The sequence below is a fragment of the Ovis canadensis genome, chromosome 7 (assembly GCF_042477335.2).
Source record: "Ovis canadensis isolate MfBH-ARS-UI-01 breed Bighorn chromosome 7, ARS-UI_OviCan_v2, whole genome shotgun sequence".
NCBI lineage: Eukaryota > Metazoa > Chordata > Mammalia > Artiodactyla > Bovidae > Ovis > Ovis canadensis.
In genome coordinates, this window is record NC_091251.1 from 40568083 (window position 1) to 40640171 (window position 72089).

The 72089-nt window shown below is 42.2% G+C and overlaps 1 non-coding gene across 1 annotated transcript; it reads right to left on the minus strand.

Annotated features, from left to right (window-relative positions):
- Positions 1 to 35391: 35391 nt before the first annotated feature.
- Positions 35392 to 35464, minus strand: TRNAC-ACA (transfer RNA cysteine (anticodon ACA)). The gene has a single exon. It is a non-coding gene; the product is annotated as a tRNA-Cys (tRNA).
- Positions 35465 to 72089: the final 36625 nt, after the last annotated feature.

Genomic DNA, 72089 nt, shown 5'->3' on the forward strand with positions numbered 1-72089 from the left:
TTTCTCCTTTTATTCTAAGTTATACTTCCATATCTGTTTTATCAAGAAAGAAAGGGATACTGTAGTAACTGCATAGAAACAGCTAAAAGGATGTCCCTATGACTGAAATTTAAATAAGAATAAGATGGTAAAAGTGAAGTCTCAAAAAAATTAAGAGCTTTGCATAGGGAAAGAATCAGAGTCTAACAGTTAATATGTTTTGGGTAATAAGTGCTAAGGGATTTCTTGATGGCTCAGAGGCAAAGAATTTGCCTGCAATGCAGGAGATGCAGATTCGATCCCTGGGCTGGAAAGATTCCCTGGAAAAGGAAATGGCAACCCACTCCAGTATTCTTGCCTGCGAAATCCCCTGGCTAGAGGAGCCTGGGAGACTACAGTCCACGGGGTCACAAAAGAGTCGGACATAACTTAGCAACGAAACAATCACCACAAAGGAGTGCTAAAGGAGTTTCATTTTTATGGATCTTTAGCAAGATAAAGCACAATCGCACTCATCTCACACGGTCACAAAGTAATGCTCAAAATTTTTCAAGCCAGGCTTCAACAGTACGTGAACCGAGAAATTCCAGATGTTCAAACTGGATTTAGAAAAGGCAGAGGAACCAGAGCTCAAATTGCCAACATCTGCTGGATCATGGAAAAGGCAAGAGAGTTCCAGAAAAACATCTATTTCTGCTTTATTGACTATGCCAAAGCCTTTAACTGTGTGCATCACAACAAACTGTGGAAAATTCTGAAAGAGATGGGAATACCAGACCACCTTACCTGCTTCCTGAGAAATCTGTATGCAGGTCAAGAAGCAACAGTTAGAACCAGACATGGAACAACAGACTAGTTCCAAACTGGGAAAGGAGTACTTCAAAGCTGTATATTGTCACCCTGCTTATTTAACTTATATGCAGAATACATCATGAGAAATGCCAGACTGGATGAAGCACAAGCCAGAATCAAGATGGCTGGGAGAACTATCAATAACCTCAGATATGCAGATGACACCACCCTTATGGCAAAAAGTAAAGAAGAACTAAAGAATTTCTTGATGAAAGTGAAGGAGGAGAGTGAAAAAGCTGGCTTAAAACTCAACATTCAAAAAATGAAGATCATGGAATCTGGTCCCATCACTTCATAGCCAATAGGTGGGGAAACAATGGAAACAGTGAGAGACTATTTTCTTGGGCCCCAAAATCACCACAGATGGTGACTGCAGCCTTGAAATTAAAAGACACTGGCTCCTTGGAAGAAAAGCTATGACCAACCTAGACAGCATATTAAAAAGCAGAGACATTACTTTGCCAACAAAGGCCCATATAGTCAAAGCTATGGTTTCTCCAGTAGTCATGTGTGGATATTAGCATTGGACTATAAAGAAAGCTGAGCACTGAGGAATTGATGCTTTTGAACTATGGTGTTGAAGAAGACTCTTGAACGTCCCTTGGACTGCAAGGAGATCAAACCAGTCCATCCTAAAGGAAATCAGTCCTGAATATTCATTGGAAGGACTGATGCTGAAGCTGAAACTCCAATACTTTGGCCACCTGAAGTGAAGAAGTGACTCACTGGAAAAGACCCTGATGCTGGGAAAGATTGAAGGCAGGAGAAGGAGACAACAGAGGATGAGATGGTTGGATGGCATCACCGACTCAATGGACATGAGTTTGAGCAGGCTCCAGGAGTTGGTGATGGACAGGGAAGCCTGGCGTGCTGCAGTCCATGGGGTTGCAGAGTCAAACCTGACTGAGCGACTGAACTGAACTGAGCAAGATATGGAAAATATAAATCTTTGGATTCATATGATTATTTTGTAATGTAGCAGCTACAACTAGTTCCAAATATGATTTTCTCAATTCTGCTATACTATTTATTCTGCTATACTACATGAATAAATACAATTCTGCTATACTATTTATTCATGTGAAGTTACATTGCATGTAACTTTCAACAAAGATTTATAGAAGAGATATTCTGTGCCAGGCTTCATGCTAGACATTGGAAATAAAGATATAAAAATCCTGCCTGACTCCTCATGCTCTCTCCTACCCTTGGAATGCAATTTCTAATTTCTAGAGCCTTCAAGATTCTTACATTCAATCTTCAGGATTTTAAGCTGAGGCTGTAGAAAGACAGCTGCAGAGGCCCAGAACTCTGCAAAGACATAAAAACCATTTTCCACTGCTATAAATAAAAATCTGAAACCTGTCACACTTGGTTAATATCACCCACATTAGGAGCCATGAACAGGAAAGAAAGAGGCAAAAACCAAACATCTGTTGCTTTATTTAGAAACTTAGCATGTGCTAGAAAAACAAGTCTCTGGTTTTTAGGCTTGTGGAGATTTCAAATGCCTTCCCCCTAAGATTTGAGTTAGGGAACACCATGTTTGTTCAGTCCTGATTAGTGTCTGCAACACTCGTACCAACTAGAGCAGAAGGAAGCACAGCAAGAGCCTCTTTATCTGCCTCTGTTGACACCAACCACCCAGAGGACAAAACAATCTGAATCTCAGACCCAGGCCCTCCACTGAAAGACTCACTGGAGGGCAAGGAGCACCCATCCAGCCCCTACTGATGATGATCATTTCAGCATTCACCATTTCTCAACGCAGCAATTCCTGGAAACCTAAGAGCAGCAAGAAAGGGGTGATCTGTACATCAGTAAGGGTGAAGGCTGACCCCAAGGCAGTTGCCCCGAAAGGGTGATTTGAAGAAACCCTGAAGTACAAAAGACCTCTCTGCTCAGGATTCTGAAATGCTCCGTTGGAGTCAGGCTCCCCAGCTGGGGCATTCCTTCATTAGTTATAAGTCGTGATGCAGGTATGGACCTGATCAACAATCAGCCATGGCTCAGTGCAGCACTTGGAAATGATATTTGAAACAGAAACCTAAAGTGTGTGCGAATCAGGGGACAGGGAGGAGGAATAGAAGTATAGCACAAAAGCACTGCACCGAGGCGGGGTGGGGAGGGGGGAACATGACATCCCTTCCTGGCAGCAGGGAAGCAGTATAAGAATGTGGACAAGAGATGGAAATAAACCAGAAAAGACTTCCCATCTTGCCAACTTTATCAATGTAAGGCTTATCCCGCTGAAGATTCAACGGCTTAAAATTGCTGTCAAATTGGGCTTCCCTGGCGGCTCAGTGGTAAAGAATCCTCCTGCCAATGCAGGAGACATGGGTTCAATCCCTGGTCTGGGAAGATCCCACGTGCCATGGAGCATAGTTGCCCATGTGCCACTATTGAGCCTGTGCTCTAGAACACAGAAGTCACAATTACTGAAGCCACATGCCCTAGAGCTTGTGCTCAGCAACAAGAGAAGCCATCCACATAAGTCCATGCATCCCAGCTAGAAAGTAGCCTCCACTCTCCAATTAGAGAAAAGCCTTCGCAGCGATGAAGACCCAGCACAGCCAAAAATAAACAAACAAAAATTTTAAAAACTGCTACCAAATCTACCAACCTGAGTGTTCTTGGAACTGCTTCTCAGAGATGAATAGATATTTTATGCTTTCATTCAACCAACATTAATTGAGGGTCTACTATATGCCAGGAAATGTTCCAGGCACCAGAAATATAGCAATTAACAAAGCAGGAAAAAAAAATCTGTCTTGAAAGAGTTCACAGCCTAGTAGGAGGGAGATAGATACAAATAGAGTAAGGGAATTTAATAGAATATGGTAAGTGATAAGTGCTACAGAGAGAAATCAGGTTAGGAGAGGCATGGAGAATGGCATGGGTTAGTATTTTAAATAGGAGGGTCAGGGAAGAGTCTCTTCCTGTTTCATTGCCTCTTAATTATCTAATGTCCCCATGCCACCTCTTTTTCAGAGTGCAAGGCTCCAGGCAAGTCCTGGCTGCACAGTGGATACTGGACCTGCCCCGAGTGTAGAATATAAAGGAGCAGTCTTTCAATAATTTTGATTGTGAACCCCATCAACAAAAAATTTTAAGCACTTGCCCTCCGAATATACTCATATTTTCTTTGTAAATCATATATATGTTTTCCTGTAGGCTCCTCTGTCCATGGAATTCTCTAGGCAAGAATACTGAAGTAGGTTGCCATTTCCTTCTCCAGGAAATCTTCCCAACCCAGGGATTGAACCTAGGTCTCTCACATTGCAGGCAGATTCTTTACTGTCTGAGCTACCAGGGAAGCCACATTAATATACTCCACTCATTTGAAAAAATTTTTTAATATAAATTTATTTATTTTAATTGGAAGTTAACTACTTTACAATAAATTAAACACATCAAAGGGATGGAAGAGTTAAAGATGGAAGAAATAATATTTTTGACACTGAGTTATCCATGATGACTTCAGCAAGCACCTGAAGGCAGATTCCACTACTACCAAATCTACCAACTGGTAAGGTTCATTGTTAAAAATAATGGTTAAAAGTCTCAAGGTTCATTGTTAAAAATAATGAATCTAAGTCTCATACATTCATAGAAATTTAGGATTTGGTGGGGGGCCAATTTCTTTCTGCTCTGATTAGATCTCCATTGTTTTTTTTACTTTTAATTGAAATAGATGAAAAGATGGTACCAGGAGCAAAACTATTGGCTTCTCATTTTTCACATGGGCTTACACTGCCGGCAATTTCTTCCCAAGAGCTTCTCAAAAGTCATTCTTTTCCTCCTTAGTTTTCTCATGATGGAGGATGTTCTAGGGCCTCTTGAACACAAATCTCTCTCTGTCTTTTGCACCCCCTCCTCCATTCCTCCTCCCCTTTAATTTTTTTTTCAGAATCTTCTCTCCTTCTCACCCAGATTTTTATTCTGTGAATCACCTTGGCTTCTCTGCTAGACCCTTTCTCCAACTTTTACCAGGGGCTCCCATCTCAAACTGTTCTCTCTCTTAGAAAAAGATTGTCATTTACTTTGTCCTAGCAGACAAGGGGGAGAAAGGCATGGGAAAGCTGGTGAAATAAAGATACTAATACATCTATCTGTTCATTACCCTGCTTCCATGAATGTGGGATTGCCATGCAAACTAGGAAGAAACACCTCTACCCACAATGCATAAGGAAAGCTAGAAGAGGAAATGATCTCAGGTTCTTAGTTTTGGGAGCCATTCCTACTGAGACCAGGAAGGGGATTTTACAGCAAAATTTTAAACATAACTTTGGTCAAAAGTGAAAGTGTCACTGGCAGAGCCCATTAACAATTCCTGAGAAATAAAAATAGAACCTGGGTAAAAAGTCTAACATTTTTTTTTTCCTTCTTTGTGCTGAGTGTAGAGTCACTTGTGCATAGGGGTGGTGTGCAGGGGGCCTTGCACACTTCACTTCAGACCAAAGTTCCTTATATGAAAAAGCTGCACTGAGATTCAGGCTCAGCAGGCCACGTGCAGAAGCTGCACTAGACACTGCAATGCAAGATGGGGGTGAAACTGTGAGCAACATGCAAGTGAAGGAAGGCCAGAACCTGCCCCCCCTGCAGACCAGCGTCCTGTGAAGAAGCCCTGAGGCTGATGAGGGGCGGGGAGGGAGTGTGATCTCTAGAGCACAAGCTTGTATCTCTCCATACTTTGATCCAAGAATAAAGTTTTCCTTTGCTTCTGTATCAAACTCAGTCTTGTTCTATTCGCCTGAGCAACACTGGGCAGAAGGACCCTTGTTGGGGATCCACTTAGGAGGGTTGGTAGCAGGAGTTGCATTAATGAAGTGATCCATGAAAGCAAATATTTAGAATCGAGATATTAAACAAGATTAAAGCTTACTTATTTATTGTAGTTTGGCCGTTTGTATTTTACACTGAAAGGAAAGTAAGTCAGTAAATTGATATAATATGTATGCAAGAAAAGTTAGACATTGTCAGATATAAAGTGAAAGATAAAGACCTAAAATTGCTAAAGTGAATCTTGTCTGAAAACAGTAGTATGCTTCTTATCTGGAAGGAAATAAAAAGTATTCAAGAGGTGGAACGTATGAATGTATAATATGTAGAAATCTTTCAAGCAGGAGAGTAGAGCCAAAGGATTCACAAAAAAGCAGACATTTCTAGGAGAGAATTCACTGGACTACATTTAATCGGTGAGAAGTGAAGGGTTGGTGGTAGGCAAAATGAGGGCAGGAGTCAAGGTTATGAGAAAAGAAAGTCAAGGTAGGGCAAGGAAGAATAAAACAGAATGTCCTCAAGAATACAAGAAAAGGAAGGAAGACAGGGTGGTTTACCAAGAGAAAAAGGAGGGAGGTTAAAATGCTGCTGAAAGAGAAACTTCTAGCATTGAAGAAGTTTTAATAAAAAACATTTCCAGAGGGGGCTTCCCTGGTGGTCCAATGGTTAAGAATGCAATGCAAGGACACTGCTTTGACCCCTGGTGCAGGAAGATCCCGCAAGCCACGAAGCAAGTGAGCCCCGTATGTCACAGCTACTGAGCCCCTGCACTGCAGCTACTAAGGCCTGCGTTTCTACAGCCCGTGCTCTGCAATGAGAGAACCACCGCAACGGGAAGCCTGCACATGTAACGAAGAGTAGCCCTCTCTCCACAGCTAGAGAAAGCTCGTGTGTAGCAACAAAGACCCAGCACAGTCAAAAATAAAAATGAATAAATCAATCTTTTTTTTTAAAGCGTGTTTCCAGAGTATCAAAAGTTGGAGTGGAAAATACTTTCTCAGTCTTGACAATGTCTTTCTATGGCTCAAGTCCAAAACTGAGTTACATGTTCACTCCCAAATCAGTCACTGGCAAGGGGAATGATGCTCCCTAGTTTGGTTCAGATAGTAACAGGCACTGCCTTGTTGGAAGTATATAGTCTCCTATGAACTAAAGAAAAATTGGGACTCTGGAAAAAGAAGAAAGTGGGATGAGTGTCGGTAGCTGCTGCTGCTGCTAAGTTGCTTCAGTTGTGTCCGACTCTGTGCAACTCCATAGACGGAAGCCCACCAGGCTTCTCCGTCCCTGGGTTTCTCCAGGCAAGAGGAACCTCTAAATAGAACCTGTGAGAGAAGCACATATGGATTTGGTGAAATTTGGTTTAGTCCTTGAAGAACAGTCAGAATATAGGTGTGAAAAAATGGGCAAAATTTTACACTTGGAGGGAACACCCGGAGTGAAGGCACCGAGACAGACAAGCGCTGAGTGTGTTCCTGCTCGATGCAAAATCAGATAGTGGCGCACATACAGGAAAGCAGTGTTAGATCACATGCAAGGATATATTGCCATTGCTACTGAACAACTGGGTTCACCTTTTGGTGGGTGTTGAGCCAAAAGACACAACCAAGCCAAAGGTAAGAAGGAGGGGATTTATTTTTACTTGCAGCAAGTAAGGAGAGGACCAGGGATCTGCTACAGGGTTGGTTGGACTTGGAGGACATGATATTTGAGTGCAGCAACAATTGGTCCCTCAGTGTGCAGTGTGCGACCCTGATTCAGATTTAGCTCCCCAATGGGTCATGGTGGCATCAGGTCTCCAAGTCCCCCTGTGGGTACCAAGGCAGGATGCGTGCTCTGAGGGATGGCAGATCTCCAAAGAGCAAGGAGAATGGGGCTGAGATAGGCACTTTTCTCTTCTCCCAAGCTCATCAATTATGCAAACCATCCCTCCTTTCTTAGGAAGAGATGGATTAAGAAGCTGTTCAGTTCAGTTCAGTTCAGTTCAGTTGCTCAGTCGTGTCTGACTCTTTGCGACTCCATGAACCACAGCACGCCAGGCCTCCCTGTCCATCACCAACTCCCGCAGTTTACTCAGACTCAGGTCCATCGAGTCGGTGATGCCATCCAGCCATCTCATCCTCTGTCGTCCCCTTCTCCTCCTGCCCCCAATCCCTCCCAGCATCGGAATCTTTTCCAATGAGTCAACTCTTCGCATGAGGTGGCCAAAGTACTGGAGTTTCAGCTTTAGCATCATTCCTTCCAAAGAAATCCCAGGGCTGATCTCCTTCAGAGTGGACTGGTTGGATGTCCTTGCAGTCCAAGGGACTCTCAAGAGTCTTCTCCAACACCACAGTTCAAAAGCATCAATACTTTGGCACTCAGCTTTCTTCACAGTCCAACTCTCACAACCACTGGAAAAACCATAGCCTTGACTAGATAGACCCTTGTTGGGAAAGTAATGTCTCTGCTTTTCAATATGCTATCTAGGTTGGTCATAACTTTTCTTCCAAGGAGTAAGCGTCTTTTAATTTTATGGCTGCAATCACCATCTGCAGTGATTTTGAAGCCCCCCAAAATAAAGTCTGACACTGTTTCCACTGTTTCCCCATCTATTTCCCATGAAGTGATGGGACCAGATGCCATGACCTTCGTTTTCTGAATGTTGAGCTTTAAGCCAACTTTTTCACTCTCCTCTTTCACTTTCATCAAAAGGCTTTTTAGTTCCTCTTAACTTTCTGCCATAAAGAAGCTGTAGCCCCCTCCAATAGTGACATGCTGCTGCTGCTGCTGCTGCTAAGTCACTTCAGTTGGGTCCGCCTCTGTGTGACCCCATGGACTGCAGCCTACCAGGCTCCTCTGTCAATGACATTTTCCAGGTGAGAGTCCTGGAGTGGGTTGCCATTGCCTTCTCTGAACAGTGACATGAAACTGGGAGAAAGAAATCCTCCAGATCCCACAATACTTGCTTTTTCAATAAGACCTCCAATAAATCTTTCCTTCTGACCACAGCACATTCAGGGTTTTCCTGATAACCCTGGCCAATGATGGGTTATTAGGGGTCATTCTGAAATGAATTGTTGCTATGGTTTGCCCATGTCTGTCTCTTGGGCAGACATTGTGTCTCCTCCTCCAGAACTTGACAATGCTTTTAGCCTGCAACATAAATTCTGTTTTATAAGTCTAAATGCTATTTGATACGGCCTTGAAATGATACCTTCCTGATTAAATGCTTTGATGTGTGAAAGCACTTAGTAGAGCAGCTGCATGCCCATAAATGTCAATTGCCTCTCCAGCTTTACCCTTGCTTGCTTTTCCTTTTTAGGTCCTTGGCTTTCACATGCTCCTCTGCAACTTCCTCCTGATATCATTGTGTAGGCTGAGCTGTTCTGTTTTTGAAAACTTTGCCCTTCAGCATAGCACTCCTTTCTCACCACTCTGCAACACTTGGAGATGAAATGTGAACTAGGTACACTTTTCCTGTTGTCTCCTGTCTTAACGCTTGAAACTCCAAGGGACTAAACAATAGAGCTGTTCCCAAGGCTGCCGTGTGAGAAGCCTCCTGATAGTTTTGCCCTGATACTCCGTTACACCATGATTAGTTCTCATAAAATGAGAACCCATCAGTTCTACCACACCTCTGATGCTACCAAAAAACGGAAATGATCTGCAAGAAAATAGACACCGGAGATGGTCCTCTTAGATTTTCTTTGTTTTCTATTATTTAAATTATTCCACATTTATTTTCTTTTTATTCTATTTACTTTTAATCCCCCCATTTGTGTGTGTGTGTGTGTGTATGTGTGTGTGTGTGTGTGTGTGTGTTTTACCATGCTGTGAGACTTGTGGGCACTTAGTTCACCAACTACAGAATCAAACCCAGGACCTTGGCAGTGAGAGCATGGAGTCCTATCCCATCCCTCCCTTTCTTGGGCTCTTTTTTTTTTTCTTTTGTCCTCCAAAGTGCATGCCAAGAATTCATTCAATATGCCTTCTAATAATAGACCTACTATTTGCATGGGGACCTACAGTTCACCAAGAGATTTTGTAATTCAGAAATGAGCCTCCATAAGACAGACTTCTTTAACTGTGATCATTTTGATTCTTAGAATCAGTCTGAGCCAGAGCTAGGTCTCACCTAGTCCAGATACCTCAAATAACAAGCCCTGAAATATCTTGATCACTCAGTTGTGAAAATAGTAATAAGATTTTTGAGAACTGGCAGAAGGCACACTCCCAACATTCCTCTTGTCTGAGGCCCCATGTGACAGTCTACCACCCAATCCACTAGAGAACTGATAATCAACTTTGATCATATCTGTGTCTCAGGTCCACAGCCCTGGCCCAGGCTCTTGGCAGCAGGTCGCTAATTTCAAAATTAATAGTCGTCCTGTGCTGACTCAGAGTTAACTTTCAGGAGAGTACTCACCAAGGTTTGGCTCAGGGGAGCACCGGCGTCTTGCTTGTTCATGGCAGCTTGTCTCTCTCAACCTAAGCGCCCCGTGTCTGGGTGAACTCTGCCCAGTTCAATCTGTTTGTGCAATGGACACAAAAAATGATTGAAATGCTCTTTAGCAGGAAGCGTCACTTTTTTCTTGCAGCATGAGGAGATGTTTTCTTAGTAGCATCACTTAATATCCCCCCTCTTCAACCTCTCTTTTCTGAGAGCCTAATGTGCAGCCGTGGTACTCTTCTATCAGCCCTGACATCCTGTGCGCTGCTGGCATCCAACACCTGGGACTGCGCCAGCCACCTTGGGACCTCAGGGGACTATCTAACATATTGAAAATGGCAAGGCAGAAAAACAGAAAAAAAAAAAAAAACCTTGCATTTTTGATGATGATGTTTAAACACTGAGTTAACCAATAGTGGGATTGTTCTACCTCTGGACTTTGTGCTTTAATAAATTTGTTTGTTTAGCCATTTTTAGTTGGGTCTTCTGCTAGTTGATGCTGACAGCATTTTAACTGAATGTTTCCTCTGAACACTAATATTGGAAACAATCTCTGCCCACTTTGACTTTCTGTTACATTTCAGTTATATTTCTATTATGGCAAGTTTTAACCTTATACTAAACTACCATGATTTACATAAAAATAACTTCTCTCTTATCAACCTGTACTCTTGATCTTAGCTAAAGCATTATTCTCCACCAAATGTCCTCCAAGTACCACTAGTCCTGTGAGATGCTTCATTAACACAGGTTCTGGCATTTAAGTTCTGTTGTTGTTGCTGGTCAGTCACTCAGTCGTGTCTGATTCTTTGTGACCCAATGGACTGCAGCACGCTAGGCTTCCCTGTCCTTCACCATCTCCCAGACCTTGCTCAAACTCATGTCCGTTAAGCCAGTGATGCCATCCAATCATCTTATCCTCTCTTGTCCCCTTCTCCTCCTGCCTTCAATCTTTCCCAGCATCAGGGTCTTTTCTAATGAGTCGGCTCTTGGCAGCAGCTGGCCAAAGTATTGGATTTTCAGCTTCAGCATCAGTCCTTCCAATGAATATTCAGGACTGATTTCCTTTAGGATTGATTGGTTGGATCTCCTTGCAGGCCAAGGGACTCTCAAGAGTCTTCTCCAACACCATAGTTCAAAAGCATCAATTCTTCTGCACTCAGCTTTCTTTATAGTCCAACTCTCACATCCATACATGACTACTGGAAAAACCATAGCTTTGACTAGACGGACCTTTGTTGGAAAATTAATGTTTTTGCTTTTTCATATGCAGTCTAGTTTGGTCATGGCTTTTCTTCCAAGGAGCCAGTGTCTTTCAATTTCAAGGCTGCAGTCACCATCTGTGGTGATTTTGCAGCCTAAGAAAATAAAGTCTCTCACTGTTTCCATTGTTTCCCCACCTATTTGCCATGAAGTGATGGGACCAGATTCCATGATCTTCATTTTTTGAATGTTGAGTTTTACGCCAGATTTTTCGCTCTTCTCTTTCACTTTCATCAAGAGGCTCTTTAGTTCCTCTTTACTTTCTGCCATAAGGGTAATGTCATCTACACATCAGAGGCTATTGATATTTCTCCTGGCAATCTTGATTCCAGCTTGTGCTTTATCCAGTCTGGCATTTCTCATGATGTACTCTGCATATAAGTTAAATAAGCAGGGTGACAACATACAGCCTTGATGTACTCCTTTCCCACTTTGGAACCAGTGTGTTGTTCCATGTCTGGTTCTAACTGTTGCTTCTTGACCTGCATACAGATTTCTCAGGAGGCAGGAAAGGTGGTCTGGTATTCCCATCTCTCAAAGAATTTTCCAGTTCATTGTGATCCACAAAGTCAAGGCTTTAGTGTAGTCAATGAAGCAAAAATAGATGTTTTTTAGGCATTCTCTCACTTTTTCTATGACCCAACTTGATCAAGTTGGCAGCTTGATCTCTCGTTCCTCTGCTTTTCTAAATCCAGCTTGAACATCTGGAAGTTCTTGGTTCACATACTACTGAAGCCTGACTTGGAGAATTTTGAGTATTACTTTGCTAGCATGTGAAATGAGTTTGGGAGAATGAAAAATCACTTAAGTTTGGGAGAATGAAAATTAATAAACAGAAGCCTCATTTAAAATACAGTCAGGAGGCCAGAAGGGGGCACTGTCACCCCCTACCACTCAACATAAATTGCAGACTGAAGGGAAGAAATGTGTCTTTGTGTCTCCAATAGGAAGAAGTCACCACTTTACTACCCACCTGAAGGAAGGAAGAATTTCTTCTTGCCAGGCAACAGTCCAGCCAGTGAAAGACTCGCAGCTCAGCCACTGAAAAGGACCCCCAGTTTCTTCTAAGGACTCTGTTTGTAACAGCCCCATCCCAACTCCCCTTTCTCCTTTATAACAGAATGCTCCTCTCCTTTGTTCTCCAGACTTCCCTGTGGTTTCCGCAGACTGCATGTCCTGAACTGCATTTCTCTGCTGTTCCTGAATAAACCCATTGTGCTGGCAAAAATGACTGTCTGTTTTATTGTTTCTCTTCAACAGAAGACACAGCATGCTACATCCTTCCCTGTCTTGCAGACTCACTATATACATTAGCACACAGAAATGATATGATATCGATGTTAACAGTGAGATTTGACTCTACCAGCTGTGTGGCAATTTTGGTTAGTTGTTTAATCTTTATGAGCCCCTGTTTCCCCACCTGTAAAATAGGTACAAAATCCATACCTTACAGTGTTGTTATGGGAACCTGAAATAACGTATATCAAATATTTAGTCCTGCACCAGACCATGTCCCAAAATGCCTTTGGCTCATATCACCTGCCCTATGAACTTCTTGCTTGGTAGCCAATATTATTAGTTTATATTTGTGTACTTGCTCACACATTATTTTCAAGCTTCAGAATAGTTTTCTTGGGGCTTTCCTTCTTTCCCAGTTGCTCAAAGACACTGTAAATGGAACTCATAAATGCTTAATAATGGCAATTACCGTTATTTGCAGCAGTACCACATTAAAAGCTCTGAGAAGTTCTAAAGAGTTCTGTTTACTTTTGTTGAAGTCTGTTATTTCTCAGACTTATTTGCAGATATAGCCACTTTTGACACAATGCCTTCTCACACCCAATAGAGCTGATGTTAAAAGGCACATACTTTGAGAAACACAGATCTGTATACTTGGCAAGAAACAAGACAACCACCCTAGGCAAATTCCTCTCTCCTGTCACCCCATTGAACATACTCAGTCTGTTATCAAGTTCTGGTTTTTCTGATCTTAACTCCTAAATGCTTCTCAGTCTTGCCCACTCCTTTCTATCTGTATGACTAATACCTTGGAGCACCCATACCTTTGCGCAAACTATTGGATTTGCTTGCCTTTTATCTCACTCTCTTTAAATCCATCCTCTCCATGCACTAGAGGGATCAACCTATGCAAACTGATCATATAACTTCTTTACTAGCTGTCCTTCAACGACTCCCAAACTCCTGCAGAACGCAGCTCAGTTCTGTTTCCTTACCAAGGCTCTCAGGTCCCTTTCCACCTGGCTGCAGCCTCCATCCCCAGCTGTGTGTCTCTCTAGCTCTGTCTTCCACTTTACACCTTCCTACAGCGAACTGCCTGTGAGTCCCCAGTGGGGCTATGTTGTTAATTCTTTGTGCACTTCCCTTTGCCTGGGAACTAGCTTGCTTTATCTGACTCTTCCTCATTCTTCACAACACGGTTTAGGTGACAGCACCTTTTGGTCTAAGATCCTTCCTCTGGGCTCCCATAGCAACCTGTGCATATGTTTACATTACCACTTATCTGGTTTCACTGAAAGTTTCTGTTCATGTAAAATGTGAGACTGTGAACTCTTCAAATGTAGAAACCATGTCCTTTTCCCTCTTGGCTCACAGTACTTGCCTGTCTACCCTTGGTGCAGGCACTTACTAAGTCTATGGTGGATTGAACCATTCTGAGCACCAGAGCTTTACTGTCTTCACCCTCCAACTGGAAAAATCAAAAAGTTCAGGCCCTCCAAAATATCTAATTGCCATCAGGGGCAGCTGAGCACTGACCTGCATTTTCTGCCAGGGCCACAGCCACCTGGGTTGGATAACACCGGACTCAGAAGACTTCAGTCAGGTTTTCTTCTCTCTGAGCCAGATGTCAGCATGGCCACCTGCAGCAAAGCAGAGCCACAGCTGGCCTGTGCCAATGGGGAAAGCACATCTCTCTGGCTTCCTGCTGTGCTGCAGCTTTAGGGAGACTTGAGAGGAGTGGACTGAACAAGCCAACCTGGCAGCAGCCATTCTGACATTTAGGAATGAGGAGGAGGAAGAGAGGGAGATGAAAAAGAAGGCCTTGGGAGCCCATAGCCAGCCCTACCTGAGGGTCCCAAGAATGCCTAGGAAGAGGTTCCTTCAATAGACACCAGCCTTTTGCTGCTACTTAGCATCATCAAAGCCTCACGTTACACTTAATAGTAATTTTTAAAAAACCAATAATAGCAATGTGTGCAGCTGCACTGCTACTCAGAAGAAGTGAATGAGTCAGCCTATATCCTAAATCAGGATCCGTGGCAGACCAGCTCTGACAAAGCTTCTAGGCACAGGGGCTGTAAGGCAGCATCAGCTTTATCAAGTCTGATTCGATTAGTTTCTTCAGTCAGTTTTGTGCACTTCTGGCCACAGGATAAATCATCTATCTTGCTGCTCTGCCCTTTTCCTGTTGATTTAAAAATAGTGCTCTTATTTTCCTGTCAAATGGTCCTGGATTTACCTAATGATGCTCATAGTGAAAACCCATGAGATCACCTGCTATCCTTAGACGTCAAATCTCTTCTTTGACTAAAAGAAAACTGACCGAACTCTGCAGCAAGAGGACCATGTTACTTCACCCTGTTATCCCCAAATGGAATCCCTCAGCATCCTTTAATCCCAGGCAAGGACATTTCAGAATAGTGTTTTCCTGTCCTTCTTCTTGGGCTCATTTAGAAATAGGGTTTGCATGCCTGACCACTTAGAACAATGCAATTTTTCTGAGCTATAAAGGATCTGAGAGACAATCAAGTTGGACCCTTTCATTTCACAGATAAGGAACCAAGGGCCAAAACAGGGGAAATGTCCAGCGTGACAGAGCATCTGCCAGGTTGAAGATGTGGTTGGGGGTGGGGGGTGGGGTATGTAGTAGAGATGTGCATGACTTCAAGGAAACATTATTCTAGTAAAACCTAAGTCTGAAAAATAAAGTAAGGTTGTTTACCCTTCACTTCCCTTTTTAAAACAAATTTGCCTTAAGAATTCTTTAACATCTGGATTTATTTTTAAAATACGATCTGATTTACCAAAATTACACGCACAAAGAAATCTCAAGAGAAACTCTTTACAACTAATAAGACAATCTCTCCTACTTCTGTCTACTCCCATTCCAGCTACATTTCCCTGGCTCACGACCAGCCCTAGGTCCTTACTGTCTCTCCGCTGGGATTACCTTCCATGGTCCAGGTACAGAGATCCTCTCAATCCACCAGTTTTAGCATTGGCTCCACTTCCTGGATGCCCACTGGTACTTATTCCAGTCCCTACTGACCTTATCCTTTCCTGACCATGGATGTGCTCACATGCCATAGCTATGCCCCGATTCTCCTTGATTCTTGATGTATGTCATATTCCCTAGACTAGACTGGTAACTATAGCTGGTGTGGAACAATGACTTATTTTTTTAATGGTGGCTCCATAATACCTAACATGTTGGATATATAGTAGATACCAGTGGTATGCCAGTAAACTGGCTCTCCAAAGGGAAAAACAAGCTATGATTTGTAACATTTGCTATTTTTGTGGTATACATACTCCTATCATGGCTACCAACACATTGTCACTTGATGTGAAGTTGGGAAGAAAGATGCCCAGAACTGGTTCTCTTTAGCCTGCTCCAACACACCACTGATGGACACTAATTTACAGGAAACTGACCCATTGCGCACCCACTGCATAAATCATATTTGCCAACAGCCTTGGGGTTGAAAGCAATAAAGATTGTCAATGTTTAGCATACATTTGAAAAATTAGTCACCATATCCCTCGTTCATTCAGTTAAAAATTGCTGATGGACTTCCCTGGCAGTCCAGTAGTTAGGAATCTACTTGCCAGTGCAACGGACAACAGGTTCAAATCCTAGTCCAGGAAGATTCCACATGCCATGGGGCAACTAAGCCCATTTGACACAACTATTTTTAAAAAAAATTTTATTTTTACTTTATTTTGCTTTACAATACTGTATTGGTTTTGCCATACATTGACATGCGTCAGCCACAGGCATACATGAGTTCCCATTCCTGAACCCCTCTCCCACCTCCCACGCCATATCATCTCTCTGGATCATCCCTGTGCACCAGCTCCAAGCATCCTGTATCCTGTATCGAACATAGACTGGCAATTCGTTTCTTACCTGATAGTATACATGTTTCAATGCCATTCTCCTAAATCATCCCACCCTCTCCCTCTCCCATAGAGTCTAAAAGTCCATTCTATACATCTGTGTCTCTTTTGCTGTCTTGCATAGGGGGTTATCATTACCATCTTTCTAAATTCCATATATATGTGTTAGTATACTGTATTGGTGTTTTTCTTTCTGGCTTACTTCACTCTGTATAATCGGCTCCAGTTTCATCCACCTCATTAGAACTGATTCAAATGTATTCTTTTTTTTTTTTTAGCATAATACTCTTCAGGGTTTTTTGTTTGTTTGTTTTGTTTTTAATTTTTAATTTTATTTTTTAAAGTTTTATTTTTACTTTATTTTACTTTACTATACTGTATTGGTTTTCTTTTTAATGGCTGAGTAATACTCCATTGTGTATATGTACCACAGCTTTCTTATCCATTCATCTGCTGATGGACGTCTAGGTTGTTTCCATGTCCTGGCTATTATAAACAGTGACACAACTATTGAAGGCCTCATGCTGCAACCCCTGAAGCCCGTGGACCTAGAGATGCGCCCTGCACCTGAAGCCCATGTGCTCTGAGACAAGAGAAGCCACCGCAGTGAGAAGCCCGTGCACTGCAAGAAGGACTAGCCCACACACTCCGCGACTAGAGCAGCAACAGAGAACCAGCGTAGCCAGAAATAGATAAGTGCATAAATCAAACAATTATGCATTTCCTAATGTTTTAGGTGCTGTTCTAGGCACTAGCCTCATGAGGCCTACAGTTAAATGGAGACAAAAGATATTAAGCAGACAAAAAAACACACAGATATATCAACATGAATCCGCCACAGGTGTATGGCAAAACCAATACAATATTGTAAAGTAATTAACCTCCAATTAAAATAAATAAATTTATATTAAAAAAACACACAGATAATTGCTCAATTATAAATTGTAGAATGTGTTATGAAGAAAATACAGGGTGCTAAGGAATATAACCAAGGGAACTTAATTCAGATTGATGATGAGCTGGGAATGAGTGGTGACTCGGGAGAGGTTTTTCTCAAGAATTAACTTTTCAACTTTTACCTAATGGACAGATGAGTGGGAGTTCACAGGAGAGGAGCAAGTGAAGTAGAGGGGGTATCAACCTCAGAAAATGGGACAGTTGGTACAAAGAACCTCAAGCAGGAAAGATCTTGATCCTGTAAGAAAGGCTGTGCTACGGAAGAATGGTAAATGAAGGGGAAATGGAAGGAGGTGTGGCTGGAGAAATAGGCAGGGGCTGGATCACTCTGGGTCTTGCAGATCAAGTTTAAGAGCTTGGGTTCTATTTGAAGTTCACCAAGAAAATGATTTATTCTTTCAAAGCAAAAAGGTGACATAACTTGATTTATGTTTTAGAAATATGACGATGATTGCTATAAGGAGAACAGATTGCTGGGTAGGGGGCAAAAATACAAATGGGGATACCAGTAAGGAAATGACTGCAGAGTAGAGATGAAGTATGATGGTGGCTTGGTCTCAGGTAGGAGCAATGGAGACAGAGCAAAATGAACAGATGTGAGGTGTGTACCGGAAGTGGAATCAAGAGGGCTTGATTTAGGGAACAACTGTATGGATGGAGTTGCCATTTACTTAAGTCAGGGATACAAGGTGAAAGTGTTAGCTGCTCAGTCATGTTTGGCTCTTTGCAACCCCATGGACGGTAGCCTCTGTCCACGGAATTCTCTAGGCAAGAATACTGGAGTAGGCTGCCATTTCCTTCTCCAGGGGATCTTCCCGACCCAGGGATCAAACCCAGGTCTCTTGCACTGCAGGAAGATTCTTTACTGCCTAAGCCACTGGGGAAGGAGTATCTTTTTCTTGATGGAAGGAGGGGATCTCCCAACAAGCAAAGATCCAATGAAAGATGGATAAGCCAGGAAAGAATATATGACTGTATGATAGGAGGAAAAGCCAGGGAGTAGGTGTGTCATCAGCGAGGCCAAGATCTGAGCTGTTCAAGGAGGAGGGAGCTGGAACTGTGTCTAAAGCTGCTAAAATGCCGAGGAAGGTGAGAATTGAAAAGCCTCTGTTAGATTTAGCAATATAGAAGCCACTGATGACTTTTATAGCCAGAGTATTTTTGGTGGGGTGGTAGGTGCTGTAGGCAGACTAGCGAAAGGAAATAAATGGAAATGGCAATTCTTTAGAGAAAATTATCTGTGAGTAGTGTAGAGAGAGAGCATAGACAGAATCAATGGAGGCATATTTTAAAAGATGGGAAAAACTGAATGCTTGGGAAAGCATCTGGTAGAGAGGGAATGCTGGAAGATGCTTGCAGAGACAGCAAATTAATCTGCAGATTCAATGCAATCCCTATCAAACTACCAATGGTATTTTTTGCAGAACTAGAACAAAAATTTCATAATTTGTATGGAAACGCAAAAGATTCCATGTTATTCTTTTCTCAAATTCAGAGATATAGAGTGCAATGAAATAAATAAATAAAGTTTGACAACCAGAATGTATCTGTTTTGCTAAGTGTTAGTCAACAGTCATTTTCCCTGTTAATGAAGACAGCAATAAAATTCAGTGTTTGTATACTAGACTTGAAGGAGTATAGACCCCCACTGTAATAAAAGTTATAATAATTCCTCACATCACCAGGCAGTACATTCCTTGGGAGGGGAGATGGAGGGTTGTGTTGGTGGACTGGCAGGTTTAGTGGAGAAAAGATGAAAAAATTTTATTTTTCACTATGAAGTGTAAGGAAAGGTCATTAAGTTAGAGGGAGGAGGCCGAATGAAAGAACTGATGATTGCAGGGTAAAGGAAAGGGTCTGACATAGGCGCTAGACAGAAAGAGAGATGAAGTCTACTTTCTTCAGGGTAAGAAAAACAAATCTTGTTCTTTGCGGTAAAATCTTCATATTTTCTCTGATGAATTTCTCTGAATGCAGGAATATTTTTGTAGTTGAACCAATTTCTGAAAAGGACTTTCTCCTTTGAGTGGATGGCATCCCTGGAAAGGGGCTTCCCCTTCTCCAAAACAGGCCCCTTGGTCTCAGTGATGTGTTCTCATGGACATTTGAAGTGGCACACAGAGCCTGCTCTTGCTTCCCTCCCCTCCCACTCTAGCCTACATTCCCTCTGGGCTCCTCTGGACCGCTGCTCCACGGGTTTAGTTCATCTCTTCTGTGCCACACTCCAGCCCACACTGCCTCTCAAAGGGTCATTGGAGGACTGGTACTTACTTGCAAATTGTTTGTTACCCATTGTGAGAGGGTAAGGAACTCACACCAGAGGATGACTTTGCTGTCCCTAAGTGTTATCTTCAGCTGACATTGCTTTCAGAGAAAGATTTTCTCAAGGAAGAGAGCAGCTCATTGAGTTACACTGTGGCACAAGCTCCTTTTCTCTCTCTCTCTCTCTTTTTTTTTTTTTTTTTTTGGTCACACCACATGGCTTGCGGGATCTTAGTTCCCCAACCAGGAATTGAACCTAGGTCCCTGAAGTAAAAGTGCTGAGTCCTAACCACTGTAAACATGGAATTCCCACAGGCTCCTTTTCTCCTGGAGACCACTAAAGCCAGTGTCCTGAGCAGTGCCTTTCAATAGCAGTGCTCCCATGCAGTAGTTTTTGAGCCACTTAAGTAGTTTTTAAGTTCATGATCCATCAGTTTGTTGTGAAATCAACTGAGTACAATTAGCTCTTAAAAAAAAATCATATAAATCAGAGTAGAAAATATCAGCGTGCATTACACAGTAATTGTACATGTAATAATGGTGAATGCTGCATGAAACTTTTGTTTCAATCTCATATACACAGAAGCAAATTTGGGGTCATGATGGAAAATGTGTTTCTCACTGTAGATCAGGGTATAAGATTGAGAAATACTCTCCAGTACTTTCTTGCTGTTTAGCTGCTAAGTTTTGTCTGACTCTTTTGTGGAACCATGGATTTTAGCCTGCCAGGCTCCTTTGCCCATGGGGTTTCCTCGGCAAGAGTACTGGAGTGGGTTGCCACTTCCTCTCCAGGTGATCTTCCCAACCCAGGGATCGAACCTGCATTCCCTGCATTGGCAGGTGGATTCTTTATTGCTGAGCCACCAGGGAAGCCCCTAGTACTTTCTACTGTGACCCAAATCTTCTTGAGCCAGGATTCTCTCCTCCCCCACTAGCTACTGCTTCCCTGCAGCCATTTACAGAGCTCCCTTTCTGAAAACACATGCTCCACTCTGGATCCCAACTCAAAGCCCAACGGTGACATTTCACAGTTCTCTTGTCTCTCACCAGACAACAGGAGAGTTTCTCATTTTCCCACAGAGTTGGGAAATTATTTTGATCTGTGTTTCTGTAGCAAAAAAAATGTGCCAAAAAACAAGGTTGCATAAGATTGGTCAGGACTGACTTTCAAAGTCTCAAATTATAGTTTGAGAAGAGTTTACAACATAAACTAAACAATTCTTTATCTCATTTGGGAAAAGCAAGGTTTGTCTTACCATTTTTAGTCCAAACAGCAGAGGGTCAAAGTTTTGAGGGAGGAAGGGCAGCTGATAAACAAAACTGGCTGCTAGGCAAAATTTCAGATGAACAACAAATACTGTTTTAGTATATAGCTCTGTTCCATGAAATATTTGGAATAGTCAAAAATTATCAATAGCTTATCTTCAATTCAAACTTAACTGTGATCTTGAAGTTTTATTTGCTAAATCTGGAAACTCTAATGGGATGGAAAGTTATACTTGTGTGGAGGGATCCTCTTTAAGTAAGAGAATAGAGACATACATTTTTTAAAATTTACAGAAGTACATGATATTGTAACACATGTTAGGGACCCTCCCGAGAGCTTGGAAGAGGCTGTGAGCATGAGGGACTCTGACATTTCACCTTCACAGTGATCTTTATGGTAAATTTTCCTCTGTGCCAAGTCTCAGTGTAAACTGTATGTCAGCACTAAGGCACAGCAAGGAGGGAGGGATTTCTCGGTTTGGGGGGAAGGGGCAATGTTAATGGCTGTAGGGACATCAGATAGTGAGGAGGAAGATATCCTCCATACTCCTATCCGTTGATGAAGGGAAAATGAAATTATTAGTCAGTCAGCCATGTCCAACTCTTTGTGTCCCCATGGACTGTAGCCCATCAGGCTCCTCTGTCCATGGGATTCTCTAGGCAAGAATACTGCAGTGGGTAGCCATTCCCTTCTCCTGGGGATCTTTCTGACCCAGGGATTGAACCCAGGTCTCCCGCAATGCAGGCAGATCGTTTATCGTCTGAGCCACCAGGGATGGAGAAAGGAAGGAAAGGGGAAAAAGAAAGAAAGAAGACCCCCCAAATTCATAAACACAGTGTCCTGGAAACAAAACCATATTTGTTTCCATGGCTTGGAACACTGGTTCTTAAAAACAGTTTGCTTAATGCTGGGAATAAAAGAGGCTTTCCAAGTGATATGCAGTATTAAGAGCTTTGAGAGAATAACTTCTCAGACTCAGCTTCCCGACCGCCCTTTGCTGAATGCTCTGCCTGCTGCTACAGGCTCCCCTTCCCCACCTCCACTTTCACAGCAGAACTTCTCCAACTTTAAAAAGAAAATCACACGAACCACCCCCAAGGTTCATTGCTCTGGGAGTAAAAACAAAGGGTCGAATGAGGAGTACATCATGCTAGAGGGAGAGGCCCCTGGGAGAAAGCCAAGAAGGACTGATTAAGAGACGCTGGAGAGAACAGTAACTTTGTGTCCTCCAACTGACACACTCTTCACAATTAGTATTCAGAAGGGAGAAGACTGTCAAGGGGAAATGCATATTCAATCATTTACTTGAATTACTTATAATTACTTGTTTTTTCTGACACAAAGCATCCCTGATTTATTAGTTTGACAATGAGGACGACTTTTGTCAATTAGATATGGTAGATTTTTCAATAAATTGGATGCTAGTTAAATATGTGACTTCAAGAGTTTTGTTGAAAACATCTCGAATGCACATGTACAACACAGTGTGTCAGAAACTATCCTTTGCAACTATAAAAAATTGATGATAAAACTTGTAAACTTAAAAGTATGCCAGGGGTATATAGTTTTTCCTAATTTGTTAGGTGGGTACAGGAGGAAAACATTTTGAATACACTGCCATAGGCTTGGTTGCCCTTTAGTGATACTTCTTTCATTTCAAGGCTACCTTGATTGCTCATTTCAGTGATTTGATGAGGGCTGGAGAGAATCTTCTTGGATGAGGCTGAACCTACTTGTGTGTCTGAGGACTGTGTTGAGCTTACAAATGTGGACAAGCCCATCTTGACCTGTAATGACACTGGAGCATCTCAGTGATATAAAGCATCTCCATCTGTTTTTGATTCTGATGTTTAGGAGCAATCCATGCAAGTAAAAGGATGCCAGCAATAGCCTCTATCTCTCTAGGCATACTGCCACGGGGTTGTGGGTGCCAGGCGTTGCCATGGTTCTACACTGATGTTTTGGCCTTTTTCATTTCTTCTGATTGTATGATGCAGGATTAGAACAATATTCTGTAACAGGTACTGGATCATCTTGTTGAGAGGCTGCTTGCTCCTTGTCTGGTTGGCCTTACACCTGATGCATTTCTTTTTGGACCTGAAAGCTAGGATTTCACAAGAAAAACTAGACAGGGCATGCTGTGTTTTTTCTGCTGGACCTTCATGGCATTACACCTACAAAATGAAAAAACTCTATGTGGCATCGGCCTGCCTTCTGAGATTCAAATACCAAGAGGTCCATGAAGCCAGTGAAACAGGACTCTGTGCCCCAGAGAGTCTCCTAGGTTTCCAGGAAGTGTCCCTGAGCACTTATTGCCCTGGTTCCACCTGACCTTTGCAGACTTGTTAGGACACCTATTCCAGTGTTCTTGCCTGGAGAATCCCAGGGACAGGGAAGCCTGGTGGGCTGCTGTCTATGGGGTCACACAGAGTCGGACATGACTGAAGCGACTTAGCAGCAGCAGCAAGGACAGCAAAAGTGCATTTAAAAAAAAATCAATATTAGCAAATGGTCAAGCTTAAAGTAAGAATGTCCTAAGGCGGATTATTGATCTATACTACCCAAAGGCAACTTTTGAAAACTTTCCTCATTCAATATGTTTCTCTGATAGGATTAATCCCTAAAAAGTTATTGAGGAAAGAGAGAAATCCTGACATAGAGGGGAAATGAGAGCTTTAGAGTCAGACAGACTCTGGTTAAAACCTTGGTTATCAAATCTCTTTGGGCTTCAGTTTTATTATTTGGAAAAGACAGTGATTACCCATGGAAAAGGAAATGGCAACCCTCTCCAGTATTCTTGCCTGGAGAATCCCATGGACAGAGAAGCCTGGTGGGCTATAGTCCATAGGGTCTCAAAGAGTTGACCATGACTGTGGTGACAGCACACGTGCCTCTAACTGCGCAGTTATTCTGAGTATTAGAGAAGATATGGGTAAGTATTGGGCCTACTGACTTAAACATAGTGAAGGATCGATACAGAACTGCCGTTCCCCTTATATGAATAACAACAATAACCACCCGAGGTGCTGAGATCTGTTTAACTATGTTGAGAATTTAAAAGAAAAACACTGCTGAAATAAGCAACAAAGAGATATAAGATTACGGAGGAAACTATAATGACTGGGTTCCCGTCATTCCCCATTTCAACATAAACTACCACATTTACTGAGAAGAGACACCATTCCTTGAAAAAAAAAAAAAAAAGCCCAGAGGGCAACTTCCCCAAAGAAGGCACATCTTCAACTCACGCTTGGCCTAAGAGATTCAAATCTTTTTCAAAACTTGATTTTCTTTTTCTTTTTGGCCATGCCACATGGCTTGAAGGATCTTAATTCCCTGAACAGCGGTTGAACCCAGGCCTAGAGCAGTGAAAATGCCGAGTCCTAACCACTGGACTGCCAGGAAATTCCTGAGAGTCAAATCCTGAACGTGCATTTCCAGGGGCCAAAACCTCTTCCTTCCTCTCACCACTGGATAACATGACTAATGTATAGAAAGAATAGCAGGTGAACGCTAATCTGTTCTCTAAGGGAAAGCAAGTCAAAAAGGAGGCAGAAACATTTTATGAATGAAGTTCCTTGCTTCCCCTGGTATAAGCTCAGAGCTGAGCACTGGCCCAGTGGGTGTTAAAATGCCTCGATGCGCCATATCCTGGAGGATTCATCATGATGAGAGAGAATAATGTGATTATGGTAAATCTCTTTGTCAGTGTGGCTTATTATTACCAGGAACTTGAACTGATTCAGACTATGGACTCAATATGTGGGAAATAAACTTCACTGATTGCTGAAATCACCAACAAACTAAACCAAAGCAGAGCTGTTCATCCAAGACTTTCTTCCAAAAAATAAACTTAATGAACCATTTTGAATCTATCTTTTAACTTACTGAAGAAATCTAAAATCAGATTAATATATTTTCTAAATGACACCCAAACAAAATTAACCATGGTTGGTCATTGAAGATATTGTAGATTTTTAAATACATTGATAGTCCTAGTGTTGTACTGATAAATGTGTAATAACAGGCTTTCGGGGGATACACACACACACACACATACATTATACTATGTGTATTAGTATTATACTACATATATTAGTATTATATGATATATTAGTACCTATATATATTACAAGTTTTACTAATATAAAGCATATGCAACATACAATTTGTATATAATTATTAAGTATATAATACTTTTCACCGCAAATTCCACAAAGCCAATTCTCACAGCATCCTTTGGTTGATTTTTTTTCTGAACTCTTGTATCCCTAATCATTTTATGGTTGCAATTAATAAATGAGCATAATTCTGATCTGAATGTTGGTTGATATTTTCATTTATGTTACTGTAATAATAAAAGTAATATGAAAGTAAAACAAAGAAGAGATATGTCATTCATTTGTCAATGTGAATGACTTCACTGGTTCAAATAATGGCTTTTGAAAACTAGAAGAACCCTTCTTTGATGTTTTGTGCTATTCACAATAAAATAGATGTGGACACACCACATTTTTATGTTTCATCTTCATTAGACACATTTTCTCTGTCACTTTGTTAAATCTAGATAATCAGCAAAACAATAAATCAAATCATGATTTCTATCATTTGACTATTTCCATGGTTGAGTACTCACACCATTGCCATTTCAAATAGTCAACATTATGTTACTGAATGCAGAGCTGGGGGTGATGCACTGTAGCTCACCATTATATGGCACTTCCACTGTACAGATATACAGCTATCAACAACATCAGAAGCACAGATAATAGTAGCTTTAGCTGTTAGTTGCTCAGTCGTGTCTCACTCTTTTCTACCCCATGAACTGCAGCCTGCCAGGTTCCTCTGTCCATGGGATTCCCCAGGCAAGAATATTGTAGTGGGTTTCTATGCCCTCCTCCCGGGGATCTTCCCAACCCAGTTGTCCTGCATTGCAGGAGGATTCTTTACCATCTGAGCCACCAGAGAAGCCCAAGAATACTGGAGTAGGTAGCCTATTCCTTCTCCAGGGCATCTTCCCAACCCAGGGATCAAACCCAGGTCTTCCGCATTGCAGGCGGATTCTTTACCAGCTGAACCACAGGGGAAACCAGGGAGATATAAAAGCAGAGGATAAGCTGGTCTCATATGAAGCTTAACTCCTGACTGGGAGATGAGAGTAGCATACAAGGACAAACAATCCAATACAGATGATAAGTGTCCACAGACTCTGAATTTAACAGAATTTTGGAGGAAATTTTAATCAAGGTTAGAGTCACCATTGATAGTTTCCTGGAAGAGATGGGTTTTGGGTCAGGTCATAAAGACCAAATGAGGTTTGAGAAAAGAAGAAATAAACAGCATTTCAGGCAACTGGGGCAGATAAATGGAGAGACTCCTTAAAATGCCACCCAGAGTCCTACTTTTTTGGCTATGAGCATTCTTAGGGTCAAAGAATGTATTTCTTTACTTTGTAGAACATGTGAACCTAACATTTTTGTTCATCTACACATTGGCTACCCCTTTATTGGCATTTTTGTTAATTTAGACTCATGCTTTGTCAAGTCCTTGGGAATGTTGACAAGCATAGCATTACAGACATGCTTAATCCCATTTTCTTCTCTTTTTCTCTTCCTCCCTGGACCTCCTGGAACTTCCTATAGATTCAGCCTATCAGGGCCACTCGGGTGGCAAAGCGGGATAGCTACTCATGCTTTGAGGCAGGACTAGCTCATTTCTGGTTGGCAATTGTCTGTACTTTAAAATAATTGTCTGTACTTTAAAACAAACAAACAAACAACCCAAGAAGGAGAATCTGAGAGTCTCTCTAACTCAGTATTTTTGCCTCTCACCACCTGAGAATTCCTTTCAGCCTTTCGCTCAGATACACTGCTGATCTGGATGACCATTGTTCTCTTATCCAGTCCTCTGCTCTTGCCTCCCATTTGTGGAAAATCTCTTTGCATACTGCAGCCTTCCGTCAAATCTCTTAAGGGTAAATGTGACCTAAGTGGAATGTAATTGGGTTGGTTTTCATCCTCCTCTAAGGGAATGATGGACACTTAGCAACAGCCAGCAGAATAAATCATGTTGTTCGGAGGCTTTGACAGATCCAGAAGGAATAAATGGCAACAGGGCGCTGACAGGTCTTTGGGGCCACAGTGCTCCTTGTAGGGCTCCCAGTCAAATGAAAGAGATTTCCTCTTAGATGCCAGTTAGTGTTTTGCTCAGAATCAGGGGGAAATTAATATGAGGACAGAAGGCTTGGAAAGAGAAAGATAGTGAAAAGCAGAAATATTAAAAAAAAAAATCAGAAACAGCATAAGAAATAACCTACTTTATTCAATATCCTACATAGAAATAACCTACTTTATTCAAAATTTCATCATAAGCTATTGCACACAGGGAAAGTTCTCATAAATTGGCTTGAATTAATATCAGTATTTCTTTTGGCCTTGCTCTTCCTTAACTGAATAGCAATATATCTTTCTTATGTCTAAAAACTATTAGAAATTCCCACAGCTATTTAGTTAAGACAAACCCCAAGATTTTTCAGGAGAAATTATTTCTCATGATTGTAATAAAATGTTTTTAGGTCTCAGGAGGGAAACATCTAGTTGTTTTTTTTTTTTAAACAACTTAGGTTTGTAAATCAGTGAAGTAACCAGGCAGGTCTGAGACACAGGCTCTTATGGTCCATTACAGGATGGGGAAGCCCAAGCATGAAGGCAGACAGGAGTGGTGGGGAAGACTGTAAAGAAGACAATGGGGAAAAATCTGCCTAGAAGGCAAGGGAACACAGTGGCCAAGAGCTTGGGTTTTGGACTTCCCTGGCGATCCAGTGGTTAAGACTCTGTGCTTCTACTTCAAGAGGGTGGGTTCAACCCCTGGTTGGGGAACTAAGATCCTGCATGCTGCATGGCACAGCTAAGGAAAAAAAAGAGAGAGAGAAAGAAAGAGAGAGAGAGAGAGAGAGAGCGAGCTTGGGTTTGAATCTCAGCTCTACCACTGACCAACTGAGTTACCTAAAGGTAGATTAGGTGTCATCTCTGTATCTTGGTTGTCTTATGTATAAATGGGAATAATAGTCTCTACTGAGTATCAGGATTAAAGACTTAATTGATCAAATGAGCTAATGTATTTGTAAAGTGCTGGTACATAGAAAATTTTGTATAAGTTAAATAAAAAATACCCAGAAGTCTAAGTTGCACAAACAAACACCAATCTTTGTCAGTTTAAACAGATTTGGACTTTATTAAGAGGGTACTGGCTAGCTTATAGAATGTCTGAGATGTATAGATAGGCAGAGCTGGCCCATGAAGATACTACAGGCATGAAGGACAAAGATAACAACAGACACTGCAGGTTGCCAAGGAGACAATGCTGGACCTTGAATGCTGCCACTGGGAATTGAAGGTTACTGCCCCCATTCTTCCCAGAGGCCATTCTATAGTATCCCTGCTTCCTTGGGCCATCACCTTCCAATTCCAAGTTTAGTGTGGGTACAGACTCATGTCTGGGGTGGGCTAGGTTAGGGCTCATGTCACAGAGACATGGGACCTTCTTAGTAGGAGGTAGGCTCTGCCTCACAAATTAGTCAGCGAGAGTGCTAAATGGTCAGGGCAGGGGGCACCAAGAAAGAAGGATTCTAAGAGTATCAAATGGAAGAATCATCAAATCCACACACAGACTTGACCAACTGTTGGCTATCTATAGTACTTATTGATCCATGTGGGTAAGAAGTTGTTATAAGAGGATGAAAAATGAATAGAAGTGAAAATCATCTGGAATTCCTTAAGGAGCTTAGAGACAGTACAGTGGAAATAAGGTGTTTTCAAACAGGTTTTGTCAATTCCCCCTCCTATCTCAGGATCCCCATTTCTACATTCCCACATGCCAGGCCCATCGTCTGCTGCCACTCTCCTCCCCTCCCCTCACCTCAAAGACTCCTGCATTCTATTTCGGCTCTTAATCAACTACCAACTCATTGTTTTTTTGCAAAGGTGTTCACCAAAAATGAGGGTGTCAGTTGACAAACCAGTCATCGATGTGTGCAGCTCCTCAACAAGTATTTCCATTTCAAGAGAAAAACAAGATCTTTGAATTCTGGAGGAGTAACAAAAGGTGGGACTGTATTTGGTGGCAGAGAGCTCTTACCAGCACTCTATACAATTGCGCCAGCTAAAGTGCAGGGGCCAGCCCAGCTCTGCAGGAGCCACTGATGAGGCAGACTGGTCTACAGACATAAGGCTTCTGAAGGTCACCCACAGAGCACATGCCCATCACAGGCAAGCATACCCACCCCTCTCCTTTTAGAGGGGTTTGCACCATCTACCTTTTGCCCTATGGAAACATAGCCTTTCTTAAAACCCAGTTCACCCCATTTATTCCTCTCTCAAAGATTAAAAATAGCACTCTCTTCAATGACCTCAATAATTTAGAACCCATGAATAAGTCATTTGCCCAAGAGGCTACACTGGGACTTCTATTTTTACTTATACTCTCTCACCAAGCAAAGTGACCTCTCTCAAGGAGCCAACATTGACACCCGTTGATCTCCTGGCTTTTTAGGGAACCGCACAAGCAGAGCTTGCGGTGCAAATTCTTCTCTCAAGGGCAAAGATGGACCAATGAGTGTCAGTGATTTCAGAATGTGAGTAATGAAACGCGAATTTAAGCATAGAAGTCTTGCTTGGAACTCCTGGATCTACCTACAGCATGCCCTAGGATGAGCACTTCCATAAAGCAAGGAAGGCAAATTCTGTTCATACTGATCCTGCCTGGGGCCACTTCTTCCCAAAGACGTCATTTTTCAAACATTGAACCTTAACAGAAAAGCAATGATAGCACAGGTCCCTAAAACTGCGGGATTGCCTCAGCCTCCCAACCACATGCCTCCTTCATCTGCCTTCAATGTACATTCCTTTGCCCCATCTCCTCTATGGCCTGCTTTCAGGAAGTTTAAGTATTCACTCTGGGCCAATGCAATGGTCAATGAGAGGACTTCACATTGGGCCTTTCAGCCACTGGTCTATAAAATGTTTGAATTTTTTTCCTCCATATTCTCATACCCAGGAATTGTCCTATTTCTCAGATCATCCATAGCATTCCCAATCTTACTGTTTTGCTGGAACCCTCAGTCCAGCCTCCAGGGACCTATTCTTACTTTTTTACTAACTTCACGCCCATCACACCCGTAACCTTCCGTAATGTTTGTACAGGACTGAACTCTCAGTGTGAAGCTACATGAAAATCTTTCACATGACCTCATGTCTCCTGATTTACACAATCTTAAATTTATTATCTCTCTGGCAATGGCATCCCACTCCAGTACTCTTGCCTGGAAAATCCCATGGATGGAGGAGCCTGGTAGGCTGCAGTCCATGGGGTCGCTAAGAGTCAGATACAACTGAGCGACTTCACTTTCACTTTTCACTTTCATGCATTGGAGAAGGAAGTGGCAACCCACTCCAGTGTTCTTGCCTGGAGAATCCCAGGGACTGGGGAGCCTGGTGGGCTGCCGTCTATGGGGTCGCACAGAGTCGGACATGACTGAAGTGACTTAGCAGTAGCAGCCTCCCCCTGGGAAAATATTCATTCCTCTACCTGAGCCTTACTCCTTGCCCCTGTCAACAAAAAGTGATGTTTTAGGAAATGAAAAACTCGGGGGAGGTCCTAAGATGGTGGAGGAATAGGACGGGAAGACCACTTTCTCCTCCACAAATTCATCAAAAGAACATTTGAATGCTGAATAAATTCCACAAAACAACTTCTGAATGCTGGCAGAGGACATCAGGCACCCAGAAAAGTAGCCCATTGTCTTCGAAAGGAGGTAGGAAAAATATAAAAGATAAAAAGAGAGACAAAAGAGGTAGGGACAGAGATCCGTCCCAGGAAGGGAGTCTTAAAAAAGGGAGAAGTTTCCAAACACCAGGAAACACTCTCACTGGCAAGTCTGTGGCGAGCCTTGGAACCTCAGAGGACAACATAACTGGGAGGAAAAAATAAATAAATAATTAAAACCCACAGATTACGTGCCCAACTGTAACTCCCAGCAGAGAAGCAGCGCAGACGCCTGCATCCACCTCTAGCAAGCAGGGGCTGGGCAGGGAGGCGAGGGCTGCATTGCTTAGAGTAAGGACCGGGCCTGAATGCCCCAAGGGCAACCTGAGGGAACTAACTTGAGATAACAAACCAGACTGTGGGATAGCTATCCCGGGAAAAGCCCTAACCTAGGACACCTCCAGGCCCGCTCACAGAACAAAGGACTGAGCAGAGCTAGCCAGCTGCGGACCGGCTCATCCCCCGCCTAAGACAGATCCCCCTGGATCAGATCCAGGGAGGCAAGGGCAGCCAGGGCCAGAAGGGGGCAATTGCAGCCCCAGAGAGGCACCATCTACCAAACTGCAAGCAGGCTTCATTGCTAATCAAGGTTTCTTGGGATTCTGGATGGTCTACATCCGCTGGGAGGGTCGCAGCCTGAGATCAGCTCCCCAGAAGAGACACACGGCACACCTGAGCCGGTTGTACACCCAGAAAACCAAGCGGCAGGGACGGGGGAGGAGATAAGTCACAGCGACTGCGCTAGCCAAGCACCTGGTCACCTGAGCTGCTCGGACCTGGAAAGGCACAAACGCAAGCCCGACAGAGTCTGTGCCTTTGAGAAGTACCCAAGTACCTGAACCTGAGCGGCTTAGACCTTGGAAGTGCATACAGTCCAGGCCTGGCCTCAGACAGTTCCTGGCAGAGCAACCTAGAGCCTAAGCAGTGTAGACAGGAAAAGTACACACTCCTTGAGCAGGGGCAAACTCAGTGTGGCCGAGACACTGCGAGCACACACCAGTGATAGTTGTTTGCAGTGTTCCTCCCTCCCCACAGCACTACTGAAGAAGTGAGCCTAAAAAAGTGACCACCACCACCCCCTTGTATCAGGGTGGAAATTAGACACTGAAGAGACCAGCAAACAGAGGAAGCTAAAACAAACAGGGACCCGCCTTGGAAGTGACAGGTGCAATAGATTAAAACCCTGTAGTTAGCACCGACTACATAGGAAGGGCCTATAGGTCTTGAGAAGTGTAAGCCAGATCAAGGAACTATCTGAAAATGAACTGACTCCACACTGTCCACAACAAAACCAGAGAAAGTCCTAGATATATTTTTACTATTATCTTTTTTTTAACGAAAAAAAAATTATTTCTAAGTCCTCTATTACTCCTTTAATTTTCATTTTAATAACCTACTATTACTTTGCAAAAAAAAGACCCTATTTTTTTAAAGCAAACTTCATATATATATATTTTATAATTTTTGTGACTTTGTTTTTTTTCTTTAATATTGTATTTTTGAGAATCCAGCCTCTACCCTAGATTTTTAATCTTTGCTTTTTGGTATTTTTTATAAATTTTGTACCTTTAAGAATCCAATCTTTAATGTCCATTTTTACTTGGGAGCAAGATTACTGGCTTGACTGCTCTCTCCCCCTTTGGACTCTCCTTTTTCTCCACCAGGTTGGCTCTACCTCCTGCCTCCTCCTTCTCTTCTCTACCCAACTCTGTGAATCTCTTTGTGTGTTCCGGACTGTGGAGAACACTTAGGGAACTGATTACTGGCTGTATCTGTCTCTGTCCTTTTGATTCTCCCCTTTATCCTCCTGGCAACCTCTGTCACCTTCCTCCCTCTTCTCTTCTCTGTATAACTCTGTGAACATCTCTGAGCTGTCCAGACTGTGGAGTGCACATAAGGAAGTGATCACTGGCTAGCTTGCTCTCTCCTTTTTTGATTCCCCCTCTTCTCCTCCTGGTCACCTCTTATTCCTTCCTCCCTCTTCTCTTCTCCATGTAACTCTGCGAACCTCTCTGGGTGTCCCTCACTGTGGAGAAACTTTTATCTTTAACCTAGATGTTTTATCATCAGTGCTGTATAGATGGAGAAGTCTTGAGGCTACTGTAAGAATAAGACTGAAAACCAGAGGCAGGAGGCTTAAGTCCAAATTCTGAGAACACCAGAAAACTCCTGACACCAGGGAACATTAATCAATAGAAGCTCATCAAACGCCTCCATACCTGCACTGAAACCAAGCACCACCCAAAGGCCAACACGTTCCAGAGCAAGACATACCATGCAAATTCTCCAGCAACACAGGAACATAGCCCTGAGCTTCAATATACAGGCTTCCCAAAGTAACACCAAAGCCATTGACATCTCATAACTCATTACTGGACACTTCATTGCATTCCAGAGAGAAGAAATCCAGCTCCACCCACCAGAACACTGAAACAAGCTTCCCTAACCAGGAAACCTTGACAAGCCACCTGTCCAACCCCACCCACAGTGAGGAAACTCCACAATAGAGGGAACTCCACAAACTGCCAGAATATGGAAAGGCCACCCCAAACACAGCAATATAAACAAGATGAAAAGGCAGAGAAATACCCATCAGGTAAAGGAACAGGATAAATACTCACCAAACCAAACAAAAGAGGAAGAGATAGGGAATCTACTTGATAAAGAATTCTGAATAATGATAGTGAAAATGATCCAAAATCTTGAAAACAAATTGAAGTTACAGATAAATAGGCTGGAGACAAGGATTGAGAAGATGCAAGAAAGGTTTAACAAGGACCTAGAAGAAATAAAAAATAGTTAATATATAATGAATAATGCAATAAATGAGATCAAAACACTCTGGAGGGAACCAACAGAATAACAGAGGCAGAAGATAGGATAAGTGAGGTAGAAGATAGAATGGTAGAAATAAATGAAACAGAGAGGAAAAAAGAAAAACAAATTAAAAGAAATGAGGACAATCTCAGAGACCTCTGGGACAATGTCAAATGCCCCAACGTTAAAATCATAGGAGTCCCAGAAGAAGAAGACAAAAAGAAAGACCATGAGAAAATACTTGAGGAGATAATAGTTGAAAAGTTCCTTAAAATGGGGAAGGAAATAATCACCCAAGTCCAAGAAACCCAGGGAGTCCCAAACAGGATAAACCCAAGGCGAAACACCCCAAGATACATATTAATCAAATTAACAAAGATCAAACACAAAGAATAAATATTAAAAGCAGCAAGGGAAAAACAACAAATAACACACAAGGGGATTCTCATAAGGATAACAGCTGATCTTTCAAATCAGCCTTTTGCTGATTAGATCTCAATTACAGGAGAGAAACTACTAAAAATCCCAACACATGGAGGCTGAACAACATGCTGCTGAATAACCAACAAATCACAGAAGAAATCAAAAAAGCAAAAATAAACAAATGGGACCTAATTAAAATTAAAAGCTTCTGCACAACAAAGGAAACTCCAAGCAAGGTGAAAAGACAGCCTTCAGAATGGGAGAAAATGATAGCAAATGAAGCAACTGACAAAAAAATTAATCTCAAAAATAGATAAGCAACTCCTGCAGCTCAATTCCAGAAAAATAAATGACGCAATCAAAAAATGGGCCAAAGAACTAATGAGACATTTCTCCAAAGAAGACATACAGATGGCTAACAAACACATGAAAAGATGCTCAGTATCACTGAGCATCAGAGAAATACAAATACATCATCATCAGAGAAATACAAATCAAAACCACAATGAGGTACCATTTCACACCAGTCAGAATGGCTGCTATCCAAGAGTCTACAAGCAATACATGCTGGAGAGGGTTTGGAGAAAAGAGAACCCTCTTACACTGCTGGTGGGAACAGCCACTATGGAGAACAGTGTGGAGATGCCTTATAAAACTGGAAATAGAACTGCCATATGACCCAGAAATCCCACTGCTGGGCATACACACCGAGGAAACCAGAACTGAAAGAGACTCGTGTACCCCAATGTTCATCACAGCACTGTTTATAATAGCCAGGACACGGAAGCAACCTAGATGTCCATCAGCAGACAAATGGATAAGAAAGCTGTGGTACATATACACAATGGAATATTACTCAGCCATTTAAGAGAATACATTTGAATTAGTTCTAATGAGGTGGATGAAACTGGAGCCTATTATACAGAGTGAAGTAATTCAGAAAGAAAAATACCAATACAGTATACTAACACATATATGTGGAATTTAGAAAGATGGTAATGATAACCCTGTATGCCTGACAGCAAAAGAGACACAGATGTACAGAACAGTCTTTTGGACTCTGTGGGAGAGGGAGAGGGTGGGATGATTTGGGAGAATGGCATTGAAACATGTATAATATCATATATGAAATGAATCGCCAGTCCAGGTTCGATGCATGACACAGGATTCTCGGGGCTGGAGCACTGGGATGACCCAGAGGGATGGGATGGGGAGGGAGGTGGGAGGGGGGTTCAGGATGGGGAACACATGTACACCCGTGGTGGATTCATGTCAATGTATGGCAAAACCAATACAATATTGTAAAGTAATTAGCCTCCAATTAAAATAAATAAATTTATATTTAAAAAAGAAAGTGAAAAACTCTTACTATTCTCGCTTTTAGTTTTCATTGTTTTCCTTTCCTGACCCGGGGATCGAACCCGGGTCTCCCGCATTGTAGACAGGCGCTTTACCATCTGAGCCACCAGGGAAGTCCCAACAAAAATATAGTTGCCTTTTATCAGATGGAGTGCTTACTGCTTCATTGAAGCAATTCTTACTTTTCTCTAAAAATCTTCCCATGTACTGTTATTTTCTTCATTTTACATATAAGAAAATTCCAGTACCTCCTCAAGCTCTGGAATGTCCTCTCTATCCTCCCTAAAAGATCTCATTGTTGTTCAGTTGCTCAGCCATGTCCGACTCTTTGTGACCCCATGGACTGCAGCATGACAGGCTTCCCTATCCTTCACTATATCCTGGAGTTTGCTCAAACTCATGTCCATTGAGTCAGTGATACCATCCCTAAAAGATAAGATAGCAACTATTCAGACACAGACATATTAATACTCGGCAGGCATCCCTTACTCCTTATCTGTCCTTTCTTTCTGCTGGTTTAAGAAAATGAATTAGCAGGCGTAAATGCCCTTAAAAAAGAGCTCCCTGGTCTAAATTTCTTACAGTATTGATGGAGGCCTTATTGAACCAAGGCACACTCCATGTTTCAGTCTAACCATTTGAAACAACTGTTGTATATTTTCATAATTACAAAGAGTTAAAAATAATCAACATAAGCCATTAAATGGCTTTTCCCAGATCTTTGAAAATTAGAACTGAAATTTTTAGGGTGAGTTGTTGGGGAGAACCCAGTTAGCCTTAGTTCTGACTCATAATACACTTTGAACAGATATGATAAAATATTTTTCCGCAGAGGTTTCTAGGGGAGATGTAGCCCATTAATTCATCTACACATATTTACAAAATGTCTGTTTCTATGATAAGCTTGTTGCTGAATTGGATAACTTTAGTGATTCCTTCTGATTTTGGGAATTTGAGTGATTCTAAGAGAAAATTGAAATGAGTCTGGAAAAATTCACCAAATTTTGTCGAGAGGAGACAAGAAGGGACAGCTTTCCATATCATGTTAATGAAGGACACTGGTAGGAATAATAGCGGCTTGTGCTAAAGTAGCAGCTTCCCAGGTGGCTCAGTGGTAAAGAATCTGCCTGCCAAGCAGGAAATGTGGGTTCAGTCTCTGGGTCAGGAAGATCCTCTGAAGAAGGAAATAACAACTCACTCCAGTATTTTTGCCTGGAGATACCATGGACAGAGAGGAGCCTGGCAGGCTACAGTCCGTAGGGTCACAAAGAGTTGGATACAACTTAGCACCTAAACCGCCACTGCCACCATGCTAGAGTGGGTGGATAGATTTCTCTGGTAGAGCAAAGATTTTCCCCAGGAAATCACGAGAAATGTGACTGAAAAGATATATTGGACCAGGTTATTGGATGCTCTTAATATCAGGCAAAGGAATTCCAAGTTGGCACTGCAGGCATGATGCAGCCATTGTCATGATCCTGAACTGGGGGACAGTATGAAGGAAAAGGTGAAAAGCCAGTGGCCATCACTAGTTAAAGTGACACTTCCTCCTGTTTACACAGATAATATAATGAAAATGAACACTTCCAATTAGAGTAGAAAAGTCACATTCCTGTGGCCTAGATGCACAGCACAGAAATGGGAATGGAAGGCAATTCTCTCCCCTTTCACAGTTCTCATTTTCTCTGTAACCCACATCTCAGATCATGATAATGTGGTTTGCTAGATGTTCCAAAGGCTGCTAATGAGATGCAGCTATAATCTATTCACTTCCTAGCCTTCGCTGGAAACCGGACTACCCTCTTCACCTGCTGCACTGCCCAGATGCCCACAGGGGCAGTACAGTGTGACCTGAGTGTCCAGGGGGAGAGGACAGTCCTCTCCTAGGCAGGTCATGACTTCTCATTACACCCATCAGGAATGAAGGGGGTGTGGGCCTCTCACTGCCAAAATCAGAATGAACAAGGGAAAACCAGGCAGAGAAGAAAATGGGATGCCTGAACTCAGAAACAGATTGAGAAAAAGGAAGAGGAAACCAGAGAGAGACTTCATTCTACAGAGGGCATCTGACCAAAAGAAGAGTCATCAACATGTCTGTTTAACATCACGAAGACGGAATAAGAAAGAAGTCGGGTTATAGGGTAGCGAGACTATAACATTAACTTTTCAGGTGAGCTTAGTTCTTAACAAGGGCTGTTAACAGGCCAGGTCACCGAAGAAGGTTGTGAAATCTCCCTCTTTAGGTCCTTAAAAATAGCTCTAGGGACTTAACCTGGGGACCCAGTGGTTGAGAATCCATCTTCCAATGCAGTGGACACGGGTTCAATCCCTGGTTGGGGAACTAAGATCCCACATGTCTCAGGGCAACTAAGCCTGTGCATCACAACTAGAGAAGGCCCCTGTACCACAATGAAGACCCAGCATAGCCAAAGTAAAAAATAAACAATAAGAAAATTTCAAAATAGCTCTAATTTGTATTTGCCTGGGAATAAGCTAAGAAATTACATATTGGAAGACAGGAAGGCGCATGATTTAGCCTTTCAGAGACATTCCTAATCAAGTAATATGGCTCTTTTTCCTCTTTCTTTTTAGTTGCACTAAATTAGTTTAGCCTAAATTAATTGAAACTGGTTAAGATCTGGGGTGGGTTTTGTGTGTGCTCTTGCCCTTGTGTTTTCACTGTCTTCTTCCTTATGATTGAGACTCTCCCAAGCTCATCTATTCCCCCTTCAAAAGTCTGTATTTAATCAGTCCAATTTTCAGGCATCCTTCCACACTCTGCAATATGGGTGGTCTTTGTCACACATTCAGCAGCTACCCCAAACTATTTTGTATTCTTTGTTGGCCCTTATTGGTTTTTAATCCCAACTCATTGCCAATTCAGTAAGGCAGAGGCAATATTTTATACTGTGTCATTTTTCCAAGAATGCACATGCTTCAGTTTAATGTTATTATTGACCAGCAAAATAAATACCAAATAAATTGTATATATGTAATTTAGTATTTATGGAGCATTTACCATGTGTGAAAGTGAAAGTGAAAGTCGCTCAGTTGTGTCTGACTCTTTGAGACCCCATGGACTATATAGTCCATGGAATTCTCCAGACCAGAATACTGGAGTGGGTAGCTGTTCCCTTCTCCGGGGGGTCTTCCTGACCCAGGAATCGAACAGGGGTCTCCTGCATTGCAGGCAGATTCTTTACCAGCTGAGCTACCATCTTTAACAATTTTCTCAAATATTAGAGGTATTTCCTAAAATTTCTCTTCAGAAAATGATCTCTAGGGTATATAAAGATTGTGTTGAACAAGTGTTTTGTTACAGGCAAGTTGGTTACTTAGAACATGATCATCTACAAAATACTAGTAAGCATAATTTAAAAACTAGATTCCTGAGTGCAGAAAGGAAGAGGTAGAAAAAATTTTTCTTTGAAAATTGTGCAGAAGAAATCTTGATTGAAAAAGATAAGAGTGGCGAATATTACATGCAAAGAGCACACTAACATGACAGTCTCTCTTGATATTTGTAGTTAAATATAAAGTAGGACCGAGAAGGCCATGGCGCCCCACTCCAGTACTCTTGCCAGGAAAATCCCATGGATGGAGGAGCCTGGTGGGCTGCAGTCCATGGGGTCGCTGAGGGTAGGACATGACTGAGCGACTTCACTTTCACTTTTCACTTTCATGCATCAGAGAAGGAAATAGCAACCCACTCCAGTGTTCTTGCCTAGAGAATCCCAGGGATGGGGGAGCCTGATGGGCTACCGTCTATGGGATTGCACAGAGTTGGACACGACTGAAGTGACTCAGTATAAAGTAGGAAGACTGGTGAAACCCAAGAGGATGACAAGAGTGATGGTTTAAGACCAGCAGTCAAATGAAACAGAGGTGGGTTGCTTTGCTGTCTGGGAAAATCATCTCAAAGACTTTTCATACCAAATGCACCTAGAATCTTAAGAACTTGTAGACAAATTCCCAGGAATGATCTATTCTTAGAGTGAAGAAAAAAAATCCACTGTGATGTAGAGAAAATGATCAACTTAATGCCCTAATGGTTAGAAGTTAAGGGTTAGTAGAAAATATGTCTTGATTACTTCAAACCTTTCTCCTGTGTATCATTCTTTGGGAATATAGCATGTTTAAATTTTCCATACTTAATTAAACTAATGACTATTGCGTAGAAGACCAAGGCAGACTCTCCATTAACCTGGTTGACAAAGCAACGAAGTTAGGAAATCTATGCAATAAAGTCACAACTCCATAACCAAGGCGTAATCACTATTTCATTATTGAGGATTTGGTAGATTACCCTAATCATAGTCAAAGTACTTCACAAGAGCTAAACTTACAGTGATAACACTGTAAAATATTCTAATGTCACATCATAAATGGATTACAATTTTGTGATGAATTAGACTATAAACAAATACCCAGTCATGACAGGAAACACTTTATTAACCTTCAATAATTCAGAGGCCTTAATAATACCGCCATACTGTGGGACTATGCTTCAGGGCCTTCACTTCAAACCATGAAAACCTTGACATTTGCATTTTCTGGTTATTTGGACAGTTACAGTCTTAACATAGATCATAAAGTAAATTATTAAGAGGCAGAAATTAGGTACCTGACATGCTTCCTCTATTTTCCAGGAAATAAGATTCTTTGTAATTTTACATTGTTGGATAGATAGATAGATAGGTGGACAGATAAAGGTTGAGTCTTTCCCTCATTATTTTATGAGTACTCCCCAAACTCTATCACATTCTGGTACAAATGATAAGTAATAATCTTTGAATAGCACCCTGGAAAAATGGAGGAAGCTGCTGTGCTCTGACCTATCAGTGCCTCTTCCTGCTGACTCAAAGGTAAGAGACTTACATCTCTGCTCACCTAGAACCTATCTGTGGCTCTCTAATAGCGAAGCTCTAGAGATGGTTGGGTTTTGGTAATCTCTCCTGTGGTCCTCTATCATGAAAACATGTTCTTCCAGCATCCCTATACTCACTGAACTCAGCATCTCTAGGGGATAGAAAGGAGATGAGCAGCCTCGCAGAAAGGAGGAATTGGCATGCATTCTTGAATGGAGTGAGCAGAAACACTCATTTGTAGGCAGTGGCAGCTGTGGTCCTCAGGGAATTTTGCTGACAGTATGAGAGTGGGGCATGATGTCACAGGAACCCTGGCTTGGTCAGAACAGCATGGTGTCCAAGGCAGCTGATCTGTTCATCCAGATTGAAAAGATTTCTTCCCCTGCTGCTCTCCCACCCTCCCCTTCTCCCTGCCAGTCTGAGTGATAATTGTAAAGCCATGCAGTTCCTTTCAGAAGTAGGCCATGGGAGCTAGGGCTGGGCGTTTTTATTGCTGGCATGTTGCAATTATCACCGAGGATGGCTCTGATGGCAGCATAATACATGTGGTGTTTTGTGCTAAAAAAAAAAAAAAAAATTAATGCCAGTGGCTTAAAGAGAAAAACTTCCCCGTGATTCAAGCACAGTTTCAATATGACATATGATCTGTATGGGACCAAATTCATGGTCACCTTTTTGCACCATCAAGACTATTCCTACAAAACAGTCTATAGATCTAGCCCTTGGGAGGCCATGAAAGATATTCAGGAACTCTTAATATCTCAACAGAGTGGCAAGGGGATATTTTATACAGGGCCTGTGTTAGAGTTCAGAATTTAAATTTATCTAAACCTGAGAGGAAGATGTTAGCCTCAGAATAGGATTTTAAGAAAGTTTAAATCCTTTGTCTATCACTTACCATCTAAGTGACTTGGCAAATTTTAGTTAACTTCTCTTACCCTCACTGTAAATAATGTATATAGCGATATCTATTCTCTGGGCTTCCTAGGTGGCTCCTGCTAACATAAGAAATGCAGGTTCAGTTCCTGGATTGGGAAGATCCCCTGGAGAAGGAAATGGCAATCTACTCTTGCCTAGGAAATACCATGGACAGAGGAGTCTGGCAGGCTACAGTCCATGGGGTTGCAAAGAGACACAATTGAACGACTAAACAACAACATCCACTATATAGACTTGTTAGAATTACATGACTAAATGTAAGTAAAATACTTTGCACAAAGTCTGACCCAATGAAAATGCTCCATAAATAGTAGTTGTTGCTGATGCTATATTTGTAGTTATTATTACATATACCACTCTTATTTCAGGAAGGGAGCTCAGAAGAAAATTATTATTCATAGTTGCTAAATATTTCTTAGTAACGAGTAAGTCACATGACTATCATAGAGACAATTAGAATCATGATACCAGTGATAACCTCTTCAAAATCTTAATATGTCACAGAAGGGAGAAGTTTGAACAAACCATCTCAAACAAGAAGCAGACAATTTGGAACATACACCCCTGCACCAGAGCAATCCATAAACTCAAAAACTTCTTCAAGGCACCATGAAGCTTAAGGTAAGTATCCATTTGCTGGATAAGTTAAAAATGAATATAATATATATTTAATGTTGGCATTTTTATACCAAAGGCTATAGCTTAACTTTTCATATTATTGAACCATCTAAAAACAGTTAACTTTTCACATTTCATGGCTATTTTTATTTATTTAACCATGAACTGCTAACCTGAAAAGGCTTTGCCTTATTCATTATTCAACATTAAGTAGCTATTTTTCACTTTGATGTAAGTTACTAATTTATAGACTGCTTTTACCTTAAGTCATCTGGTGACAAAGCACTGTTCCAGAAGTAGATTTTGGAGATAAGCAGCTTAAAGCAGGAGAATATTTAAGTCAGCTTGATGTTTCCTCAATAATTCATTAAAAGAAAACAATGAAAAGGAAGTTACTATTGGGCAGGAAAAATATCCTCTTCACAATCATATTCAGCTGTTGAGTTTTCATTAAGTAGTGTGTTTTACACAATTGCATTAAGAAATCATTGTATTTCTGCAACTAAACTGACAATGAATAAAGTCCTTGGTGTGCTGGCTGTTATAAAGGACAGACTCCAAATTCATTTGGAAATGACAGAGCAACTGTTTTCCTGTTAACAGATTCAGAGAACATCCACTCAAGATAAGAGTACATGAAACCAAGAGACCAGGTCTACATTATGCCTCCAAATTAGCACTTATTGTAAAATGGGGCTTTCAGGAGTTCCCATTCTATTATTAATTTTTCTTCCCATTCCTCTCGTTCTTCACTGAGGCAAAAACATTGAGGCCAAAAAAAAAAAAAAGACTTCATCTTCTTCAGTCTCATCATCATAGTAACATCAGGTGGTTAAGAGTGGAAGTTCAGCAGGTCAACCTGGATGAGTTCAAATCCTGGCTTAGCCACTTTCCAGCTGTGTGACCTTGGCCAAGTGATTTATTTGTCTGTACTTTGTTTCCTATACTGCAAAATGAAAGTTACAGGCTAGTGAAAGTACGTGCAGTTTTGGGTTATTGGTTATTAAGAAATAAATGGGGCTATATGTATATGTTAGATGTTACTACAGATGGGAAGACTGAAGCTCTGAGTTACAGGATTTGTGTTAAGGTTCCTCAGTTAGTCAGCAATGGACTCCAGTCTCTCACTCCAGTTCACGGGACCATTTTCCACCAGTGAACAGCATGCTGGTAGGGGACATAGTTCCTCTCTGCTTAAACAGCATCCATTCCTCCTTATAGTAATAGCAAATTAAGCTTCCTTTAGAAAGTCACCTGGTCCCCACTCTAAGTTCATGTGTCTCCCTTTGTTTGGGGGAAGCAAAGGACTGTCACTCAAGCCAAGCCTGGACAGTCAGAGCATTCCATCCTGGCCACATGGTTTGGTTCGGGAAGGGACACGTGACTCCAGGTTAATGAGATGCCGTCAAAGATTTCTGCTGGAACAACTGGAGAGAGAAGCCCTTGTCCAATAGATGTGACTATTAAGATAAAAGCCCAGAGCCCTTGGTAATCATCTTGCCTTGAAGAGGGTAAAGCCTGAGTGAAAAAGAAGCCAACAGAGGGAAAGATAGATAATAAATGGAGACAGAAATATTCCTAGTGACACCATTTGACACTTGGATCAAGTCACATCTGAATATCAGGAAGATCTATCCTGGGGTATTTCATTTAGTCAGTGAATAAACTGGCTGTTTTCACTCTCACTGAGAAAGTTCTGACTTACACAAACATTTAAAATATAATCACATTGTTCTAGCCTCGGGAACAAACTTGAGTATTTTCTTGTACTCTGAAATAAATCCTCTTGCTACAATACAGAGAGTAAATTCAACAGTCCTCCCAAATCGATGACATTGCATTAGTGTCTTGGTAAGATGGCCAACATGGACAGTTGCATAGGGAGCACTCTGGACCCTGATCTGAGTTGGAATCCCTGCCCTTCCACAGGTTAGTCCCTTCTCCTTCACAGGTTATTTAACCTCCCGAACCTTAATGTCCTACATGAATACACTTACTGCTAGGGTTCAGTGAGGTGACACATGCAAAATGCTAAGCATTAAGAATGGTCATAGTAAAGATGACAAATGCTTACTGATGTGCGCTGCACTCTGTTGTGCACTTTCTAGATGCTAGCTCCCTGACTCCTCATAACAGCCTTGTGTGTAAGGGTTCCATTCCTTGGTTTGCAATTGAGGAAACTAGAGATGGAGAGGTTAGGTCATTTGCACCAAGTTGGCTTCTGGTCATGTGCACCATTGGTGGCTCAGCAATAAAGAGTCTGCCTGCTAACATAAAGGACGTGAGTTTGATCCCTGGGTCAAGGAGACCCCTGGAGAAGGAAATGGCAACCCACTCCAGTATTCTTGCCTGGGAAATCCCATGGACAGAGGAGCTTGGAGGACTACAGTTCATGGGGTCACCAAGAAAATATTTTTAAAATCTACAAGCACATCACTACTAAGAAAAAAATAACATAAGTAAAAGTGCCTTACTAATGGTCATGTGCTTTAGAGTAAAGCTTTAACAGCTTTCATATACATTGTCCCCTCTTACCTTTCCATTTTCTTGGTGAAAATCAGAATTTTTGGTGATACAAGAATAGGAATGAAAAATTTGAGTTGTTTTATTATGTTTGTTGTTGTTGTCATAAAGTTTTATGTAAGAAGGGCTTCCCTGGTGGCTCAAATGGTAAACAACCTGCCTGAAATGCAGGAGACCTGAGTTTGACCCTTGGGTTGTAAATATCCCCTGGAGTAGGAAATAGCAACCCACTTTAGTATTCTTGCCTGGAGAATTCCATGGACAGAGGAGCCTGGTAGGCTATAGTCCATGGGGTCACAAGAGTCAGAAATGTCTAAGCGATATATAAACTCATTGCCAAAAATAAATCCGACAATACAAAAGGGCATAAAGAGTAAAAGATAACACACATAATCCTACCACTGAGTGTTGAGATTTTCAAATATTTCTGTATACATTCTGACTCACTGCCAAAAAAGATTATCATGTCTTGTAGACTGCTTTTATCAAGATATTCTTAACATCTTACAATACTAGAATAATCAGTTCAGTTCAGTTCAGTCACTCAGTCGTGCCTGACTCTTTGCGATACCATGAATCGCAGCACGCCAGGCCTCCCTGTCCATCACCAACTCCCAGAGTTCACTCAGACTCATGTCCATCGAGTCAGTGATGCCATCCAGCCATCTCATCCTCTGTCGTCCCCTTCTCCTCCTGCCCCCAATTCCTCCCAGCATCAGAGTCTTTTCCAATGAGTCAACTCTTCACATGAGGTGGCCAAAGTCCTGGAGTTTCAGCTTTAGCATCATACCCTCCACAGAAAACCAAGGGCTGATCTTCAGAATGGACTGATTGGATCTCCTTGCAGTCCAAGGGACTCTCAAGAGTCTTCTCCAACACCACAGTTCAAACACATCAATTCTTCGGCACTCAGCCTTCTTCACAGTCCAACTCTCACATCCATACATGACTACAGGAAAAACCATAGCCTTGACTAGACGGTCCTTAGTCGGCAAAGTAATGTCTCTGCTTTTGATTGTGCTATCTAGGTTTAACTTTTCTTCCAAGGAGTAAGCATCTTTTAATTTCATGGCTGCAATCACCATCTGCAGTGATTTTGGAGCCCCCAAAAATAAAGTCTGACACTGTTTCCACTGTTTCCCCACCTATTTCCCACAAAGTGATGGAACCAGATGCCATGATCTTTGTTTTCTGAATGCTGAGTTTTAAGCCAACTTTTTCACTCTCCTCTTTCACTTTCATCAAGAGGCTTCTTAGTTCCTCTTCACTTTCTGCCATAAGGGTGGTGTCGTCTGCATATCTGAGGTTATTGATATTTCTCCCAGCCATCTTGATTCCAGCTTGTGTTTCTTCCAGCCCAGCATTTCTCATGATGTACTCTGCATAGAAGTTAAATAAGCAGGGTGAGAACATATAGCCTTGACGTACTCCTTTTCCTATTTGGAACCAGTCTGTTGTTCTATGTCCAGTTCTAACTGTTGCTTCCTGACCTGCATACAGATTTCTCAAGAGGCAGGTCAGGTGGTCTGGTATTCCCATCTCTTTCAGAATTTTCCACAGTTTATTGTGATCCACAAAGGCTTTGGCATAGTCAATAAAGCAGAAATAGACGTTTTTCTGGAATTCTCTTGCTTTTTCCATGATCCAGCGGATGTTGGCAATTTGATCTCTGGTTCCTCCGCCTTTTCTAAAACCAGCTTGAACACCTGGAAGTTCACGGTTCACGTATGCTGAAGCCTGGCTTGGAGAATTTTGAGCATTACTTTACTAGCGTGTGAGATGAGTGCAATTGTGCGGTACTAGAATAATAGACCTAGTTTAATATTTTTAATTCCTTTATAATATTCTACCATGTAAAAGTACTTGACTCAATCAATTCTTTACTGAGGATGGACATTTAGACTGTTTTTTTTAACATTTTTTGTAATGAATAATTCATCTATATATCTTTCAACACTTGTTTAATGATTTTCTTAGAAGGTTAATCCCAGATTCTGGATTTAAGAGATTTTGCGCTTTTAAACTCCTGGGTTAACTACAGTGGAGTTACCTTTCAGAAAGGTTTTCAGGGAATAGAATTACTTTTCACTTTTCATAGACAATGGCACAGAGAGGAGCAACGGCTTGCTGAAGATGACTCACTCACTCACTCACTGATGTGTTGTTCGGTCTCTCAGTCATGTCCAACTCTTGCGACCCCATGGGCTGTGGCCCGCCAGGCTCCCCTTTCCATGGGATTTTCCAGGCAAGAAAATGGAGTGGGTTGCCATTTACTCCTCTTGACCCAGGGATCAAACCCGCATCTCCTGCATTGGCAGGCAGATTCTTTACCACTGAGCCACCAGGGAAGCACTTATATATCCATCTGTTAAAAACTTGAGATGTTTCAGAGCTGGTGATATCTATTGAAATCACTCCATCTAAGTCTATTATAAGCAAACTGAAGAAGGAAGGTGTGTAACCTCTGAATTCGAGGGCTTCTCTCTTCAGCCCTTCCTTGAGTTGGAGGCTGGTGTCTCCAACTTGACATGGAGCCATCCTGCCACTCCAGTGCTATAAGCTCTAGATTTTTTTTTAAATAGGTCTATATTTTTATGGTAACCAGTCCTTTCCACCACAATTTTAACCAACCTCACCAGAGTCAGGATGCAGGCAGGATCTCAGATCTGGTATCTTAAAGCAAACCAAAAACCAAAATCTTTTTTTAAGGTAGAAATGGTTCTCATTAAGTCTCATCCAGATCTGGGATTCAGCGATGCTTTTAGACATTTTCCTCTTTGAATCATGTGTAGTTAGTTCCAGGCCCTCCCTGATGACCACTAGGCGTCAGACTTTCCCATCTCTCCTCCAACTGTGCCACTTACCCAGTAATTAACTCATTTGCTCAGAGTCATTAGCTCTTACCTAAGAGGGCTCCTTTGTCATCACATGAACAGGGTCAGTATCAGGCAGAATCCTAACAGATTTCAATAGGACTTATTAAATGTGACTGTCCTAGCTACTGGCTTTTCAACAGAGTTCTTCATTGTGAAGCCCAAGCCTTAAACTAGGAGAAGTAGAAGACCAGTAACCAGGCTTTTCACTGGCCAAGTGAAGCCACAGAATGCCACTGCTTTTCACTACATAGGTATCTGCACCTTTGTTGCCAATAGGATGATGGTGTATTCTGAGTACTAGCCCTCATTCATCTTAAAGGTGACAAAATGCCAAAGCAGCCAAGAGCAGGCTCTGAATTCTGTATGCAAAGTGGGTTGCAATGTAACAGTTTATCATCAACCATGCATTTATTCAATGTCCAGGCTCACAGGGCACTGCACTTGAAGTCCGGAAAAGAGCATTTCATTCAGCCAGTCATTCTATTATTCAACAAGCACTTGTTAAACTCTTCCCAGGGGCTGAGGTCTCAGTGATGAAGAATATAACATGGGGTAAACACACCCAGAGGACAACCTGTATAGCAACAAGACCTACTCCAGGCTGCTTCATCCCTCCTGTGTTAGAAGAGGCTGCAGAGGTAGGATTAAAGCTATGGCCCTCTCTCCTAGCCAAAGCAGCTCTCCCCTGGCAACCTTGGAGGGTCTTAATGTCTTAGCCTCAGAACCTCCTCAATTCCTCTACTCCCCACCTGACAGCATCCCTAAGAGGCGGAAATAGAAAAACCTTTATCTCAGACATGAGAGAACTGAAACAGAAAAGTGGAAAGGTTTTCTCAAATAATGTAGATGGACAAAGGCCAAACCAGCATGCTGGGCTCTGTGAGCTGAATCACAGGAGACCAATGAAAATGATTTTCAGTCAAGACATACTTTACAGCAAAAAGTACAACGTCTTGCAGAGAGGGGCTCTTTCTTCATATTTGGAATATTATAAATCTCTCTTACTGTTAGGAAACTAAGCAAGGAGATCAAAACAGTCAGTCCTCAAGAAAATAAATTCTGAACATTCATTGGAAGGACTGATGCTGAAGCTAAAGCGCCAGTACTTTGGCCACCTGATGTGAATTACTGACTCATTGGAAAAGACCTTGATGCTGGGAAAGACTGAATGCAAGAGGAGAAGGGGACAAGGAGGATGAGACAGTTGGATGGCATCACAGAGTTAATGGACATGAATTTGAGCAAGCTCTAGGAGATGGTGAAGGACAGGGAAGCCTGGTGTGCTGCAGTCCATGGGGTCGCAAAAAGTCGGACATGACTGAGAGACTGGACAACAAAAATCAGGAAGCTGGTAAATGAAAACAGAAAGCTTCATTTTGTGAACTCGTTTTCTTGAAACACAACATCCTGCCTACAATGTCTCCAAGGAGAGAACACTCTTATCCTAGAGACCTCCTTTTCCCTTCCTTTTCCGAAGGAAGGTGGACTCTTCCTTGACAGGCACTGACTCACCTGGGCAGATGCACCAGTGATTTCCTGCAGCATGTGCCAGCTTTTGCAGAGCTACTCAGACCAAAACAGCAGCCCAGTCCCTGGAGCGGACATTCATTTAGATCTATTTTAATTTGCCCCCAAATCATCATTACCAGAGTGTGTCTCCCAAATAACTGAGAACTCCCCACTTGTTTATCTTGAACTCTGCTTAACACTTCCAGAACGAAAAATAGTATCTTTATATGATATGGTTATAAAATAAGGAGACACACCTATTACCCGCAATAAGCACACATTGTCTCCTAATAACTCAGAATTCCTCTTTTTTCCCCTGTACTTTGCTTTGAATTAGTAAAAACTGAAAAAAAAAATTATCTTCAAAACAAATAAACATGATCACGGCAAGGACAGTAAAACACACCATCAGCATCTTTACCGACTGTGGTCCTTTTCAATTTCCATTGCCAGGCTCTGAACAACCCCATTACTTCCAAAGAAAAGCTTGGAGCGGCTCTATGGGCCGCTTTTTTTCTTTTTGCTTTCTGTAGCTCCTAAGAAGGGATGTGACGGTGGATTCACCTATCCACCCCAATGCCAGCGCAGGGCCTCACCCACCAGCCCTGCATCCAGCCTGCTGGCTCTCACCATGTGACTCATCTGAAACACTGAACTGGTCAGCTCAGCCCTTGAACAGTCATTCCATTCCCATGAAGATATTTTCTGAATAAGCACTCAGAAACCACACTAGCTTCCGTTACAAAGCAAGATATGGGTATTTCCTTTAGGGCCAGGGTAAAGAATGGCTTTCTATGGCACAGAAAGAGGGCAGTCCTAAGGTCAGGTAGGTACTTTAAAAATGTGAGCACTGAGCTAGTCATAATCTTTACCTTCTCATCTAAAAACCACATATTGCCCAGGAATGATGCGAGGTCTGGAGGTGGAACATGCATCCCTGCTAGAGACATGAAGAGCTGGACTAGGAACAGAGTTTCCAGAATATACTCCTGCACAGTGTTAGCTTTCCCACTTTTATTAATAAGGTATGAGTGGGAGTCAGTGAATCTACTGGATATCCAGAATCAACTGACTGTTGCCTGCCTTAGCTTATTGGTTCCCCATAACTTTACAAGATTCAAAACCTGAACATTTCATCACAATTAACTAATAAGAGTAGTTCACTGAATAAAATAAATATTTATGACAGCTCTTTAATTGTCATCGGATAATGTTCATTGAGAGTTCCTCCAGGTGTTCAGGGAAGTGTATTAATTTATTCTGGTTTTCAACAAACATGTACATAACTGCACTCAGTATAGCTCTGTGCTCAGCACCACAGGAGTAAAAAGAATCCTGGTCTATGGGGGGATGGGTCTAGTATGGGATACATTGCACTGTTAGTACATTAAATAATCATAAAAATGATAAGTTCACTACATTATTGGTACTATATTTCTACCCTCTACCCAAACACAAACAGTAAGGTGATACCGAAAGTATGAGATTATATGTATATAAAGTGTTACTCATCTCTCAGTCATGTCCGACTCTGCGACCCCACGGACTGTAGGCCACCAGCAGGAATACTGGAAGGGATGGTCTCCAAGGGATCTTCCCTACCCAGGGATTGAACCTGGGTCTCCTGCATTACAGGCAGATTCTTTACTGTCTGAGCCACCAGGGAGGCTGGTGTGTATATGTGTGTGAAAACAACTGTAAGGGGAAACAGCAAAATGCTCTACTCAGATGAAATTATCTTTGGGGAATAAAGGTAAAAATAATCTTTATTTTCTTTATGTTTCAACTTTAAAATGTTGTCCACATTGAATATGTAATCCTTGAACATGTAGTGTGAAAATTATGTTACAGCACAAATTTAAAAACAAAGAATTTGAGTGAAGAAGTGCTTTCTTACACCTGGGGCAACCAGGAAGGCTTTGCAGGGAAAGGAAAAGTGAACTCAGCCTGGAAGTACACAGAGAACTTTAGAAGGTAAACAAGGAGATGGGGAATTGGGTGAGTGTGGACAAGGGAAGGAGAATTCATAGTTGGAAACTCTTAAGTATCTCGGTTTGAAAGCAATATATTGTATAACAATGGTAATGAATAAGGCTGACTTTCAGAGGCAGTTACAGGAGTTCCTGCCTTATTGTACAGGACCATATGAATAATGGATATCATTCAGTTGTTGACGGGATATTCTATGTGGAGGGATGCACAGGAGTGGAAGCCAAGCTGGTCAGCAGACATCATGAGCTCATCCAGAGGAGAAAGGGTCCCTGACTTTCAGATCTGAAGGGAATGTCCTCATTGGGTCATAGCACAAAGTTCTCCAACCTGGGGGAAGGTCACTTTGTCCTCCGACGGTTGGAGCATTCTAAATGCTGAACCGTGCAAGCCCTCGAGCACATTTAGCAGATGGAGCATAGGAGGCAGAAGGGGCTTTTGGAAAATGCACTATTGTTTCAGTAATTTGATATTAATTGTTCCTGTGAAGCACTTATAAGCTAGACTCTATACCCATCACAACACAAAGATGCAGACAAGCATCTTTCCTTGCTGGAAAGAGGCACAGCCTTCATGCAGCCTCATTCAGAGATGATAAAATACGTATTCCAATGGGCTAGTGGTTAAAACTAAAATTCTTAAGCTTTTCAGAAATAATCACTTTCAGGTGTGTGTCACTTTATGGGAATCCAGTTATAATTTCCCATTGCCTTCTGTCACAGTTGCAGTATTATTTTTCCCCTTCATTTCATGATAAATTCCTGAAACTTGAGGTCTTTTCTATTCACCCCAATCCCCACGTCTATGGTCAGTTATCACTCACTTTACCAAACACTGAGGCTGGTGAATTTGTTGGCAAACAGAATAATAACCCTTTTAAGAAAAACACCAATACAGTATACTAACACATATATATGGAATTTAGGAAGATGGCAATGACGACCCTGTATGCAAGACAGGGAAAGAGACACAGATGTGTATAACGGACTTTTGGACTCAGAGGGAGAGGGAGAGGGTGGGATGATTTGGGAGAATGGCATTCTAACATGTATACTATCATGTGAATTGAATCGCCAGTCTATGTTTGACGCAGGATGCAGCATGCTTGGGGCTGGTGCATGGGGATGACCCAGAAAGATGTTATGGGGAGGGAGGTGGGAGGGGGGTTCATGTTTGGGAATGCATGTAAGAATTAAAGATTTTAAAATTTAAAAAATAAAAAACTAAAAAAAAAAAAAAAAAAAAAAACTTGCTTGCGTGCTCAGTCATGTCCAACTCTTTGCAATACCATGGACTATAACCCACTAGGCTCCTCTGTCCATGGGATTTTCCTGGGAAGAAAACTGGAGTGGGCTTCCATTTCCTCCTCTAAGGGATCTTCCCGAGCCAGGGATTGAACCCTCGTTTCCCGTGTCTCCTGCATTGGCAGGTGGATTCTTTACCACAGAGCCACCTCAGAAGCCCTTAATACTCACTTAATACTCATTTAATACTTAATAATACAATAAATTTTTGTCTAATGGAAATAGCATGGCTATACTTGCAACCACACCTGGACATGAGGCAGTTCAAGGAAAAGGACTTCCTCGATGCACTGTCTTGACCACATACATACGACAAGTTGCATATGAGATGAGACCAAAGGCACAGCACATCTCTGGTCTCACTTGGGGAAAGCATGTGAGTGGTGGATGGGCCTGCACCCTCTTGCTCCACACAGGTGCTGGGGGACCTGAGGTTGTGCAGTAAGATGTACTTGCTTACTGTACAAAGACCTAGAAAGAAACGTGAGTGGGGTTCTGGGTTTTCTGGAAAAAGACCAGAAGCTCAGGGAAGGTGTTGGCTGGGCACAGCTAGGTATGGCTATGTCTAGCTCTTTTGCTCAATGAGAATTTGGAAGAATGGATCCACTTGTACTTTAGGGTCAACAGTGACTCCACTGCATCTTCCTGATTGCTTGGGTTTCCCAAGTGAAGCAGCAGAATTGCAGTGCCTCTCACTGCACTGCAGAGATACCTGCACCCTCGTTACTAACAGGCTGCTGGTATGGGCAGCCTTGGGTACCACCCCTTATCCATCTTAAGAACAACACAAGGCCAAAGTAGCTGACGCCAGGCTCTAAGTCCTATATGTAGAGGGAGGTGAAATATAACATCATCAACCAGGTACTCACTGAGTGGCTGCTGCATATAAGATGCTGCACTGAAGGTCCAGAAGAGGGTATTTTCATTTTGCCACTTGTTCGTTTACTCAACAAGCACTTGTTGAACTGCTTCTGGGCACCGAAAATCCCAGTGAGAGCAACATGCGGTAAACACACCCGCAAAACAGCTTGTGTGACTGCGCACCACACCCAGTCCCAAGCTGCTTGGTCCCTCAAGTAGGGTAGAAGCACAGAGTCCAAACCAGTATCCTGGGCTCCATGAGCTTCATCATAGGGAACCCTATGAAAACGGTTCCCAACCAAGACACAGATAATAACAGCAATCGATGCTCTTCAAGTCCTGCCATCTCTGTGATGTTAGAGAAATATCAATTACGTGGGAAGGAGAGTAAGGGGCAATCAAGTTGGCCAGACAGAGTTAATCAGAGTTAACCAGAAAGAAGCTACAGTTGATCTCATTCTAAGGACTCTGGGGTAAAGGAGTTTAAGTTAAACTGCAGAGAAGGTGGAATAGGAGCCTGACCAGGGGCCGTCATCCTTTCAGACCAACCATGAGTAAACTGTGTTCAGTAACACGAACGAATTCCTGCCTTCAACTTGGTTGCCCAGCACCTTACTACCCTTCCCCAGACTTTGGTTGAGTATGAACACCAGCTCTAGCTTCAAAAGCTGGACATACATAACGATCGTTTCTGAGGGCTGTGCTCTTTCTGCCCGGGTGAGGGAAGCCACGTGTGGGAACAGACACAGGCTTCCTCATGACTGAACTGTTTCTGTGGCTCAGGAAGTGCAGAGCTGGTGAACAGACGTGCCCTCTCTGCCTCCGGGCATCTCTGCTCCATCCAGCTGCCAGCACAGCTCGGACAGAGACTGGAAAGTACATGGTGTTTCCTGCCCTTCGGCCCTCCCCAGTGACCAGGCTGTCCCTCACCTTCCAGAACGAGACCCTGCTGCTCCTCAGGCAGGAACCTTGCAGACCTGGCATGTCATGCAGCTGTCCTTGGACACAGGTCGCTGTGTGCAGTGGACTGGCATCCATCCCCCCTGAACGAGGGGTGTTTAACCCTTTGATCCAGACTCATCAGGAACAGCAGTAATAGATGGACAAGACTGTGTGAGTTTTCCTGAACCAGGAAAATTGTGTCAGGAAAGAGTTTGAAAAAGAACAGAAATGGGGTACACAGGGCCCATCTGCCAGAAACCCTGGAAAGGTTTAGCAGACAGCTTGTTGCTAAAAGCAGGTACAGTGTTTACTAATAAACATGTTCACAGTTGTATGAACATCTTCCGGGAAAGAATAAAGAGGAAACAGAACTTCGTTTGTTAAAACACCAAATTCCATTAGAAGGGCCAAGCAGTGGCTTTATAAGTGAAGAGAACAGAAGAGGACATCTATGGTATGTTTTTAAGGTCATAGGGAAGATGCCTTTCCCTTCAAAACAATCACACCCTTCTTCTGCCACCCTATTCCACCAAGACCCCCAACTATTCCACCATTAGAGATATAGTTCTTTCAAGGTGAATCTTTTCTAGGCTTCTTTAATATGCAAATACCTTTCAAAAGGGTTCCCTGTTAACCCCCAATTTCTTACTGGTCATGACTTTTTCAGCTTGCTTTCAGCCCTGATCCCACAGAAGAGCTCCCAGTTTTTGGAAGATTAAGATGGTTAGAGTGAGGAAAAGGGGACAGAAGGCCCAGAAAGGGAGCTGGGAAGAGCCTTCCCTGCTCTGAGAAGGACAGGTCCATGCTAAGATGCACTTGAATGTGCAAAATCAGCTAATGGAAATTCCTCTCTGTAAGGACAGTCTCGTTTTTATATAAAGTCTTTGGGAACTTGATTCTGACAATTCCTCTTGAATTTCTCTGAATCATTTTTAGAAGATAGAATAAGCTGGAAGAAATAGGTGTTTAAATGATGTCTGTGTCTTGTGTGTGTGTATGTGTGTGTGTGGACTTCCCTACAGCCCCTGAAATAAATTGGGACTAAACTTGGCAACAGTTAATTTACTATAAATAAATATGCTAAGCAGTGTGAGTTACTTACCAGACTCTTCACCATAAATGTCCTATGTGAAAACTGACCCCTGCTTGACAGCTCAGCTATTTTAAAGCTACATGTACAAATTCCTCAGCTCTGCTAATCTGTAAAGTCTAAAATGTCCTTGCTTCTAGGCTCTGTGGGACTCTTCTGACAAGGAAAGTTGGTGTCAGGGAATAATTAGGTTCTGTTGGCGAGGGGGAGGGAAATGTCAAGAGCTTATTATTTCTGGTCACCTTGTTAGACATTTATATTGCTGCAGAAAATAACACAGACTAGCAGAATATTCAAGTCAATGAGAATAATTGCACTGGCTGAAGAGAACTTAATTTATTTTACTTCAAAGCAACTCTTTAGTTTTAGAGCACAGAATCTAACTAAAACAGAAATATACCAGACCAGTCTCTCCACAGAAGACTGACCAAAAAGGCTAGGCCTCACTGTCTCAACAAACTGACTATCAGACATGGATGAAATATTTACATCAGTAACTTCCTTTACCCCATCCCTTGATAGAATGTTATAGATCTTACAAATATTTTTCAGCCTATCTCTCCTAGTCTATCCTCATGAAGATCCAAATATGTAAGCCATGAAGAAGAGGTTCATAGCAGATGAGATTTTGTTGGAATGAATGAAGACAGATTTGTAACTCATAATCCCATTGAACAGAACATGACTCTCAAGAGAAACCATTATTTCTGCTTCCGACAAATGCAGAATAGTTGAGTATTTCCATATCCAAATCCCAAAGTGATCAGCTCTTAGAAACATCAAGTTTAAATTAGTAAAATGATGACATTTTCATTTTTACATGGAAGCTGCAGCTGTGGAATATGGAGAAAACAAAAATTTTTAAGAAACCTGAGCAAAACAAGAAGCCTGAAGTATAAACGTCCATGAATGATAAGCCAGGACTCTCACTAAGATTTACCTGATCAGTTGGCAGGTAAGGTTGTAAGGTAAGGCTGTATGTTCTATTTCATTATGCCATAATCACTGGGGCAAGCAGTGTTTATGGGGTGCTCAGCATTGAGTGGATGTATCTTAGCTTGAGTTAGTAAGAACACTTAGCCCAAAGATATGAGATGGAGACAGGAAATTACAACATGTAAAACCAACATCACTATAAGGGCTTTACTGCATTCCTCAACACTTCATACTTTTGTATATAGACAAGAAATTTTACTAACATTCTCTCTCCCCTCCCAGACCACCCTGACCCCAATTTTCCTCTGTGTAGCTGAATCACTGGTCAGACTCATGGCTCCTGATTTACATTTAGAGAAATCAAGAAACACTTAACAAATTATTTGCTCAAGGTCACCAACAGCAGAACTGGATTCAGAAATGACTGCTTCTTGATTCTCTGGTCACTGTCTCTCTTCACTTTGGCATGAATGTCAAATATTTTCATTTGAATTAATTTTTATTTTGGGCCTCAGCATGCAAAGTGCACACAGACGGTGTATGGCTGGAAGCAGCAGCCTGGTACTTCTAGCAGGCAGCTCCACCCGGCTCTGGAACAAGTTTCCATGGGCTTCAGAAGCCGGTCCCAGATTCTGTGGGGATGTGCGTGTGTGCACACGCACCCCCGTGGTGAGTGGGTGCATCAGGCTGATCTTGAGGGTCTGAATGGACTCAGGATGCCTGTGAGGGCAGCATCTTTATGTCTGATCCCATGTGCGGGAGCAGCAGTCACGCAGCTTGGATCAGGTTCCCAGCTCCCACAGGCTGTTCTGCCCTTGTCCCTGCAGAGGCCCCCTGGGGAGGCTTCAAAAGGGAGCCTTTAGCTGGCAAGGCATCAACTTGTCACCCGCTGCATTTGGACCTACTCAGCAGAATGTGCCTTCCCAAGGTGGCACAGAGGGTACGACCCTTTATAAACAGTGACTCATCTGTAATCTCTAGCTAACAGGGAATTTAAGCAAAATCCGCTTTACAAGACCCAAGTGTGTGAAACTGGAGGTCAGCGTGGGGCAGAAACTATCCAGGCCAGCAGGAGGGCTGGGGCCAGAGCCCCAGCTTTTTCCATTCGGTGCTCTCTCGTCGTCTTCAAGTCTTTGGCTCGCCGTGCTCTCCTGCCCTTTGCAGCCACCATTTTAATCATCGGCCTTGTGGCTTCTCCTCTCTGCTGCCCAGTGTCACTCAACTCCCCCTCCTTCCCCAGCCTCCCGAGCCAGGGCCAAAGGTTGTTTAAGGTCCTTGAAAATTCACTTTCATCTCCCGCAAGGTGAAACGTTGTTTTCTGATGGAGCCTCACACCCTCAATGAGCTTGTGAAAATATTCCACTCAAAAATAGCCTCATGCTGACTGTGTGAGTCAAGAGTTTTCACATATTTAGCCCCAAATTGCTCCGTCTGGTTTTCCTCCAGACTTACAAGATACAATCAATCATTTTGGGATCTTTCCAAAGAATCCTCTGAGATGATCCAAGGGCTTTTTATTCTTTTTTTTTTTTTTTTTCTTAAATGATGTCTTATAAGACTCATTACAATCAGGTTTGGAACTTTACTGAAAACTACAGACTGGCTGTCTTGTCCTCACTCACTCTGGATGGGTGATAAGGTGGTGAGAAAATATGAGAGACAGCTCTGTGAGAGGATGGAATTTATAGTGGCTATGGCAGGATACACGACTCTCTGCTTCTTCCAAAGACTGGGTTGCTTAGGGGCTAGTCCTGGGTGACGGGCATCAGGGAATATTTTTTTTTAATTAATTTATTTTTAATTGAAGGATAATTGCTTTTCAATATTGTGTTGATTTCTGCCACATGTCAACATGAATCAGCCATAGGCATACATATGGACCTCCCTTCCACCTCCCACCCTATCCCACCCCTCTAGGTTGTCATGGAGCACTGGGCTTCGGCTCCCTGTGTCATACAGCAAATTCCCATTGGCTGTCTGTTTTACATACGGTAATGTGTATATTTCAGTGCCACTCTATTTGGCCCACCCTGTCCTTCCCCAGGGCAGCAATGGAGGTACAGACATAGAGAATCTTGAATCGAGCCTCAAGTTCACCCCAGGCAGGGCCCAAACCCTCGGAATTCCTGACATCCTGACTCTATTTCCAAACAGTCCTCCACACACAGGATGTCCTGAGGTGAGTCCCGGAGCCGCTCTCACTATACTTTTCCAAAACCAATTCCCCAAATAAGATGGAGAACCAGTACCAGTCATCACTCCATTGCAGCCTTTCCAAGAGTCTTATCTGGGCTGCCTTCAGAATTTCCACTGGGGGAGAACACGGTCTCCTTTGAAGTCAAGAGGTTACAGGCCACAGAATTTACTTTGGGCAGACTCTACTTTCTGGCCCCAAACCTGTTCTTTCATTCTGTGTGGGCAAAATGAAGCTGTCCATGAGTTGGGTGACAGGACATCTCACTAATATATGAGCAAAAGGCTTTTCTTTGGTTTGTTTTGAGACTATATATATGTATATATTTATGCACACAAAAATGTGTATAAAATGAAGTGGGAAGGGAATAATAATAACAAATATTAACTAAAATGCCATAGCACCTTATAAACCCAGGAAAGTTTGTGTATGTTTTATTGCAGTAAAACATACATACAATTTACCATTTACACCATATTTAAGGGTATGGTGTCATTAAGTACACTCACATTGTTGTGCAACCATCACCACCAAACACCTCCAGAACTTTTTTATCTTCCTAAACTGAAACTCTGTGCCCATTAAACAATAACCTTCAATTCCCCCTCCTCTCAACCACAGGCAACTGCATTCTACTTTATCACTTTTTGTCTCTGTGAATTTGACTGCTCCAGACTGAAGCAACTTAGCAGCAGCAGCAGCAGCAGCAGCAGCAGCAGCAGCAGATACCTCATATAACTGGTATCCTTCAGTATCCATCCTTTGGTGAAGTTACAAGCACTTCATGTCGTTTAACTTGTTTCGTCATAATGCTAGGATTGAAGAAGGAAATGGCAACCCACTCCAGTATTTTTGCCTTGAGAATCCCAGGGACGGGGGAGCCTGGTGGGCTGCTGTCTATGGGGTCGCACAGAGTCGGACACAACTGAAGCGACTTAGCAGCAGCAGCAGCAGCTCCATAAGATAAGATTGAGCTTCCCAAGTGGCACAGTAGTAAAGAATCTGCCTGCCAATGCAGGCCACTGCAACCTTGATCCCTGGGTCAGGAAGATCCCCTGGAGGAGGAAATGGCTCCTTACTCTTGTTCTGTTGCCTGGAAAATTTCATGGTCAGAGGAGCCTGATGGGTTGCAGTCCCTGGGATTGCAAAGAGTCTGACAGGACTGAGCAACTGACCGAATATAAGTATGTACGTATATAAGGTAGGATTACTAACCCATTTTATAGATAAGGACATTGAAACACAAATAGGTTAAGTGAGAAGTAGAAAGTAAATGTTCTGACAGAAAGGAAAGATATTCCTTAATTTGGTTCTCTGGACACAGGGATCCACGAGGCAGACAATCCTCTTGCTGGAGGCACCTCTGAGCACCTGCCAGCCCCAACTTTCCACATAAGTTACGATCTGGGCAACTGGACAGGCACTCCCGCAGGAGAGAAGAGGGAATGTGTTGAACGAGTTAAGAGGCCCCTGTCCCCACCCCACCACCCTCCCAGCACGCATCGCAGGCTGAGCTGGTGACCCAGGCAGGATTGGAGCCAAAGGACTAATCCATCACAAAATAGGCGTTCTATTTCGGGCAGGCGGCAGGAGCAGATGCTGGGCGCCTGCACATCGCGGAGGCAGTGTACAGGGAGGCGTCTGCGCAAGTCCTTTCGCACGCATGACTCCACTCACTGCCCAGTGAGGAGACGGGGACTGGATAGAGGCCGCCGGTTCCCCATCAAAGCCTTAGGATGGTCGAAACTAGACAGGCTGGTGCCAGGGGGATTTCTTAGAAGAGCCTTTCTGAGAAACCCAGCTCTCTTACTTCCACGATGTTCAGAGACTGCAAAAGCCACCTCAGTTACCTCCCATTCCTTACAAATCCAGCCCCCTCCTTACCTCTTGATCCATCCTCCAGCCTCCCCACCACTCTGCTTCCACTCCCATCACAGTGGAGTTTTCTTCTAAATCCACATGGGAATCTGCCCAAGTCCAGACTCCAGGACGGAATTGATGACTGGGAGGAAATCACCACCCCAGTGCCTAAATTGGGAGAAGGAAATCACTCACAGCCGCTGCTCCCAGGACACTCCCTTCTCAAGGTGTTTCAGCGGCCAAAAGGCCTCGGTTTTTGATGTGCATCAGCCCCTTTGTGCCCCATGGAGAGTAAGTACTGCTGCTTCCTCCTGTCCATAATCTTGGCCCATTTGTTCCCCTGTTTACATTGAACTGAACAGAGCAGACCAGTAATTCCTCAGTAGCTGCACTCCCAAGACAGGTCAGGAAGGAGAGTGGAAGGAAGAAAAAAAAAAAAAGAAAATACAGTGGGTGAACACTTCAACTTAGAAAGCCCAATTTTGAAATGAAATTGACTTTGAAATCAATCCTGATGGCTTGACAACTCCTTTGTAGGTATCATCAGTCCCGCCCAGGCAGAAAGAAGCATATTCTGGATCATGGAGAAAAGCATTTTTACAGATTTCATTAGAGAGAGTTGTACAGATCTAAAGCTCTAAGTATCTCAAATGGAAGTCAGGACAATATCTAGCAGGGAAAGGGGTTGTCTCTGGTTCTGTGGGTCTTTTTGACCTATAAAACTGGAGGAGGGTTGCTGTACACTTGAAACTTACACACCATTGTAAATTAACTATACTTCAGGACTTTTCTGGTGGTCCAGTGTGTAAGAATCCGCCTTGCAATGCAAGGGACACTGGCTTGATCCGTTGACCAGGAAGATTCCACATGCCGCAGAGCAACTAAGCTGCATACGCCACAACTACTGAAGGCTTTGTGCTGCAACTACTAAAGCCCGGTGCCTAGAGCCCATGCTCCACGATGAAGGCCCCACTCACCACGATAAGAGAAAGCCCATGCAGCAGCAAAGACCCAGCACAGCCAAATAATAGAACAAATCTTATATATATATATACATACATATCAGAGAAGGCAATGGCACCCCACTCCAGTACTCTTGCCTGGAAAATCCCATGGATGGAGGAGCCTGGTGGGCTGCAGTCCATGGGGTTGTGTAGAGTCGGACATGACCGAGCGACTTCACTTTCACTTTGCGCTTTCATGCACTGGAGAAGGAAATGGCAACCCACTCCAGTGTTCTTGCCTGGAGAATCCCCAGGATGGGGGAGCCTGGTGGGCTGCCGTCTACGGGGTCGCACAGAGTCGGACACAACTGAAGTGACTTAGCAGCAGCAGCATACATATATATACTTCAGTTTTTCAAAAAGTTGTTGGTATTCTTTCCCTGTAAATTTTCTAATCCTGCCAGTATGTTTGCCTAACCCAGGAGCTACTTTATGTTTTCCCTGTTTCTGTCTAGATCACTCATTTCACTAAGGTTCTATCTTTCTAAGAATTAGTCATGAGGATATTTGGCCAAATGTCAGACTTCTATCTTACAGATCTCAAATATGATATAAAAAGCTTCTAAAATGCTCTCAAGCACTTTATAAAAATAAATAAGTAACTCAAGAGGCCTATAGATTTGGAGTCCTGGCTGGACTTCATGCATGGAAGCTTGGGCCCCTCTACTGCCCTCCACACTCTGCTAACCTCCCAGGCCTCCGCCTTGGCCCACAGGGGCAGCAGACCACGGAAGAGGAATGTCTTAGTGAGCTGGGTGCAGGAAGCATAATTGATACCTGGCTGGTACATGAACAAGCCAGGGCACAAATTGATGACAAACACTGCCTCGGGTGAGCTAGGGGCAAGTGTATCATGCCTGAGAACCCAGGAATAATCCCCTCCTGCCTCATTTGCTCTTGAAACACTGCTCATCTCTACTAGTACCACTCAGCCCTTCCCTGGGCCCCTTTGCCATTTCTCTGTTCAGCCCTAGGCTCAGGCCCTTCTCTGAACTTTGGCTTTTCTTACAGACTCTATCCCCCAACCTCCACCTTAGCACAAGGAACCCTTTCTTACACCCCTGAAGCTACTGTGAGTTCACTGGTATAATGGAAAACAAGAGCTGAGTATGCTTCGGACATCAGTTAATGCAGTGATTTTTAAACAAGGTTCAAGAAGCCTTGGGATTCCTCAGTGGGGAGGCCACGGAGTATGTGCACATGTGTGAGATAGCAAGTACTCACAGCAGTAAGTACATCGTTCCTCGGTATCCACAGGGGATCCATTCCAGGACCTGCAAGGATACCAGAATCCTGATATGCTTACATCCATAAACTGATGACGTTCTGACCCTTCGCAGCTGCTAGTTCGGCATCCACTGATTCTACCAACTGATCCCCGGTTGGTTGAATCTGTGGATGAAAAGCCCATAGATATGGAAGGATGACCCTATATGGAGAAACAGAGGTTCTGAAAGTATCTTACGTGTGCATACGTATTTATCAACCAGAAAAACAACAATTAAAAAAAAAAAACTTGTCTGTTTTCTGTCTGGGGCTACTTCCTTGTGTGATAAGGGATTCTATTACTTAAAAAGTGGTTCCTGTCTACCCTTTCATTATACATAGGTTTGTGCTTTGGTGGGGTTTCCATGCCTGCATTACTCCACACAGATGCGATTACTCCTGGTTCTAGCCCCAGACGATGAGGATAGAGCTCATGACTCCATCCAGCCCAAGGTGGATTATTGCCAAGAATAACCCAGCACCCAGGGATTCAAACCATTTGCCTAAAATATGTTCCATTCCGGTAAGGGTTGAGATGGAGCTGTCACAGGGAAACTCGGCAGGCTGAGGACAGTAAATGCAGTCTAGCACTTGGCTGGAACTAGAGCGTGGCTCAAAAAAAAAAAAAAAAAAAGAAAGAAAGAAAAAAGAAAAAAATCACACAATGAATAAACCATGGTAGCAGCAGCTTTCTTTAAACAAACATGCATGGTGCTAAATCCTTTTGCATTAGGACTTGAATTTTGTTTCCGTACACTCTTGAATTCTTAAGATTCACAGGAATCCACCTCAGCTTGCACCTTTTTCTTCAAAAAGTATTTCCTCAGGAGCCTAGATGCCTGTGTATTATTAAATATACCTGCTATTCTTTGGAGAAGGGTGTCTATGTTCTTTAGTCTCAAAGCAACTCACACAGAACACTCTGTATACTAAAAAGAACCCTCATGCACTGCTGGTGGGAATGTAAATTGTTGCAGCCACTGTGGAAAACAATATGAAAGTTTATCAAGAAACAAAAAATAGAACTACTGTATGATCCAGCAATTCCACTCCTGGGCATGTATCTGAAAAAAATAAAAACACTAGTTCAAAAAGATACATGCACCCCAATGTTCACAGCTGCATTATTTACGATTGCCCATATATGGAAGCAAATGTGTATATATACACACAAACAATGGAATACTACTCGGCCATTAATAAAGAATGAAATATTTCCCTTTGCAGCAACATGAATGGACTTGGAGGACATTATGCAGTTAGACAGAGAAAGACAAATCTTGTATGATCTCACTTATATGTGGAATCGAAAAAATGCAGCAAACGAGTGAATATGACAAAAAAGAAGCAGACTCACAGACAGAGAACAAACTAATTTTACCAGTGGGGTACTCTAGGGGTAGGGGACTAATAGGTACAAACTCTTAGGTATAGAATAAACTACAAAAATATACTGTACATCATGGGGAATATAGCCAATATTTTATAATAACTATAGATGGAGTACAACCTTTGAATCTGTGAATTATTATGTTGTATACATGTAACATATAATATTGTTCATTAACTGTACTTCATTAAAAAAAAAACAAAAACTACAGTCCCTAAGGGAATCCCAGGCTCACCCTGGATCTGTAGTGATTGCTAATTCATGAAATTCAGAGTATGATCATAATGATGACCATAATAATATTCATGTAGCCCTTCTATGTACTTGATGCAATGCTATGTATTGTATATTTAACATAAGAAGAAACATTTCCAAGGTCAAAGCTTAGATGTGGCAGAAGTGGGATTCAAGCAAAAATTTCCGGATTCCAGAAACCATATTCTTTTTTTGATTTCTTGAATTTTTTATTTTGTATTGGGGTATAGCCAATTAACAATGTGTGATAGTTTCAGGTGAACAGCAAAGGGACTCAGCCTTACATACACATGTATCCATTCTCCCCTAAAATCCCTCTCCTATCCAGGCTGCCACATAACATTGAGCAGAGTTCTAGGTGCTATACAATAGATCCTTGTTGGTTATCCATTTTAAATATAGCAATGTGTCCATAACCACCTCAAACTCCCTAACTGTCCCTTCCCCCAAGCAACCATAAGTTTATTTTCTAAGTCTGTGAGTCTCTTGCTCAAAACCGTATTCTTAATTTCAACACTATGTACTGTATTGTTACACTGCCCTCATTGGAACCACAGACAGTCCTCACTAAATGGTGGTGATCAAAATGAATGTGTGAGAGAGGAACCTCACCTTGACTTAAACTTCTCTGGACTTCTATTCTCAACAGAAGACTCCATCATTGGCTAATAATGAGGAGATAAAGAGCAGCGTGTGCTCAAGAGATTTGTTTCTGATCCAGCAGCCGTTTGGCATGTCCTGTTGAAATAGTCAAATATCTAAGGCATTGCTCAGACCCAGCTGCCAGGGTCTGTCCCACAGTCACTAGACCATAAATCAAAGAGATCCCACCTGACACAAGCTAAGAGAGCCCCTCACCCCCAGCCAAATTAAGGAGAAAACAAGGCTCAAGAAACACGGATGGCATCTGAACAGCTCACACATTCAGCTGTTGTGCATTGAGTACATAATTGAGTGCTGAGCTTTGGCATCTGATGCAGCTCCTCCCTCCCCCATCCTCACCCCTCCACCAACCAGTTGTTTCTGGCCAACTGCAGAGACAACTGGTGGCCCCTGTCTTTCCCCATAAATACACACAGACATATATATACACATACACATATATATTTGAATACATATTAATTTCACTTTGTGAATGACATGAACAGGCTTTATGACAAAGAACTAATAACCTCATTTCTTATGAGATGAAAGAAGAAATGGAGTGCATAATGAATATCCTGGTGTCAAGGCCTTTTCAGGCATATATCCCTGAAAAGGAAAAACGCCTGAAGGGAGATCTATGTAGAGGTGGGATAGAGCAGTGGGCCACAAATTTTAAAACACACAAAAACCACCTGAAGATCTTATTAAAGTGCAGAATTTGATGCATTGGGTGGTGCCTGGGATTCTGCATTTCTTTCAGTGAAAGAGAAAGTTGCTCAGTTATGTCCGACTCTTTGTAACACCATCTGTAGTTCAGCAGGCTCCTCTGTCCATGAAATTCTCTAGGCAAGAATGCTGGAGTGGGTAGCCATTCCCTTCTACAGGGGATGTTCCTGACCCAGGGATTAAACCTGGGTCTCCTGCACTGCAAGCAGATTCTTTACCAAAGGAAGCCCTAATTCTATCCAGGTAATGGCACTGGGGCTTGTCTGAGGACCATACTTTAAAAAGCAGAGGCTTAGTCTAACAAGAGGGTGATAGGGATCAAACAAATATGGAGGAAAGAGATGGGCAAGCAGCCCCCTAAAAGACTCCTGAATTGCTACAAAACAGGGAAAGTAGGACAGGACTGATGTGTGCTGTCTTACTCCGGCAAAATTACATATAAGAGAATTACAGGAATCTAATTGTCTTCAGAATTTGTAGGCTAACCTTATGTCTTGGTCCCATATGGAATATTACTGTAGAGTGGTCTAGACCAGTGTTTCTTAATCCCCGGTTGCATTTTAGAATTGCTAGAGTACTGAAAATTTATTTGCGCTAAATTGTCATTCAAATAATTAAATCTTGATACTGGAGGAAGAGCTCTAGCTCCAAGTTTGTTTGTTTAGAATGCTTGGTCTAAGTGTTTCATGTGGCAAAGCTTACTCTGGACAACGAAGTCCATATTCTGGCTGGAACAGTTAACCCGAGTCTGACTCAATGGAACAAGCCCTACTTAGCTGAAGAACTGAAGCTTGGTCGTTCTTCTATTTTAGGATTGCTTGAGTTGACTCATTGGAAAAGACTGATGCTGGGAGGGATTGGGGGCAGGAGGAGAAGGGGATGACCGAGGATGAGATGGCTGGATGGTATCACTGACTTGATAGACGTGAATCTGAATGAGCTCAGGGAGTTGGTGATGGACAGGGAGGCCTGGCGTGCTGTGATTCATGGGGTCACAAAGAGTTGGACACGACTGAGCGACTGAACTGAACTGAACTGAACTGTTTGTACTTGCCGATGATTTTCAGAGTGATAACAGGTAGGCTTATGAATGTAACATTCTAAGCCCAAGTCTGGTGACAAGACTTCCCTGCCTTTCTTGGATAGTCTGTTTTTCCCTTTATTGTTTTATTTGTTACCCAAAGTCATGCTGTTTGAATAAATTTTCTCTTAGAAGTCTGGGGGAGACTACTAAGTCTTCAGTCATAGGAATATCCAATCCTTGGCCTCCAGATCTTACTGATTCAGATTTATAGGAATTCCTCCCATTCCAGACCAGACATAGAGATTTGAGGGGGCAGAAGAGCCCACTCCTCACTCTGGACTCGTACCCTAAGGAGCTGTATGATTAGGTAGTGAGAAGAGAGGTAAACTCCCTGATTCATTCTTTCATCATGATCCACCCACAGAAGTTCTCCTGAGAACTCAAGGTTCGCCAGAGAAACAGAACGGATAGAATGTATACAAGAGATTTACTCTGAGTTGTTTCACAGGATTACGGAGGCTGAGAAGTCCCAAATCGGAGACCCAGGAAAGCTGATAGTATGTGTGTGCACTTAGTCATGCAGTCGTGTCTGACTCTTTGTGAACCCATGGACTGTAGCCCGCCAGGCTCCTCTGTCCATGGAATTCCCCAGGCAAGAATACTGGAGTGGATTGCCACGCCCTCCTCCTGGGAATCTTCCCAATCCAGGGATTAAACCTAGATCTCCCGCATTGCAGGTGGATTCTTTACCAGTGGAGCTACAGTTCAGTCCAAATCCCACATTGCAGATGGATTCTTTACCAGCGGAGCTTCAGTTCAGACCAAATCTGAAAGCAGGAAAAGCTGATGTTCCAGCTCAAAAACAGGCAGACAGAGAAAGCATGAATTCTCCCTTAGTGACCATTTTTTATTTCATCCAAGCCTCTAGAAGATAGGACGAGGTCTGCCTGCAGAGGAGAGGGCAATCTGGCTTAGTCATCCTACCAATTCCAATATTAATCTCATTCAGATTCAGAAATACCCTCACAGAAATATCTAGGGTAATTTTTAAATTAGATATCACCCTGTGGCCCAATCAAGTTGACACATAACATTTACTGCCACATATACATAGAATCTCATAAAAAGAGGATCTGGAGCCATCTCCACTATTTACTGTTCCCTGAGAAAGAGGCTGCCAGGAAGGACTGAGCAATTTGCAGCTAGGCTGAAGTTTAAGTATTGGGTTGGCCAAGATGTTTGTTCAAGCTTTCTATAACATCGTACATGAAACCCAAATAAATTTTTTGGCCAGTTCAATATTATTTTAGACATTATCTTTAAATCTTTAAATACTCCCAATAGGAATTCTATCAAACTATGTATGGCTATATGCATTTGGTCCAGCTTCTAGGATGTCGTCATGAAAAGACCGTAAACCTCTGCTGCAGCCAACATTCCTGGGTTTAGTTTATGCCCTGTATATGGCTTCATCTCCCGGCCCCTGGCCTAAATCCTATCTGTCCTCCAAGGGCAGTTTGTATTTTACCCTCTGTATGAAGCGTGTACTAGTTACTCCAGCTCACTATAATCTCTGTTTCTTTGGATCTCTTAGCCAATAGTACTGTCCATATGGCTTTCTTGGCACTGTCACATACTACCTGATCCTTCTTGTATTGAAGCAGTAAGTCAGAATTATTAAAAGCATATTTGACATTGTAGTCAAATACGTGCATGCATGCTAAGTTGCTTCAGTTGTGTCTGACTCTCTGCGACCCTATGGACTGTAGCCCTCCAGGCTCCTCTGTCCATGGGATTCTCCAGGCAAAAATACTGGAGTGGGTTGCCGTGCCCTCCTCCAGGGGATCTTCCCAACCCAGGGGTCGAACCCCACATCTCGTATGTCTACTGTACTGGCATGAGGGTTCTTTACTACTGTCGCCACCTAGGAAGCCCCTGGAGCCAAATATATCTAGGTTCAAACCTGATATTGCCACTTAACTGGTTATATGACCGTGGGCATGTGTTTACTTAACTTTCTTAATTTCAGGCTGTGTATTAGAAAACAAGAATAATAACGACCTGCCTTGCAGAGTAGTGGCGAAGGTTAAATTAACGAGAATGACGATTGTACAACCTTACTTTATATGTGATTCATACGATTCATATGTTATTCATATAACCTTATCTCAGAATTGTAATTATCAAAGAGCACAGTCCAATTAAAATACATTAGCCTCAAAATATCTCAACTTTTTACTCACATTTCTCTATACCTGAAAGGAATATATAGTCCACAACAAACCCTTTATAATCCCCCTTTTTCCCTATATGTTTCCCTTACACCCCATAGCTGGTTAGAACCCTTCTTTCCATAACTTTCAACTAACTCCACTCCAAGTTTTAGACCATAATAATCTGGCATATTACTCATACCCCTTTGCTCTCTTCCAATTCTGTGTCTGTCTCCCCATTCCTACAGGTCTGCAGAACAAACACAGTTAGATATGACAAAGGCCTGTACTTTCCCACGCATGCTTGGAGGGTGAGAAGGGGGAAAGGCCAACAAGCACAGGGAAAAGGCCAAACACTCTGGGGTTGTTTATCTTCTGCCACATGTGCAAAGAATTTAGCACAACTTGGCACATCCTACATGCTCCCCAAAGGGCAGCCCCTCTTATTTACTACTGTCACGTATTGCTGAATAAAGCAAAAACTATACTTTCATTTATATATGCAGTCTCCTCAACTAAATCGCAGAATCTTTTAAAGAAATAACTTTGTCTTATACTCTTTTTTTTGAAGTGTAGCTGATTTATAACATTTTGTTAGTTTTAGGTGTAAAACAAAGTGATTCAGTCATATGTATTCTGTTTCAGATTCTTATCCCTTATAGGTTATCACAGAATCTTGAGTAAAGCTCCCTGTGCTATATAGTAAGACTGTGATGGTTATCTATTTTATATATAACTGTGTATATATGTTAATATCAAGCTCCTGACTTATCCCTCCCCTAGTGCATTATACATTTTGACACTGTATAACAGTGATGCTCAGTAGACCTTTCTGCAACAATGAAAATGGTCTACTATCTTTTTTTTTTTTTACTTTATTTTACTTTACAATATTGTATTGGTTTTGCCATACATTGACATGAATCCACCATGGGTGTACATGCATTCCCAAACATGAACCCCCCCTCCCACCTCCCTCCCCATAATATCTCTCTGGGTCATCCCCATGCACCAGCCCCAAGCATGCTGTATCCTGCATCGGACATAGACTGGTGATTCGATTCTTACATGATAGTATACATGTTTCAATGCCATTCTCCCAAATCATCCCACCCTCTCCCTCTCCCTCTGAGTCCAAAAGTCCGCTATACACATCTGTGTCTTTTTTGCTGCTTGCATACAGGGTCATCATTGCCATCTTTCTAAATTCCATATATATGTGTTAGTATACTGTATTGGTGTTTTTCTTTCTGGCTTACTTCACTCTGTATAATCGGCTCCAGTTTCATCCATCTCATCAGGACTGATTCAAAAGTATTCTTTTTAATGGCTGACTAATACTCCATTGTGTATATGTACCACAGCTTTCTTATCCATTCATCTGCTGATGGACATCTAGGTTGTTTCCATGTCCTGGCTATTATAAACAGTGCTGCGATGAACATTGGGGTACATGTGTCTCTTTCAATTCTGGTTTCCTTGGTGTGTATGCCCAGCAGTGGGATTGCTGGGTCATAAGGCAGTTCTATTTGCAATTTTTTAAGGAGTCTCCACACTGTTCTCCATAGTGGCTGTACTAGTTTGCATTCCCACCAACAGTGTAGGAGGGTTCCCTTTTCTCCACACCCTCTCTAGCATTTGTTGCTTGCAGATTTTTGGATCGCAGACATTCTGACCGGTGTGAAGTGGTACCTCATTGTGGTTTTGATTTGCATTTCTCTAATAATGAGTGATATTTTTCACAGAACTAGAACAAATAATTTCAAGATTTGTATGGAAATACAAAAAACCTCGAATAGCCAAAGCAATCTTGAGAAAGAAGAATGGAACTGGAGGAACCAACCTGCCTGACTTCAGGCTCTACTACAAAGCCACAGTCATCAAGACAGTATGGTACTGGCACAAAGATAGAAATACAGATCAATGAACAAAATAGAAAGCCCAGAGATAAATCCACACACATATGGACACCTTATCTTTGACAAAGGAGGCAAGAATATACAATGGAGTAAAGACAATCTCTTTAACAAGTGGTGCTGGGAAAACTGGTCAACCACTTGTAAAAGAATGAAACTAGATCACTTTCTAACACAGCACACAAAAATAAACTCAAAATGGATTAAAGATCTAAATGTAAGACCAGAAACTATAAAACTCCTAAGAGGAGAACATAGGCAAAACACTCTCCGACATAAATCACAGCAGGATCCTCTATGACCCACCTCCCAGAATTCTGGAAATAAAAGCAAAAGTAAACAAATGGGATCTAATTAAAAGCTTCTGCACAACAAAGGAAAATATAAGCAAGGTGAAAAGACAGCCTTCTGAATGGGAGAAAATAATAGCAAATGAAGCAACTGACAAACAACTAATCTCAAAAATATACAAGCAACTTATGCAGCTCAATTCCAGAAAAATAAACAACCCAATCAAAAAATGGGCCAAAGAACTAAATAGACATTTCTCCAAAGAAGACATACAGATGGCTAACAAACACGTGAAAAGATGCTCAACATCACTCATTATTAGAGAAATGGTCTACTATCTTTGCTGTCCAAGATGGTAGCCACTAGCTACATGTGAGTGTTGAGTACTTGAAACAGGCTAGCACAACAAAGGAACTTCTATTTATTGAATTCATCCAATTTACATTTCAAAGTTCAATGCGGCTAGTGGCTCCCGTTAGCCACAGACGGCAGAGCAGATAATGTCTGCACTTTTTCACAGAGTAGACACATAGTAACGTTTATTGCCTGGGAGGATGGATAAGTGATTATATGAACCAAACTATCAACTATACACATTACAGAGCTGATACTTTTCTATTAGTACAAGTAGATAATTTTACAATCTACTTACCTAAGTGGGCAGTAGCTACTTTCCAGTTGTTTTATTCTTTGGAGTAGCTTTCTTGCTGTAGGAAAAATTTTAATAACAAATGCTAAAACAAATGAAGCAGATTCTACATTTAGGCGTCACTTTGTCTCTGCTCACTATAAATTCATTCTGACTCTGAGGTCATCCTTTTTTGTTTAAAAAAAAAAAAACCAAAAAACCCTGTGATGTACATGTTTTATTTAATGGTGGATTCTTGTTATGACATTTCCCTTCAGGAATGAAAGAGGAAGAGATAAGTTATTGTCAATGCAGCCACAAGCAAATTCAACCATCTTCCTCAGCACTGAAGAGAAATGTCAAAAAAGATTAATCATGCATTAAAGATGCATGGACACGTTAGCCCTCTTATATATTGAAGGACTGGGTTGTGTTTAAACACTTATAGTCCATCATGAGATAGTCAGGGACTTGGCAGCCTTGAAAAAATATTTATATCAGTAGCTCTATGACCTCAACTGTCTCAATACAAAGATAGAAGAAAATATTTCATTGATAGTTCATCTGAATGATAGTTGTTTTTTAAGGCTATTGAGACTTGTAAAAGAGTATCTTCACATAGTTGAATTTATTTCCTCATCATTTTATGTTTTTAGAACATCACATTTGAAGAAGGCCTTGTGTATTTAGGTCAATTTCTCTTCCAGGATGACAGTTAAAAGGAAGTCATAAAATGATTCCTAAAACAGGAAGGGAAGGAAAACACACTCAATCCGAACAGAAGTTCAGTTCAGTTCATTTCAGTTGCTCAGTCGTGTCCGACTCTTTGTGACCCCATGGACTACAGCACACCAGGCTTCCCTGTTCATCG